The sequence below is a fragment of the Amblyomma mixtum genome, chromosome 5, assembly GCF_055824585.1.
Source record: "Amblyomma mixtum isolate Tamu chromosome 5, ASM5582458v1, whole genome shotgun sequence".
Taxonomy (NCBI): domain Eukaryota; kingdom Metazoa; phylum Arthropoda; class Arachnida; order Ixodida; family Ixodidae; genus Amblyomma; species Amblyomma mixtum.
The window spans coordinates 26,128,163-26,200,251 of NC_143016.1; the positions used below are offsets into that span (position 1 = coordinate 26,128,163).

General features: G+C 46.3%; 2 protein-coding genes across 2 annotated transcripts in view; one reads left to right on the plus strand and one right to left on the minus strand.

The window, feature by feature from the left end:
• Positions 1-31,591: 31,591 nt before the first annotated feature.
• LOC149341559 (uncharacterized) lies at positions 31,592-33,214 on the minus strand. Its single transcript, XM_089541993.1, has one exon. The coding sequence runs from the start codon at positions 32,946-32,948 to the stop codon at positions 31,776-31,778; it is 1,173 nt and encodes a 390-aa protein (XP_089398119.1). The 5' UTR covers positions 32,949-33,214; the 3' UTR covers positions 31,592-31,775.
• A 32,838-nt stretch (positions 33,215-66,052) lies between these two features.
• Positions 66,053-72,089, plus strand: part of LOC149341560 (adipokinetic hormone/corazonin-related peptide receptor variant I-like) — a 74,830-nt gene continuing 68,793 nt past the window's right edge. Inside the window, exon 1 of the mRNA XM_089543649.1 lies at positions 66,053-67,058. Within this exon, the coding sequence (XP_089399775.1) occupies positions 66,516-67,058 (543 nt within the window). The 5' untranslated portion in view covers positions 66,053-66,515. The remainder of the gene's footprint in view (positions 67,059-72,089) is intronic.

Sequence of the window (72,089 nt, forward strand, 5' to 3'; positions counted from 1 at the left end):
GCGCGACGACTCAAAGCGTCTTCGGTAATTTTTTTTTATATTTCGTTTGTGATATCACTGCGACTGAGAGAAATAAAACATAATCTTATTCTTATTCTTATTCAAGTTACTCACAGGCTCCTTTACATTGGAGCATTGTGTGAGTGGGGCAGTACATAGAAGTTAGAGAACAGCGCAAAAAAAAACACACAAAAGAACAAAAAAAAACGACAGAAGAAAAACGTTATACAATAGTTAGCAGGAGGCACTCAGTAGAATACAAATAAAGTAATACAACACACAATAATTACAAGTTTCAAAATGTGGCAACATGGAAATGGAACACGAATTGACAGTGAGGCTAAAAAGTGCACAAGTTAGTTCACACTAAGCAGCAATAAAACATTTTTCGCAAGAATACAGAGAACTGAGACACTAGGCGAGGATTGCGGTTATTTTATCACGAAATGTAGCAGGATTTCTGGTATTAGTAGCATCGTCAGGAAGGCTGTTCCAATAGTTTATGGCACGTGGGAGAGCAGACACGTTGAATGCTTTTGTATGACCAAAAATACGCGTAAAGCTGCTATGATTATGGAGGCGATGAGATGTGCGACATGGCCGTGACAAAGGTAATGTGTGACTGTGAAGACTGAAAACCATTTTATGAAATAAACAAAGAAGAGCTACGGTACGATGTGATTCTAAAGACTCAAGTGATAGCGATAACTTGATGTTAGTGACGCTGGAATGGCGGTTATAATCGCGAGCGATGAAGCGTGCAGCACGGTTCTGTATAGATTCGAGATTACGTGTTAGATACGCTTGGTGAGGTGACCAGATGGGTGATGCAAATTCTAGTTGTGGGCGGACAAACGTCTGGTAGGCTAGTTTTCGAGTGTCAGATGGTGCACCATGAAGATTACGCTTTAAGTATCCAAGGGTTCGTGAAGCCTTAGCTGTAATTTTATTAATGTGTGTCGACCAGGAAAGGTTTTGATTTAGGTGAATGCCGAGATATTTATATGAGGACGCTGTTGGCACATGATTACTGCTGAGCGAGTAGGTGAAAGAAGAGTTTGAAAGTTTACGGCTGAAAGTCATTAATTTACACTTATCAGTGTTGACCGGCATTAGCCACATGGAACACCAGTTTGTTATATGGTCTAGATCTTTCTGTAAAGCGATATGATCGGATGGATTAGAAATTCTGCGGTAAATAATACAGTCGTCAGCAAACAAACGGATGTTAGAGGTAATGTCGGTTGGCAGATCGTTAATATATATTAAAAATAGTAACGGGCCCAGGACACTGCCCTGGGGAACACCGGACGATACTTCAGAGAGAGAGGATGAACAATTATTTATACTGGTAAATTGTTTGAGAAATGAGAGGAAATTTCTAATCCATGATAGCGTTAATGAGTCGATATTTAAAGCAGAGAATTTGGCAATTAAACGACAATGTGCTACCCGATCAAATGCCTTAGAAAAGTCGATGAAAATGCAATCAGTCTGTTGGTTATCATTCATGTTAGTCAGTAGTAGTAGTAGTAGTAGAAAACTTTTATTTAGATCTTTTAAGAAATTCGCGGATTCGAAGCCTCCGTCGTCTTTCGTGGCGCCGGCGACTTGAGGCTTCTCTTCAGCAAGGTTGGGCCCCTAGTCCAGGGCTCCACTGAGTCAGAATTTCGTGCGTAAATTCCATGAGTTGTGTATCGCACGACAGTCCTTTTCTAAAACCGCGCTGATGAGGGTAAAAAAAGCGGTTTTGTTCAAGGTGCTGCGCAACATTTGAAGCAATGATATGTTCTAGAAGCTTACATGCAATGCTGGTTAAAGATATAGGTCGGTATTTACTGATGTTACTTCTGTCTCCGGATTTGAACACGGGGATGACTTTGCCTATTTTCCAATCAAACGGAAGTTCACCTGTAGATAAAGACTGCTGAAAAATGTGATACAAGATTAAGCTGCTCGAGTTTATAGTGAGTTTAAGAATTTTGGCGTTGATTCCGTCAGCACCAGAGCTAGTGGACATTTTAAGGTTTTTAATCTACAGCTGGTATGACGTCACAGCGGCAGTAGCGCCATAGGTGCGCAGCGCGGCAAACACACACCGTAACTGCAACTGGGCTCTCTGAAGGAGCGAGTTGGTCGCCCATAATCTACAGCTGGTATGACGTCACAGATGTTAGGGTGGGCTTGTCTAAAAGGAAAATAAAATAATAGAGCCCGGCCCGCACCGCTTAGAGCACAACGGGCGGTATGACGTCACAGCGGCAGTAGCGCCACAGGTACGCGGCGCGGCGAAACTGCAGCTGGGCTATCTGAAGGAGCGAGTTGGTCGCCCATATTCACTCCGCTAAAGGTCAAACGTAACTGCGACCGGGTAACGCGAAGGCTTGAAAGTGCGAGTAGTAATGCTTTCGCAATAAAAGAGAAGATTTAGGACCGGCCACACGCGATATTAAACAGGCCACCGAGGTTCTTGGAGGTTGCAAAAGGCGGCGAAGAATACTCATTCTAAAAAATGAAAACTCAAAAATGTTGCTGCCATGAAAGTCGTAACGAAGAGAAAAATATACTTTGGGAGAATATGTCTGTGTAACGGATTGCCTCCGCCTAGCGTAAAGACGCCGCTTATAAAGCATGAACTTAAAATATATTGTGCATGAAAAAGAACCTGTGGTGCGGAGAATACTGCTGCTGTGAAGCCCGGTTATCAAAGCATAAGCGACAACACTACTGCCAAAGTTGCGAGACTACTAGAGAAAGGCTAGGAAGTTTACACGACGTGTTTTTTTTTTTCGAATAACTTGGAGTTCTAATGTAACTGTCTGTCAAGCAATTTCGTGTTTTAATGTCTTTAGCGTTGTTAAAGAAAAAATAAGTCACTCAGGTTCAGTTTAGAGAGCATATTATTTGTAGAGAGAATTTGCGTAACAAGAAACATGATGGCATCTGGGAGGAATAACTACGCCCACATAATCTCTGCATTGCTGTTAAATATCGGGAAAAGTTAATTAGAACGGTTAACTAAAAGAACAGTGTCCATTCAAGAGCGTGAAAAATAGACCTTTTACCTCCCGCGAGGAGCTGTGTGGAAATGTGAACTAGTGCTCATAACAGTCACCTCCTTATTCATCAAAACGTTCATTAAAACACTCATTGAGTAAAACTCAGTAAAACAACCAAGTGAAACGCTCTCATCTAGCGGACTGTTGTTACGATCGTTTGGGTGGTGGACTTATAGTTGTTGTTATTTTCGTATGCCGGCAACAGCAAAACATGCGGCTGTACTGTTTTTCTTTCGAATGTCAGCCGACTCTATAAATGGCGCACAAAATTAAGCCTACAATCGCGGCTATGACGACATTCTTTGAGAGTCACCATAGTGCGAAAGTCGCGAGAGAGAAAACAGAGCGCGGCGTCAACGGTAGAAATTGAACTCGCTCCCATTGGCACACTACAGATTGGGCTAACTTGCTAGGGGCTGATAGAGTGAACAGGGGAATGAAAGGTGGATGTGTTGTCGGCAGAACATTTTTTGGACATTAAAGCAAGGGTTCAGGCAGTTCATGTTGGTCGTATTGGTGCCTAAATGCGGATTAGATTCATGCTGCTTTATCCTCGTCAAGCCGTGCGGGCATTGTAAGCACACTCATGTTGCACAAGAAAATTTTTAAACCACACATCACTTCTGCAGCCTAACTGCTATTGGAAGTCAGAGAGTACTCTCTCTGTCACTGCGTAGTGCACTTCCACATAGCTTTCTAAGAACAGCGTAGAAATTGAGGGGCGGCAAGCAGCCTTACATGTTCGTTGCTTTGTCTAAATCTGATTTCTGCTCCCTGTGAAAAAATAGCTGCTCAGATTTTACCGTTGATTATTAACTTTAATTTAAATACGCATTCTGTCGTGCATGTATTTATTAATCACGTGTCATAAGATGTTGTGAATGGAGAATAGCTGTGGATGAGCATGAGTCTGACGTGTAGATTTATTTAGCCCATGTGCACAGTTTTCTTTGTGTGTTCTTGGCGTTAAGAGATAAGCCTATGGTCAACGTTAAGGTACGTGATGAGTGTTTGCTATCTTGATTTACTTTTACTATGTATTCCTTAGCATAGATATCGAATTATTAATTTGTTTGAAATGCATGGCACTGTTTCCTCCGTGTACATATTGTGTAGGGTGCTGAACCCAGTCAGGTGCAAAAAGACACCTTTTGTTCGAAACTTAATTTTCATTCAGTTTCTTGTACGAGGAACCTGACAATAAAACATCCAAACCTTCAAATTTAAGAGACGGGAAGTGAGCAGAGCTGGTTTAGAAGCGGAATACGGCTTGTGTTTAATGCACAATTCCACCTGCTCTTCGATCCCTGCTGCAGGCATATTTGTGTGCGTCAGTTTATAAAATGAGCTCAGAATTGTAGCGGGGGGCTGAGCTCAGCATGTGGGAGATTCTGGACGCATGCTGTAAGTAGAAATTTTTTGCGGAGTGGTTCGCCGGTGGTCAGTCGCGAATGCGTTTGACCCTTCTATGGACAAGGACAAGCGAAGGGATTCTTATAGAGATTCCCTTCTTTCGACAGAGAGCGAGGTTATTGCACTACTGTCCCCACAGTGCAGCTTAATCGTACGACGAACTATGGCTACCTGTATAGGCATTAGTGGCTGTAGAAGAGGAAAAGGGTTATCTTGTATAGGCAGCAAGGTGCCCCTACAAGGAGGGGACGACAAAAAGAGGAGCGACAGGAAGTGGGAAATTGAAGTGGGGATGATGGCGGCCGATCTTCAAAGCAAAGGCAATGTCAGGACAGGCAAGTTGAAGCTTTACGAAGAAGATTAAATTTTGAAGAGGCCCGCCCACAAGCAAGGCCTGTCTCCAAAGGGCGGGATAAAAGCTGAGACCAGCACAAATGACCCCAACAACAGACTTTGTCGCTGAAGCTTATGTTGGCGTTTCGACCCTCGCAGTTCGCTTTGTGAGCCAAAATTCGCCATCTGCTCTAAATCCCTGGAAATGAGGGATTTTTGGAACTGAATGCTGAAAAAAAAGGTGACTTGGCGGCGCAGCCGTTCAAGCCTAAGTTATTTTCCTTGGCTACAGTCCTGTACGAAAGTGACATTTCATCTGCCAACTCAGGTAGTGATGCAGAAACAAAAAAAAAGCTCACTTTTCTCTGCCTAGTTTTTGAGAGTGAACGCTGCACAGGCCAGTGCGCTAAATTTCTTGGAGGTAATTCACGAGACGTGGTTTCCTTCATATTATGTGTAATTGGGACACCGTATATTGTTACAGCAAAATCTGAGAGCAGTACGCAATGAATGCAGGAGTGAAGCTTCGCAAAAGGCATCTGGTTACAGCATACCTGATGAAGTGCGATAAGAGAGGCACACTGTATTATAGGAACGACGTGTGCACGAAGAGTGCCAAAATAACCGCCAAAGTTGGAAAACAAAAACCAAGTGGATATGCGACCGAACAGAAGGAAGAAAAGATACCCAAGAATGAGGTTTGTAAAACAGGTTAGAAACAAAAGTTATGTGACGATGGTAAAAAAATATGAGGAGGACGAAAAAAGACCAGGTCTGAGAATTACAACGCGTGAATTCCTAAAGTCTCATCTGGTGTACTCCAGTGATTGCGGGAAATGGTAAGTTGTTCCCAGCGTTTATCCATAGTCTATAGTGTAGTGCCGGAGCCCACATTTCGCTGCTGGCTTCTCTGGAAACAAGCGCTGCGCGCCCGCCGTCGCTCAAAGCAGGCCCAGACTTTCTCGGACAAGTCGCGACATGCAGCGTGACTTATCCCGCCGCCGCGGCGCCGACACGGACCCTTCCTCCTCTCCTCCTCTCCGTCGGTGCGAACTCCTCAGACGCTCGCCGGCTCTCGACCATTGGTCTAATTTGAACGGTGGCCAGTGATTGGAGGATTTGAACGGCTGGCTGCCGTAACCGTTACCAGCGGCTATAAAAACGGAGCCGCGCGGAACCCGAGCAGCAGACGGGCAGCAGAAGAGCCATCACGCCGGAGCTACGCTCGCCGCCGGGGCCGCTCTTCTTCTTTGTGCTAGCCCGTGGTGCTCTTGGCCCTTGTATCATGTAAAAGCCCTTGTACATAGTGTACATAAAGTTCATTTGACTCACCGTCGCCTCGACCGTTTCCTGGCTCGGACTCCCAGTCCCAACAGTAGTGGCAGAAGTGGGATGCCCCTGAGTCCCAACAGTGGATGGCAGCTGCGGGATCGACCGGCGTCAGCTACCTCGGCGCGGTGAGTGCCTGATGTTTTCCCCTCAATTCGCCAGACTGCTCTAGCACACGTGATTGTAGTTTAGAGTAGGGCTGTGTGTAGCACTGTAGAAAGCTTTGCTGTTTCGAGCCAAGTCGGAGCGCTTTGAAACGAAAGCTGGTGCAGAGGGAGTTAACGAGGCGTTTTGAAAAAGAATTACTTGCGCGTGTCATGCTAGTAGCGCTATAGTAGTGAACGGCAAGGGAATTCTAAGAAAAGGGCAAATTACAAGAGGTTATTGTGCGCGATGGAGAACTTCAAAGTGAAGGAACTCATCGAAATTTGTGAAGAGTTGGGCATTGATTTGGGCCCCACAAAACGAAAGCAGGCTATTCTTGAGGTCATGCGGGCAGAGGAAGTAACGGCTGAGGAAGCCAATGAGGCCTGGGAAGCGATCACAGAACGCCGTGAGCACGAAGAGGCAGAAAAACAGAAACAGCTTGAGCGCGAAGAGGCAGAAAAACGGAGGCAGCTTGAGATAAAACGGCATGCTCGCGCTAAGAAACTGATGGACCTGGAGCTTGAAGCACACGAGATCTTTTATGAGAGAGATAGAACATTGTCCGCTCTGCATGAGACCAACGGTCAGCAGCTGAGAGACAGGCCGCAGCCCTTCGTGATCGCCGAAGATATGGCGAAATATCTTGCGGAGTTCGAGCGCGTCTGCGAGAGAAAGCGCGTTGAGCGGAATGGTTGGGCACAGAAGTTGGTAGCCCTGCTTTCCAGCGAAGCGTATGACGTTATCAAGCGCCTGTTGGACGACGGCTTGGCGGACTACGATGAGCTGAAAAGCTTCTTACTGGCGAGATATAACGTGTCACCGCTGGACCTTCGCCAAAGGTACCTGCGAGAGAATAGCACCCCATCGTTTAACGATTTTCCGTACCAGTTTAAAGCCGACATTTTAGAGTGGCTCGAAAATGCTCAAGGGTCGGAAGATCGTGACGCAGAGGTAGAGTGCGTAGCTGTAGAGCAGAGCTGCCAGTGCGGCACAGAGGAAGGTAGTCCGTACGTGGCAGATGTAACTGCTGCTGTAACATTGGGAATTGCCCCGCATTCGCCAACTGAGAAAACCTCTACACCATCGGATAAGGTAGTCACAGCATCGGACGATGCACTAACAGAGGTCTCGCCCATTGAGATTGTGGCGGAGTTACCGGAAAGCGAATCTCCTAGCGTGTCGAAAGCAGGAGAAGTTGCCGAACAGGGCAGAGAGGACGTCCGTCTGGACATTAGTGAAAACACTTGCGCCGACGCAAGCGAAGTAGATGAGGACGGCACACCGTGTTGTTCAGCGCGTTCGGCAGAGATGCAGAAACCCGAAACTTACGATCAACGGAAGCAGGCGCATGGAGAGTTTGCGGACGCTGAGTTGTGCGTTAGTGTCTCTGGCGAGGAATGCAAAACGAGTCCCGTGCTTTCGCACTGCTCTGAGGTTTGCGACATTCCAGAAAGCAGCTGCAGTAGCGGGAACACCGCGACTGAGTGCACAGCCGACCCTCAACCGAAATTGGCTGAAACGCGTCAGGAGCATGACGAGAGCTGCGTATCAGCAGTAATGTCAGTAGAAAACACTGGTTCGTCTGCGCCTGAAGAAACTAAGGTGCTGGACGACAGTGGAGAACAGAACGTTCCAGACGACATAGGGGCGGTAGACGTCAGCCCGTCCGAGAAAGATGAGGACGAATGCGCACTCAGAGACGCTGACAAGGAAGAACGCAGTTTGGAGGAGGCTAGTAAAGGCGCCAAAGACAGGCCTGATCTAGGTAGCACATATGAATCAGCTGACAATCAAAGCGACGTTGTCAGAGAGCAGAAACTTAGGCGACGGAAGCAGAATGTGCTTTCACAGGCGAAAGTGAAAGGAAAGCTCACGATAAAAAGCTGCAACCGGAAGGAAAGGCACCGCCAGTTCAGGAATGTGAGCTATCGCCACAAGGTGATAGCGAAACAGGAGAAACAGTGCTGCCGTCGAAAGGAGAGGAAAGGCAAGCTCAAGAGAGAGAGCTGTCACCGAAAGACGATGGAAGGCAGGCAAAAGAAAGAGTGGTGCCGCCGAAAGATGAAAGGCAGGCATAAGAAAGACAGGCGCCGCCGAAAAGAGAGAAAGGGCAAACGCGCGAAAACGGGTATCCACCATCGGAAGCGCCAGCGTCGCCGGCAAAACGACTTCAGTAAAGTCAGTCACGTTGTCAGCCCTGAAACTAGCGTCAGAACCAGAGCTAAAGAAATGTGCGAGGCATTACTATCGCGCAAAGCGAAGCGCATAAGTGTGTCGGGGCACATAGGTCTGGGCAGTAGAATAAACTGCAAAAAGAAATCGTGCAAACATTCGCGCGGAAAAGTGCACCAAGGCACCAAACCGAGATTCAAGAGAGCGCTGCCCGGGAGGCGAAAAATTAAGGAGCGGGACAAGTGTGAATCTTGCCGCCAGCACAGAGAGAGCGAGACGCGCAAAGGCACGTGCTCTCATGTCGGCTCTCGCTTTCCACTGCATTCACGGGAGAAACCGCGCTCCCATAGAAAGCGGCACGCGCGCGGAAGGAAAGCGCTTGTACGGCTCAAAGAGCGAAAGATTGTACGAGGCCGCAGTGACAGGGGCAAGAAAACTGCCAAGAAGAAACCGTCTAAGCGCTCAGCCAAGCACAGTTATCGCGATAGAAAGCCGCGATTCGAAATGACGCCACTTAGTAGGCGTGAAATCAAAAGGCCCTGTAGATACGAACCTCACATTAAGCGGAGAGGCAAAAAGGTGCGCGAGAAATTAAAGCCTCGTGGGTCTCACTTGCCGCCAGAAACAAAGAAAAAGAAAGGAAGGTCCCACCGGAAGCGTTGCGCACTCGCTATGGGACGTCGCGACTGGCGCGCGAAGCGCAAAGAAAGGGACAAGTTGCCAGTCTATGAAAGCGAATCGCTCTCGTACTGTAGCTCCCGTAGAAACTGGAAAGACAAGTACAGAGAGAAAGAAAAGCGCGTATACCGCGAAAGAGGCAGAGACATTAGCTACCGCGGTAGTAGAGAGAGAAAGAAAAGCGCGTCTACCGCGAAAGAGGCAGAGACGTTAGCTACCACGGTAGTAGAGAGAGAGAGAGAAAAGCGCAGCACAGCGAAAGAGGCAGTCACTAGTTTCCGCTGTAGCGGGTGTTGTTTACCGTCCGTTAGAAGCGAGGAAAACGCGAACGTAGACGCACTAAGCCGTGTGTTCTAAGCAAGGCTGCCTTCGCCTCCTCGTGACCTACATTTTGTCTCTTCGCGAACAGCTGTTAAGTTCGCTCGTAGATCGGGGAAAAATTGATATCCTCATTTGTGGCCTCAGCTGAGTGTCTTCTGGCCGAGTGATCTCAAGAGAGCGAATTTATTTTGCATTCATTTCATTCCGAGAGTTTCATGTGTTTGACACTTTGTCTGAGTTAATTACTTTGGAGTTCTTGTATCCCACATGTGTCTCTTGTAGAAGAGGGAACAAAAAGGGGACAGAAATATAGCTAGCTGAGTTTTTGTGACTTTAAGTCTGGTGTTTTGACGGGTGACGGAGGGCACTTGCTCGTGTTGGGTGTTGCCTGTTGTCGGTCGGTTCTTGGCAACATGCAGAACGATCCACGACCGATGCTGAGAAGCAAGCTCTTCCGAAGGACCGAGTGAAGCTGGTCCCGGCACCTGGACGACAAAGCTGCGGAGCAGTGATCCTGTCCTGACGAACGGGACCTGTTCATGGAAAGGAGCCTGGAGCTACCTGCGGCTGAACACCGGACGAGAACTTGGAGGAGCCTGGCGTACGAGCGCGCCCCGCAGCCGAGCCACGCGGAAGTACCTCGTCTTCGTGGCGCATTGTCTGGCGGCGGTGGTGCTGTAGTGCCGGAGTCCACATTTCGCTGCTGGCTTCTCTGGAAACAAGCGCTGCGCGCCCGCCGTCGCTCAAAGCAGGCCCAGACTTTCTCGGACAAGTCGCGACATGCAGCGTGACTCATCCCGCCGCCGCGGCGCCGACACGGACCCTTCCTCCTCTCCTCCTCTCCGTCGGTGCGAACTCCTCAGACGCTCGCCGGCTCTCGACCATTGGTCTAATTTGAACGGTGGCCAGTGATTGGAGGATTTGAACGGCTGGCTGCCGTAACCGTTACCAGCGGCTATAAAAACGGAGCCGCGCGGAACCCGAGCAGCAGACGGGCAGCAGAAGAGCCATCACGCCGGAGCTACGCTCGCCGCCGGGGCCGCCCTTCGTCTTTGTGCTAGCCCGTGGTGCTCTTGGCCCTTGTATCATGTAAAAGCCCTTGTACATACTGTACATAAACGTCCATTTACTCACCGTCGCCTCGACCGTTTCCTGGCTCGGATGCCCCAGTCCTAATAATAGGAATGATGGTACATGCGTTCATATCATGGCTTAAAAGACTTAATGGTCTCTTTTCATGCCATTTTGTAACAAATGCGTTGCTGCTTTCAACATTGCTTGGTTGCTATACTCGGGAACAGCTGTCTGTGGATATGCAGTAGAAGCTAAGAGGGACAGAGACGTTTCAGCTTGCGGCGCGCCCTCTCAGCTTCCACTGCATAGCCACAGAAAGCTGTCCCCGAGTGCAGCATCATTTGACGAGGAAAACATGATAAGTTTATCAAATTGCTGATACGCGAATTAAGATTTGTTCGATGCTGTGTTGAACGCGATATTAAAGCAAAGTAGGCAACGAGAGAGAGAGTGAAAAAATATTTTTGAGCTTCTGTCAGCGTTTGTGGTTGCAGTCAGTAATTGTAGACCTGATGTTCACGTTGAACTCCTTTGTTCGGTGGGCTCTGTAGGCTTTCAAGGACACTTAAAACCTGAAAACGGTCTGAAATGTAGTGTTTAACGACAGTTGGAACTGGTACCGGAGTATTCGTCGACGTCACAGCGACCGTCATTTTGTTGTCTGTGAAGCACTGCGAAAGGCCGCGTGCATTTCTAATGAGATTATCGCCTCATACTCCGGCCGCCACATCTGAAGCCGCACCCTGGACAACAAAATGTCGCCGGTGAACATCCCTATAATCTACCTTGCTTTGATGTGGGCCTCGTTTCAAGCGACTAGAGTAATCCCAAAGTTGAAAAAAAAAATCAACTTTTCACATAACAAGCATTTATCGTATATCTCACATGGTTCTACGTGAGTTATTTCACATAATAAACATGACCCTCTGCATGACCTTTAGGCGACCAGCAATGTAACTAGCTGAATAACCGAATAATATATCTTAATAATACCTTTTGTACTCTATTATGTTTCCTCGGCAATAGTTGTGTTTTTTATATGTTTGCTGCAACCCCTCTCTTATTTCTCGTGCGTGCCCCTCCAGCTTGGGCTTCGGCCTGCGGTATTCAGTAAATAAAAATAAAATAAATATTTTAAAATTTGAGCCGCTAACCACCTGGGTACGAAGACTGATCGACGCCAGGTGGTCAGTGAGGTGATGGGCATAACTATGACGCCCCACATGACGTTACGACGATAGTGTTTATCGCAAGGCAGGCTTATAATAATTTCCAGGGAACTTGACCATATAAAGAGAACTAGCCGCCGTTGAATGACTGGGCGGTATCGTGGCAGAGGGGAAGTATACTGCGCATCACGGTCCGGGTCAGCGCTTCCGGTTTATAATCAATTGTCCAAGTTCGTATTTACAAGAGGGAAAAGGTCAGGCAGAGTGGCCGTGCTCCCGAGCCGGTAGCTTTTTATGTGTACAAATGAATATAGTTGTTTATCTTTTTTGCTGCGGAATGAAGCGTGCAGATGGAACGACGACGCACCGATGACAACGTGAAACATGGGGAAGTGGGCGAATGCCTACTAAAAAGCAACAGAAATAAACAGCAGGTAAAAGCAGCCTCTTACTTTCTAATAAAACTGCACTGACTTATTCTCGTCAAAATGTTCGCACAGGAAGAAGACTCACCATCCGGCGTGCGGGGTAGCGTAAAGCTGAAGTCGAGAGACGTGTGGTCGTAGGCCGAAGTTCGGATGCAAAGCGTAAAGTCATCCTCGAAGTCTTCGACTCCCTCGTAACCCGGCGGAAAGCTGACGTCCTCCAACACATCTTCCCAGATGGTCTCCAACATTAAGCCAAGTCAGCCGTCCGAAGTCGACGCATCGAATACAGGGAATCTAATAAACTAGTTAGGAAAGCTGATTTTTTGAAGGCCCGAAACTAGGTTTAGGATGGCTTCTCTGCGTGTTTCCTCAAACCAGTGAGACTTCTTTTCAGTAGCAGGATTTTTTTACGTCCATGGAAGCGTTCTCGGTGCATACTGAACGCCCACATCATTTCGCCACATTATTCCTGGCCGTGAACACTCTCGAATCTCGAAATGTTGAGAATCTTTGCAACACTTGCTATTCTCGCAAGACATAGGAGTAAAAGAGGCTAACATTGATTTCAGTGGGCAAAGATCGCATTAAATAACTCATTATTCATCATCAAAATCAGCTGCAGTTGGAATTGTCTTGTTTATACCCTGCTTTCCACAGTTGTATCTGTTCCGTGGCTCTCCCAACAACATTATGAGAACAAAATACCTTGCATATAGTATTTACATATGGCATCGCGCGATAGCATAACATAAAAAGATTTAGACCTTAACAGTCTGTGGCTCTCACTGATAGTTTTCTACGCCACTAAACACGTAGATGGTCAAATATCAAAGGCGAAAAGTGAAATAGATGATAGAAAGAGAGAGCGAGAGAAAAAAAGACGGCTCCTTGATGTCCGCACTGGCTTTGTCGCGGTAAGGTTTCCAGCGTTCACTCAAGGCAGCACTTTCTCACACACGAAGACACAATCCCTTCATGTCCGGAACACACACGTCCACCTCACACGCGCGCACATGCAGTTTGTTTACCAGTCTATGCACAGCGACTACGACCCAGGCACTCCGAGGAACGCCGCTCCACTGCGGGCCAAGCCTGGCCCACGACTGCCCACTTCCTGATGCCGGCGCGTGAAGGCGTAGACTTGGCACCTTACACACACAGACGCCACCCTTCAGAAGGCGCGAAAAGAGAGACGGCAGCGTATATCACATCCACATGGGGAAAGAAAACACAGCTGTATGAATTGGAGGAAGGAAAGTGGATTTCCGCGACGGCGTATATACAAGAGCGGCTGAGCAGTGCGCAGTGAACGAAACCGTTACGCCAGGCAGTAAAACCGCGAGCGCTGTCACAAAAGCCTGCGCGGAGAAAGTGCAGTGGCGAGGAGGTGGAAGGCGCGGTTTCCGTTCTGTGACCGGGTCGCCGAATTAACCTCGGTAATCGGCACCGAAATTGAGTTCAGAGCAATTTCCCCTTACGGTCGAAAGCTTGGCGTGCTTTGTGTCCTATACTCGGCTCATGTGTTTGGCTCTTTTATTAACGCTTAAGTTTTCCGCATTGAAATCGTGGACACTACTGCCACTCAGCAACGACTGAAACTGCGAAGAAAGCATCGACCATTATTTCCTTCGGTGCTGTGTATAGAGCGCACATTGATGGTCACACTTCGTTGAACTGGAGCGTCTTGACGATAAGCCACTGACGGAAAGGACGGTGCTATAACGCCTTTAAACTTTATCACTTGTCATTTCTAGTACCTTAATACGTAGGCTATCACATTCATACACTAACCTTACCTCATCCTTACCATAATGTGCGACGTTAACACTGCTTACCAATATTACCAATTTCTGCTACCGCCGATTAGTGAACACACAAGCTAGCTCGGCTGCCTTATACCCGCGCTGAAATTTAACCCCTTTGACGTCATAGTTAAATTTTTTCACAACGGCGGAGTACATCTTTTTGCGGAGTTAACAGAAAGATTGGAAAATGTCAACAAATAAGGCAAACTTGGCTGCTACAAGATATAGTGGCAATGCCGAAAACGCGACAAAGCAAGTGTTCCGATTTTTGTACCGCTTACAAAAACGACACTCAAGAAACGAATTCGCGCCTGTGCGTGCTTTTATCTCGCTGATACAAACCACGCTCTATTCTTTCCACAAAAAAAGTAATGTAAGGCTTAAAACCTTGAGTAGTTTACAGTGCTTTCCACTTAACGTGATCTGCATGCATATCGCTTTCAATCCAATGTACGGGTCAATCCACTTACCCGGCGCAGTGCAGAGAAGAAACACCGCTTAAGTGGATTGCGTCGGAAAATAGAAAGATAACGAAAAATACACTTTCTATTCCTGAATAAATAAGGAAATCGTGAACGTTACATTTAAAGGAAAGTGGGGGGGAAGGGGGGGGGATTATTTCCCAGACGACCTTTCGTTTTCTTCGCTCGTCTGCCACTTATACTTATAAAAAGTTTTCTCCTTATAATTTTATGACAATTTGACACCTAAAAGCTTCTTCAGGTCATGCTGCAAGGGGTTATCAGCTCTAAAATCAGAGCGTTCTGGCGTACAGTCATCAGCCGAGGACCTTAAGATATTTCTAAAATCTTCTCTCCTTATAATTTTATGATATAGTTTGACATCCAAAAGCTTCTTGAGGTCATCCTACTTGAGGTTATCAGCTCTCAAAACTTCGGAACTTTCTGGCGTACAGTCATCAGCCGAGTATCCATGGTTATAAGCAGCACTACAGGCAAAGTTCCTGGTTCTGGTGAGGCACAAACAGAGCATAACTTTATATTTCCTTCAGCTTATCGGTGGGCGCCACGCCTGCGCAGCACAAACAGACGCGTAAGTTAGTAGCTCTGCCCGCAGCCTGAAGGAACGAGGCCGGCAGTGGAGTAGTCTTCTGAGAAGGAAAACAGTAAAGATCAAAATGAAATAGCGGAAAACACATTGGGAAGTATATGTAAGAACTGCCGTCAGAAGCTGCTTACAAACAAAACGCACGAAAAGCCTTGACGCGCAGGAATTTTCTGAAATCATTTATAGATCTCGGCTCGATTTTTCAAGCTAGGCATTTACTGGCGCAGTCCATATCGGGATCGCGTACGTGCTCGCGACAAGAATAGCAGGCGTTAAAAGTACCGATGTTAGAGCGTTCTACACATACAGGGATTGGTACGAAACATTTCTTACCCTGAAATAACCCAGAAAGCCAATGACAGTTTCATTTTGAACTCCTCCTTAGAAGAGAATGTTTATTTGGTATTGGCATAATCTGCTGCTGTTTCTTTTTTTTTTAAATCCAAGTCGAAACAGAATCAGAATAATTAGTATTTTGAGCATGAAAGTGTTACGCAGAAAATGTATTCAAGAGGAGCTCCCGTACTTCCACACTAAATCGAGACTTTCCGCATAAAACGGGTATAAAAGTGTTCAAAACAAAACGCGGTACTAAAGAAGACTGAAGAAAGCACAAATTGGCACACAGACAGCCCGTAAACAACGCATGAAGTGCCATTCTCTCAAAAGAATGCCAGCAAGATTATGCTATTACACTAGTTGTGTTAATAATACGTAAAAATAAAACAGGCGGATTAGGTTTGGTTTTGCAGTCTTTAACGTCCCAGAGGGACTCGGGCTATGAGGGACGTCTTGGTGTTAGGCTCGGCATAATTTCCACCACTCGGGGATCATTAACGTGCACTGACATCGCACAATGCAAGGGCCTCAAGCATCTCGCCTCCATTAAAATGCGACCGCTGCGGCCGGAATCAAACCCGCATCTTTCGGGTCAGAAGCCGAATACCATAACCACTGAGCCAACGCAGGGGGTAAAAGAGGCGGAAGTGTGAAAAAAAGAATCCATGAGTTGAGATTCCCTCTACGGCTGCGCCAGTTGCGATCATGTCTTCACTGCGCCAGTTGAGATCCCCTCTTGATCTCGTAGAGGGAAATTAGGGTTGATAATGATTGTTGTAGGATGCTTGTCGTCTTCAGAGTGCTCTTACCTTTTACGCAAGAGCTGGCAGGAACGCAGTAAACAAAGCCAGCAACGAATCTCCTTGTTGACCTCTGAATGACGACCAGGGATTGCATTCAGCTTGCGACATGAGCTTGCATCTGGTTCGCGTTATGCTAATGGGATGCGATGAACAGACCTCGCCGATCCCAATTTAACGCCTCAGCGTGGAAAGGCATGTCGTATACAGACGACGAGATAGCATGCAAATTTCCACCATTACTACTTTACGACTATGCGTATCTGAAACACCCGGGTTACTTTTTTACTGTTCACTGTACACGCGTGATTCTTGCCGCGGTAGCAATTCTCGTTTTAGTTGTGCCCAATCTGTCGCTCACATATATCGCGACATAGCGCGTTGCTCTCTCTCGATATCTTGCAGAATACACTTCTTTTTTTTTTGTCTCTGCATTAAGTATTCATGCGTTCCCCCAGTGCTCACCAGTACGGAGCTTTCGATGTCGTGGAAGAGCAGCCCCCGGCATTGCGTAATGCTGTAGAGCCGGATTCCGGCTGAGGGAACGATGCCCGCTCTTTTTCCTGCAAGTTGAAATCAGGGTGAATGTCCCCGACAGCGTAATACTCCTCGGATCCAAACCGATTACAGGTGCACATATTTTTAGCATCCTTCCGGAATTCGTTAACCTGCAGGCCAGTGCTCGAAAGAACACTTACATCATAGTGCAGCTCTGCAGCGCTATAGTGCAATGTCCTTTGTATGACCGTGAATTCCAAAGGCACATACCGAGCGTTTCGCCCGCTCCACGGCTGAACGTTGGAGTGTGCTGGAGCGCACTCACCCCGAATCGATGTTTGAATGACTCGAGCTCCGGCCGAAGTCAACTGGGCGCACTTGCTCACTCGTGGGCGCTGAAGAAAGTACCCGGCATCCCTTGCGCTCTTTTACTCGCGTCCTCTCGATGAAACTCACATATTTCGTTTTCCTCCTCACAAGCGAAAGTAATCGACGAAGGCTCGTACACACGTGTGCTTCGGTACCACTAGCTGAGCTGAGCCCATCAGTGCGCCATTACTCGAAGCTGTGTCGGCGGCTGAAGCTAGAGCAGGGAGCGTTTTCTTGGTGGAATCGTTTGCTACGGGCTGGAGACTAGGATTCTCGCGAGGCACAGGCAAGGCGCCCAATAGGGCTCCGTTATGAGAATACGTCAGGCGAGTCTGCTTATATTGGCAGCACCGCGTGTGTACCGCTCCATAGCTGCACAAAATGGACTTGGTTGCCATTTGAGCGCGCAAAATTATACACGACTGCCTTTAAAATATCAGAAAAACTACTCCAGAAGTGTTTTATAGATCTCTTTCGAAATCATTGCTATAGGCTGAGCCATGGTCGCAGACATGAGCTTAGTAGTCAATATGTTAGCATGCGATAGGGTTTCGATAACATACGGAAACATTAATGTTATTTACCTGCCTCAGTGCAAGGCTGGCAGCAAGCAACCATCCTCTTAACGAGATGACTAGCTCAATAAAAGTTGTCCAAGATCTCTCTAGCAAGCGTTCTTTCAGGAGGCGAAGTCTGCAATCCTAACCTTTCTATAACAAGGAAGCGTGCAAAACTCACAGTAAGGAAGACGTGCAGAAGCGCGCAAGAAGGTGAGCAGGTGAATCGAATGCAGACAGCGGAGCGGACAAGGCTCGACGGCCGCAGGCACTTGTCCTCTTCCTCGAATACTAACGTACGACTGCACGCCACATCAGCTCCACCATCTTTTAAAGGGTCTGTGATCAACAGTGAATCGCAAACAAACGACAAAACGCGGCTTTGTGATGTCTGTGTTTCATCATGGATGTGCTCAAACTAAGCGATGGTTCAAGCACGGATGCCGACAGTAGCTTTTGGAACACAGAAGCTGCGAAAAAGATGAATCTCCAGGCCACCTGGCTGGCTGCATTGGGCAGGTACAGCAGCGAAACGCAGAGAACACCCTTTAGTTCCCGTTAATTGACCAGACTGCCAGATACCTGGGAGTTTTTTTCCTTTTGTTTTTCTATTCAAAAACTTTTGTGTGCACGTGAAAGTTAAATACCTATACACAGACCAAGTTAACGCACGAAATTTCTTCAGAGGGTGATGAACTCTCTCGCGCACGTTATTACTTTAGTCGTTCCTAAGGACGTCACTAGCTCTGAAATGCAAGCGAATGTTGTTTTGTTCACTTAGATTCCATAACTGTGTCAGTCTACAGCAAAAGGCATTACGGCGCCCTCAATAAAGTAAAACACTACTGAAAAACTTATATATACCTTTCATGGTAACAATAAACCAATTTTCTCGCTTGTTGAAACTGGGGTCGAAGAGATTCGAAATATTTGCAATACTGCCTTCTGGCTCGTTTTGTAAGTAGACACAAGTGTCCGCCTTTCCTCTACTCGTAGCAGAAAACTATTCCTAGACAGGGTGGATATATATGCCTCAAAATATGAAAGCAGCACATGCAAACGCGTCCCGCCCCATGCGCTTCTGTCGTATTATGAATTGGTCTATCTTAGTAGTGACCTAACATAAGGTAGCGGACAATACAAACCTGCTTATGCAACGCTTGAATGCAAAACTTGGAGCAGATGTAGAACTCAAAATTAATCTAGCCGTTCTTTCAGACGCGTAGTTTAAATTTTTCAAGCTGCGATCCTATCATCAAGCGCCTATAAATGGTGCAAACCTACTTATATGTCCAGACAGCTGTTGCAAGACATTGTGAATTCCTTCTTTCTATTGTTTTGCGTTCAATTTTGTCACGCTCATTCGCTGCAGTGAATGGCTGTACATGTAGATAGTGAATGATCTGACAGCTGCGCCCTATATTTTGCGGTTCTTCAAACTAAGTCGCACACGTGCCACACAGCCCCGTATTAGTTGCTTCTTGTGAGAAAAAGCCAAAACAACATTTTTCCCAGGAATAGCACGTGTCCTTCCGAGCACACCTCGGCAGACAGTGCAGCCGGTCCCGTGGCCAAGCGTCTGTAGATCTTGTGCAGTAATCCAACTAGATTGAAAAGTCGGATACCACTGAACGGACGCGAGACTGTCACTCGCATCTGGTTTCGGGTGACGTACAACAGGAGGCAGGCAGCAGACCACGTCTCTAGTCCGCGTAGTCGGCTGTCACTCCTCAGCTTGCGTAACTCGTTCTCCACGTGTGGGCGACGTGTCACCGTCTGTCGCTTTTCCGGCCCAACATTTCACTGAAGGTGATATTCTGGGGCTGCTTGTTGGACAGAAGCAGCTTTGAAATATAAGCTCTTGCTTGAAGCTGAAAAAGGGGGGGTGGAAATGCCTTCCCCGCCTCCCGTCACCTCCACCGTCCCTCTTTCTCTTTCTTGCACAGCATGCTTTTTTTTTGTTACAATGGTTTCTATATATTAGATTTTTTTTTTTCTGGGATAAACGGCTTTCCTCTGCCAGCCAATAAAACTGAAATCAACGTAGTCTTGAACCTTGTGGGCATGTAGGTGCGAGAGTGTGCTGTCCACGGTATGTGCAAACTGGGGTAATGAAATTTAGATGGGCTAGTAAATGAGCGATATAGTACCAGGGAGCGAGGGGGGGGGGGGGGGCGGAATCACTCACTTAAAACACCAATTCTTCACGCATGAACAACGCAAAATATTTGGGAGTTTCTGTCACTTCGTGGCAGTGCTGGCAGCCGTTAAATTTCGTGTTAAGAACTTGGATAAGAGAGAAATAATTAAAAAAGAATGGAAGGTTAAACAGTGCGGATGTTCATGCACTGCACGGACAAGTGTAGTACGAATGAGCAATGTATTGCATGAATAACACTACGAGGATTGAAGACTCTAATTATGACACTGTCTTGAAGATTTAGCGCTGTTGCCAAGGTATTTTCGACAAGCTGTAACAACAAGGCAAGGATATGAAGGATATGTGAATTCTAAAGACCTTCTGTCACACATGGTCGTTCAAACAGGATTAAACTGATTTCAGCTTCAACAAAATCACGATAACAACAGTTAGTTAGGCAGTAGCTCTTTGAAGAAAGTACTCGGCCCATTACATCTATTGCTCCTTTAATACCGCATTCCAAAGACGAAGAGACCACTCACCGAAAACGGACCTTTCAAAAACGAAATGCAGATGTCACCACATGTGCTCTACTTCGTAAGTAAAATGTTTGCGCCGACACCGATTTTTGGGCGTGGGTCAGATAGGCTACTCTACAACGTCAATGACTTCAAAGCGGTACCTACCCGCCCTTTTCGTTAAGGACGTCGCGAGATTGAACCGACTGGCGGGAAAGTTTTTAAATCCGATTTTCTGGGCGATAAATGCGCCGTTTGCCGCAGTACAAACATCAGCATACCACTAAGGAGTCATGGACTCTATCTTAATTGAGAACTTAAGATAATAATTTTGTGGGGATACGGTGGCCGCAGTTGGCAAAGGACAGGGTTAATCGGAGAGACATGGCAGAGGCCTTTGCCCTGCAATGGGCGTTGTCAGGCTGATGATGATGATGGTGATGATGATCCACCATGTCTGTACTCACTTAACGGTAGAGACTACAGACACAAAGTTCTTCGGTGACTATTTTTTTGCCTTGCAATAGGAATACGAGCATAACAATCACGAAAATGGGCTTAATAGTATTCATCAGTGCGCAGAGCTAATAAATAATTGGTAACGGTATTGTATCGCTGGTTTCGGACTCGATCGGCGCCAGCGCTGAAGTGCATCTGTACGCCAAGATCGGCAGGCCAACCTGGACTACCATAATACTGATGACGTCAGCGTCGCCAGCAAGCACTGGTTGTTCCTTGACAATACCACTGAGTTCAGTGACGTCACAATAATTGGAGCAAGTTTACCCTGACATCATGAAATGTGGGTGTAAATGCAGAGCGGCTCCTTGGATAACATTCGAAATCATAAAAAATTGTGTTCCAGTCAAGATCAGCAACTGAAAATTGCTGAAAGGCATCTCATCACGCCTAAGAAAAAAAATCGTATCGTTTGCTCGCATTCAAAATTTTGTGCCTGTACCCTTTTAAACACATGCCTTCATCAATTTCGTTTGCAGTTACTTTATCCGTCGTTTAACCGAAATGTGTTCTAAACTTTTAGTTGTTGCCAATTTGCATGAACATAAAGAAGCCTGATATCACGAGAAAGACATTGAGCTGAGAAGTCCGACAGTATAACCATGATGTTAATACTAATATACCCAGAAAACAAAAATATCCAATCATGACATTTTTGACGAACTATGAACAGTACACGAGAGCCATATTTGCGCCTAGGTTATGCGACCGCGTGAACACAAGTTTAGAGCTTTACTCTGGCCACCAGTCCGTCGACAACAAAAAATAGTTCGTAAGCTCTTTGTCCATTGCACTAAGCATATTCGGTTTTATTGTAAAGCAGACCTTGATCACAGCACTTTCTGAACTTTCCAACATGGGCATGTGCTCCTCTGCAAGACCATTGGTGCCAACAAGCTGTTTTATGGACGCAATACAAGTGGTAGCGATAAAAGTGTTCACGACCTTTGGTGGTAGTTGGCCTCCTTGTTGTCATTTTCATCACATTCCTGGCACTCTCTAGGAGTCCACGTAATTCGGGTACAAAGGCTTCAAGTATATACGAGTCTCTTCGATGTCGGCGTCAGCACCGGCGATAACAGTGTCATCCCATTCGACATCAGGCACGGTCAGCTACGCGCCAAAGAAAAGTCGCCACGAACTGACATGCCTTTGATCACATGATTTTTCGGCATCTCTCGTTCCTGGGCCTAGGCAGCGACAGATCTATCTTAGTGCAACGCCTGCACGTTGCAAGAGCGAAAGAGTTCGACAGACGATTGAACCCATGACCGACTGACGCGTGACTGACTGGACCAGCGAAACATACCACGTGACTGTAGTTAAGACATCTCAAAGGGACGCCATTGGTTGATCGCCAACAGTGCGCAGTACTGTCCTTTTAAGCGCTGCACTTTGATAAGCCGGCAAACACACTACCATGTACTCATTGACCTTGTAGGACTTGTTGCTCGTCGGCTTGTGTTTCTCTGGGTGCTATGTGCAGTTTTCATGCCGCCTCTTTTTATTCCTTTTTAGGTCTCCACATTATGTCCACGGCTTTTTCTCGGAGGCTAGGAGTTACTTTCTGCTTTTCTCGCTTGCGGCAAACGAAAGTTATTCGAGTGCAGAGAAGGGTTATGGCTCCAATTCGTTCGTATAACTGAATGGTGTGGCCACATACGTTCGTTGTATATAAGACAGTGCCATTGCCATACCACATGTTCGACGGTACGCCGTCCTCATTCGTAATAAACATGCATTCGTTATAGGTGTGACTATGTACACCGCAAGAGATTTCAGTTTGAAACACAATCTAAAATATGGAAACATGTTTAGAAGACATGCAGAAGATTCCCTTGCTGCGATGTATGTAGAGGATGATGGCGTGTTCAGAACCTACGGAGAAAGGTTACGGTTCAAAGAAGGCTCAGGAGGGTGGTTTTACCTAGAAAATATCGGCACAAGGCATTAGTTTGAATAAGACAGTTGCGGATAAATGTACCTAATACCCAAACCTGACAGTGCATTCAGCTTCCGTACAAAAAGAAACGTTTCGTATAAGCCGGTCTCGCAGATAAGACGACCGAGTATGGCCCGGCGTAGCCGCATCAGAAGTAAGATTGATTTCAGAACCTTAATAACGCAAGCCAAATTAAGGAAACGGCTAAAGTGCAAGCTGGTTTCTAGATTGAGAGGCTGGCAGCAGCTATGGTAGGTGTATCTTTCAGAAAACTTAAGATATAAGCCGTGTTTGCCGACAATTATACGGTCCCTCTTGCATAAAACTGGGAAAACTGAGAAACTTTGCCTGCTCACAATGCAGAATTCCAACAGGCATTCGAGCGAGGGAGTGCGCAGGTGTGATCGTTGATGAAGAGAACACGTAACGACAGGGGAGTTCTCTATGTGGTCTATTGGGGCAATAAATTTCTCGCGGACGGTTGGACAACGCTCTGCGCAGATGGGTCCGACCAAAAGTTTAAAGAAACTACAAGAGAAAAAAGTGCGCTTCCATACTGCATCCCCTTGACAGAACAGGACACTATTGGCTCACTCCTGCATCAGTGAGGTTTAACTGTACGGTGAACTACGAAAGTTTACAGACGCAAATGTTTGCTCTAAAATCTCAACACAGGTCAGCTTGTATATCCAGCTTAATGCCGCTCGAACATTAAGAGAAAAAAAATGAAAAACGACTTAGCTTTGTTAGGCCAAACGCGACATAGTGGGGAATTGAAAAGCGGACGGTAGCTGCCCGCACTGGAAGCGAAAGTAATATCCCGCAAGGTAGTTCAAGAAGGTAAAGGGTTCCTGCTTCAATTTTGAAGCTGTCCCAGGGACAAGAAAGACTTTCTTCAAAGGACCAGAGGAAAGCTGCGACCAACCCAAATGGCCCCACCTACGTATCTTTCCGCTGAAAGTTGTGTTGTCGTCGTTGCTTCCATCCTCGCAATTTGTTTGTCTCGCTGAGCTGACAGTCGCTGTCTGGCATAGGACTCTGGAGATGAGGCATTTTCCGAGAGACGACCGAACAAACTACACAGTAAACGGCCAAGCCATTGGACCGGACGTTACTTCGTGCATTTCATCTACCAGTGTACATAGCAACGGAAAGAAAAACAAAAGTCTTGCTTCACTTTTCTCTCAGTCAGAATGCTTCTGACAAAGCGCACATATATTGGCGATATGGCGCTCTGCCTACGCCGCTACGATTATACGCATGAAGGGAAAAACATGGCCATTTCTGAGAGCAAAGTAAATGCTGCGGAGGACATTTGGCCAGATTTCTGGGAACTAATCCGCATAATGTGGTCTTCCACATTCACAAAAACGATGGTCTTTCGGCCGCATAACGACACTATAAGCCCACTATAGTTCGGAGCCGAGCGCAAAGGTTAAGAGAGTACGGAACTATGTGTTTCATCCCTTTCGACTTTCCGACGTGGCTACAAATGTCGTCCCGGCAGAGAAATTATCTCTGCAATAAGCCCGTTTGCCAACAAATGGACCCTTGTGGACGGTGTTGCTACTTGCCCAGGCTACTGGCTTCAAGTCAGACGTTCGGCTTAAAATGGCAGGCTTATAGACATGACATGTTAGCAAAAGTAGGCATATACAGCTCGCATTTCAGGCGCACATAGATAGCTCTAACGGTGCATGAATGTCGATCTAGCTTAACTGCCGAAAGCGACCAGCTCACAGTATTTCAAACAGCTGCCCTCTGTTCTGATAGGGGAGTATTCGAAGAGCTTTGTTAAAGCACTTTGTTGTCAAGCTCCAGCCCGTGGGTTCGGTACCCGGTTTTGGTAGTGTCGTTTGAGAGGTGAAATGCAAAGCAAGTACGTCCGAGTACATAGACTGTGATGCTCGTTAAAGAATGCAAGAAGCCGCATTTTGTGTCAACTCTTTCTTTATTGGTCAAATCTATTGTCTTTTTGTGATTGGTCAGCCAAGCCTTTCATGCATGACCGTACGGTAAACATTCTCGCAGGTTATCAACTTTGACGTCTCGGGAACTACATATAAACTGTAGGACGGGTACAAAAAGAAAGTAAGACGTGCAAAATGCCACCCCGTGTGTCGAAATAATCTGGGGCCCTCCCTGAAGGCATAGCCGAGGGTTGATCTTACAGGTAAAAATCATCATCATCATCATCGGCCTGATTACGCCTATTGTAGAGAAAAGGCCTCTCCCATGTATCTACAATTAACTCTGTCCTTTGCCACCTGCGGCCGCCGTATCCCCGCAAACTTTTTAATCTCATCCGCCCACCTAACTTTATTCCACCCCCTGCAACGCTTGCCTTCTCTTGGAATCCACTCCGTTGCCCTTAAGGCACTGCCCAAGCCCATTTCTTCCTCTTGATTTCTACCAGGATGTCATTAAACCGCATTTGCTCCCTCCGCCCACTTTCGGTCCGCTAACGTTACAGCTATCATTTTTCTTTCCACATCTCGACAGCGCAGCAGCGCTGAAGCAGCTGTGCCTGGTTGGTGTTTTGCATTTACGTTTAGCTGCATGCGTTTTTTTTTTCCTATTTTAAAGAGGATGAAATTTAGTTTGATCTCGCTCAGGTGAATAAAAGAAAACCGGATACGCACAATTCCTGTTACGTGCCCAAGGCCATCAAGGGCGCATTCCAAGAAGCGGAGTTAAAAAGTTGCACAAACGAATATTGAAGGTTCTTAAATTATATATTTCTGGCAGTATCTGCGAAGGCTGCGGACAGAATCCAATTTATGGTTTGGAGAGGCAATATAGTTAAACGTTGTATTTTAAATGCGAGTAACTTCATCCACATCGGGCAGCAGCTGCCAGTACGAAAGTGAATTCTGTTTGGAACGCGAATCCTATTGGCCGTGAGATCGAGCAGGATCGCCACCTTGCGGATCAGCGGCGAACCCTCCTCAGCTTGTATGCCGGCTCGCGTCGTCTGTTAGCCAGCAGTGTTTGCGTGCACGTAAGGTACACATTCTTGATGTCTATTGTTTGTTTCGCAGCTTCAGTTAGTCACTATTTGTTTTGTGCCTCTTACGAAAAAAAAATGTGAACATGCTATCACCCTACGCTTTAATGACGACAACAATAATCAATATCGAGTATACAGTGCTGGTATGATATTCTCCTGCGGTGTTAGGCACTTCAAGTTCTCCGCCGCGCGGCGTCTCAAGCAGAGCCACGATGGCATTAGGTGATATGCGAAAACAAAACAACAGATCGGTGCCGTCCATGCAACTGAATGCAGTCGCACAGCGATTGTATATTCACTGAAGTTATGCACGGGATCCGACAAGTTCTGGCACACTAATCGGCTTGAAGATTGCCAAGCCGAATGTAGTTTTAACGGGCCGTCTTTCGCCCCCTGTACGCATAATCAACTTGTTTCCGTATTTATTCTTGCTTTGCAAATCAGTTTTGAAAGGTGCAAGTAAGGCGTTAGCACAAAAGCCGGCGTTCGTCGCCGTCCATGGCACGAAATTCGGATGATGTCAGAACGCTGATGTACGAGGCCACAACACACGTAAGCGAACATGTATAGTCATGATTGTCGAAACTTAACGTATGAAAGTCATGAGTCATGACTAACACTCATTCTACGACGCAGCTTGACCCATCACTTCAATGATTTCGCATTCTCACACGTAAGCAGTCTTAGGTGTGTCTACCGAATTTATTTATGTATTTTTTATTGTTAAACTTGAAGGCTGTTGTGCATTCGCCACGTCGCAGCAGTAAGCACATTTTGCCTCAGAACTCCGAAAACGTTTGAGGGTTCGCATCATGCACAGCACCTTAATGCCACATGTTAACATTACAGGATCAAGCTGGATGATCGTACGCCATTGTCAGTCTAGTAACGTTCAGAAGAGCAAGTTGCTGGGCTAGTTGGTACTGTTGCATCTTGGTGGAGCAGCGCACAGGACGGGACACAAGTCCTGATAGTCCTGATAGTCACAAGTCAAGATAGTCAGCGCCTGTGTACGTCCTTCCTTGTTTCTTGTGTCCCGTCCTTTGCGCTGCTCCACCAAGATGCAAGTAGTAACGTTCGTATTCGGCTATGTGCTAGTGAGCGCTTCCGCGCAAACCCATTGCTTTTGAACAGCAAAATTAAAACAAGAATATGAGCAATATATGTCAGACGACCATCTAAGGAGCGGAAAATAATAGCACTGAATATCATGCGCCCTTAAATGCCTAACTTTCCTCCTTGCGTTAAGGTGATTACTTGGGGACATAGAAGAAGTCTTGGCGAGGCGTCTTAGATATTGGTAATGGCATGAATACGAAGACAATACATTTTTTTTTAAGAATTTATATGGAAGGTCTTATTTGTGGTGCTTGTTTCGCTAATATCCCAAAATATGTTGGGCATAAGACGGAAGTCACTGTCCGATAATTACAGTACCCCAGAACTCTTCATTCCCTTTAAACTACTTGCGCGAGCGTAACTGCACTACAGCGCAGTCATTTGTACAGTCTTCGCAGGGACTAATCCGTTGCTTGCGCTCCTATGTAAATAAAAATTAACCGTACAAGCTCCTTAATTTTGATGAATGTCTAACACTTTTGTCACACGGCTAAATTTAGCGTAATTTTCAATAAGTGGCACTCGCGATTAGTCAATGGCGTAGCGTCACACGATAACTTCACTGATATTGGCTGCAAAAGCAATCAACTTGTAGTGAGTTCGGCTAACTCACTCCACTCGGCTGAAACATTTCACGCTGTACACATGAACACTAAGCTTACCTGTGGGGCGAAAATGCTGTACAATGTTCGCGTCATCTTACTTTGGGGCAATGGTTCGGAGTGTTCCCATTGTTGTCTAGTCAGGGTAGACGTGCTTTCATCGTCTGTGACACACCTACCGGGTAGTACGCTGGCAGTATTTGATCCGTTTAATCCTAGGCTCATGGACGCTAGCAAAGCAGACCGTGTTTTCTTCCTTGGGGTAGGCCAGTGTGGAAAGTACGTGCGCTTCTGCGTGGGTTTGGAAGTTGCAAGCACAGCACCTAATAAGTCGTCTCGTAGGTGTCCGCGTCTCTATCCAAGGGAATGACTTTCGTGGAAGACAGGCCAGGCGGTTTCGACCTATAAAAGTAGGCGGAAGAAAAACGCGTGCGTCGGACGTTGCTGAAGAAAAGTACATTCCGAATGGCAATTTTAAGGCGGAAGCCTTCAATGTCTCATCGTTGTAAGCAGCAGTTGTCGACAGAAATGTCGCGCTTTTCAATTGGTCGAAACGGTCGTGACGTCATAGTGCACGAATTTCAAAAATTGTACTTTGGCTAGTAACCATCAGCCAATTGAAGGGATCGTATAGTGATGCTCCAAGTAAGTGGGACTGAGCTTAATTAATTGCTTAATTACCCAATTAGCCTAATTAGCTTTTCTAGTCAGGCCATATAAATAAATAAAACTGAGTAGGAAATTGGTCGAGCTCGGGAATCGAACCCCAGTCTTCGGCGTGCGACATGAGCATGCTATCCACTCCGCCATGCCAGCTCTTTTTTTTTTCTTTATTGCATGGAAGAACATCCGTAGAAAGGAGGAAAACTTCAATCAGACTGGATCGCGTCTCAAGTTGCCGGGCTGCTTATTAGGAGCCCGCCATTGCCCTAACTCAACACTGCATCCCCATCAAAACATCAAAATTCAGGGAGGCACACACATGCATCTAGGCATGGCAGCCAGCTTGGAGGTTCTTCGCGTGCAGCATATACACTCCTCACCAAAGCACACTGTTCACGAAACACAGATTTGGACGATCTTGGTGGCTCGGCATTTCTGTCCATCATACGGCTTTTCCAAAGACTGAATAGTCCCATCAACATAAACAGATCATAAGGCACAACAGAGTTTTTGTCAACAGGCAGAAATCTAATAGTGTACGGTGTAATTTCAATGTCCTTCTTGAGAGTTCGTTGTAGTATGTCCCAAAAAAACATGGCATCACGGCACAGGATAAAACAATGATCAATTGTCTCAGGCACGTTACACAGACGGCAATTCACATTCCAAGGTACAAACATCCCCTTGTCATTAAGAAATGTCTTGACAGGCAGCGTCGCTGTGTGTAGTTTGAAAAAGAACGTTTTAGCGGCTGCCTGAATGCACATCCGCCTAACACGCTTTAGAACACTGATGTCCAAAGACCCCAGATAAGGCTGCCGATACAATGGTGTAGGGAACAAAGACTCAGTGAGAGCCTGGGTCATCTGTTTTCTCGAGAGGCTATACAGGTAATCTAAAGAGAAGCGCACAGTGAGGAAATTGAAAGTGTCAGCAACCTCCTTGAGGAATCCCCACAAAGTCCCCTCACGAGCCTGCACAGTCGGTGCGAATAAGTAAGGCAAATGAAAACTAAGCCACCTAATGAGCACAGCTACCAGAAACGGGTGGTTTGCCGATTTTAAAAAGAAAAAACGGGAAACAAGTTGATGCACGAACAGGTGAACAAGACCCACTCCACCACCCTCTAAGGGAAGGAAAAAGTTGTCACGCCTCATGGGCTCCCATTGAGAGCGCCAAACGAATGTTGCAAATATTCTGTGTATTGCTTGCACCTTCCTCCTCGCACAATGCAGGACTTGAAGGACATACGCGAGCTTTGCAAACAAAAATATGTTACAGACCTGTGCCCTCGCAAACACTGAGAGTTCCCTACCCATCCAAGCCTGTGTTTGCCGCCGTAGAGTTACAATTTGTGAATCCCAGTAGGCTGTACTGTTGCGAACTTGGTGCAGCGGAACGCCTAGGTACTCAAGAGGGCTACTGTCCCAGCATATGCCACCGAACTGGCTTGGCCTAGTTCCCCAATAACCCAACCAAAAGCCTTTGGATTTCTCTAAATTAAGAGCCGCGCCTGATACATCACAGAACTGTTTAGTCAAGTTTAGAGCCTCAAGTACACTCTTTTTGTCAGAACAAAAGAGGGCGACATCGTCAGCATAGGCTAAAACTTTAACTTCACATTGAGCCAGAGAGAAACCGCGTATAGCTGCGCTGTTAATTATACTGAGACAGAGGGGTTCCAGATATAGGGCAAACAACAATGGAGACAGTGGACATCCTTGACGAACAGATGCTTCTAGTGGTATTGGTTTCGTTAGCTCCTGATTAACAATAACCCTTGTATAGGAGTTCTTATAGCACAGCCTTATGCCTTTGAGCAAGACGTCACCAATATTTGCATACTCCAAGACCGCGAACAAGAAATCGTGCCGAACTTTATCAAAAGCCTTCGCCAAGTCAATTTGAATCAGAGCAACTTGGCCTGTCTCATCTGAAATGGTCTCTAATACTGAACGTGCAATATGGATATGTGTTTGAATACTACGGCCTCTAATACCACAGACCTGATGCGAACCTATCAAGTCCATAATGACGAGCTGCAGACGACTGCTAAGAACCTTTGCAAAAATTTTGTAATCAACATTGCAGAGGGAAATGGGACGATATCCCTCAACAGTTTTCAACCGATTAGTATCTTTGCTTTTGGGAATTAATATTGTGTGCCCAGAATAGAAAGTGGGAGGCAGGACACCCACATCATAAGATGCTTGGAAAACTTCCATCAAAACAGGCACTAGGCAAGGCGAAAAAGTTTTATAGAATTCGCTAGTAATACCATCTGGCCCAGGAGATTTCTGGCTCTGCAGGGCAGAAATGGCTGATTGAATTTCATCCAAAGTGATAGATCCCTTCACTATAGCACACTTCTCATCGTCTAGTCGAGGGAAGTTTCCGAGTAAGGAACTGTAATCGAAACCCTGATTTGGATCATCGCAACTACCAAGCAGCTTTCGATAATAGTCGAAGAAAGCAGCAAGAATACCAGGCGCATCGCTGTATGTGCAATCACCATACTGAATTTCCAATATTTCCTTCGCAAGAGCATTCTCTCTTTCATCACTCAGGGCCCGACGAGAAGGTTGCTCATCAAGAAACCTTCGGGACCGAGATCGTATCAAGGCCCCCTTATATCTTTCTGTCGCAAATTGTTGAAGCTCTGCTTTTACGTTATTAATCTCTTCGAGATAGGCACCCGGGCTTACCCTCTCTAGCTCATGTAGCTCCGTTAGGGTGCGCCCAAGCTCACGAAGGTGGTGTCTCTTCAGGAAAGCGATTCTTGCTGAGGCCTCAATTGCCAAGTTTTTGATCTCCTGTTTAAACAAATCCCACTTTTGAAAAACGGACAGATCACGGCGTGACCATACGTCCTTCAAACAAGTAGGTACAGCACGCTGAAATATTTCGTCTGAGAGCAGACAGTTATTCATCTTCCACAACTCCCATCGAGGGTGAAGTACATGCCGAGTGTACCTCCCTATCTGAAGAGACACCATACAGTGGTCACTGAAGAAGATGGGGCGCACCCAGTAGCCAAACACACTTGCTAACGCGTCTACAGAAACGTAAATTCTGTCAAGGCGAGCATTAGAGGAAAACTGAAAATGAGTGAAATGTATACAGTCTCCTTTTTCCTGTCCCACATCCACAAGACTATATTCAGAAACCAAGTCGGTAAGTAATGCAGCACTAGGGTCGTATCTCTTACATACCACTGATCGGTCCTCATCCCTACAAACGCAATTAAAATCTCCCAACAATATAATTTTGCGGTCCGTGCACAAATGTTCAACTAATGACAGAAAGAAGAGCCTTCTCTCGCGCTGCTTTGTGGGGGCGTACACACAAATAATCCGCCACTGTCCACCTGAAATTGTGAGATCACAGCATATAAGTCGCCCCTCGTCATCTATGCAATAAGACAAGGCTGTCATCTCTAGCGTGTTCGCCAGGAATAGCGTACAACCTCCTGATAAGCCTCTCGCGTGGCTAACAATAACGTTGTATTCCGACAAAAAAGGCTCGAGAGCAGCTGCTGTCTCTTCATCAGAGGACAACTTTGTTTCCTGGATAGCGGCCACACACACACTCCATTTCTTTAAGAGATGCCGTACCTGCTGTTGCCTCCTACGATTACGCATACCCCTAACGTTAAGGGTAGCGACTTGATATGCTGCGACGCTCGCCATTTTTGGTGCCAGTCTTAACAAACGCCATCCCCTGGAATGGGGTGGCCCGCCTCCAAATTGGCGGCCTCTCGGGCAGACATCGCCCTCCTCTTTAACGCCACCCTTCCCGTGGCCTCTACACATTGTGCCTTGTGGTCAGCGCCATCGATACACACCTCGTCAGCTGCTGGACGTTTCAAAGGTGCGGTGCTGTCCATGTCTTCCTCTGAGACAGCCAAGGCCTCGGCCCACGAACCCGAGGGGAGCACATCACTCGCTGCCACACTGACAGCCGACAGAGAACCGGACACGCCAGAGATCGACGCCACACACGGCTCACCGTTACCCTCCAACGACGAAGCAGAATCAGCAACAGAGGAGGATCGGCGAGCATTCACTGGCTGTATCGCCTCGTCTGACTCCACAGGAGGCATATCCGGACGTTGACCTGTGGCGACGAGGTGTTCCTGTGCAGCAAGCACAGCAGTCTCTGTAGCACTCACGGGGGGGCCCGGGTCCGGCGGTTTTCGTTCTCGAGGCGCGGATGCTAGATGGCCACTCGCTGCAGATTCCGTGTTGATTTGAGGTGTTGAAGTCTTCTGTTCCCCATCTATTCGATGCTCACGACTTAGTTCTCCGGTCGCGTCGACAACCTCAGACACATCCATGATGTGTTCTGATGCCACGTCATCTTCCCGTGACCACTGGCCTTGACGCAGCCTGTCAGCGTAACTCAAGACACAGTTCTCCGCAGTATGGCCAAAGCGTCGGCACTGGGTGCACCGAGGCGTGCGACACTGGCGCCGTACATGCCCAACCCGGCTGCATCGGAGGCACAGTGGAGGTCTCCCTGGGATAAGGACTAATGCCTGCACTCCATAAACATTAAGTGTGTGTGGGATTGTGCTTGCTGACACTCCATCCTTGAGTGTGAGGGAGATTTCACGGTTCGACGTTTCCATATGCTCCATCCCTGGGCACCGCCACTTTTCACGCTCCACAGACTGAACCGTGCCATAAGGCTCTAATGCTTCCACAATCCTCCGGTGTTCCATATAGCGGGGAAGCCAAAGGAGCTTAACCTTGACGTTCTTAGTATCCGGGTCAAACACCATGCACCGCAGTCCTTTGACAGGAAACTCCGCTTTGTTAACAAGCTTCTGTTTGGAGGAACTACTCTCGCAGGTAACCATCCACACGTGGCTCATTTGGTATTGACCAATGCACAAAATTTACCGGAGATCCAATATCTGTGCGAGTGCGTCACGGAAGTCAGGTGCTCGGTACGGGCGACCCTTAAGGTCAGCATGCAGGAAAACGGTATTAAGGACAACATTACCGGTAGGCAATCGGGGAAGTACAACTTTGTACGAGTCCGTAGTGTCCTGAGACGTCGGTAGACCTCGGCCAACGGCCGATGCGCTGTTTCCAGCAAGGAGCATGTTGAAGCACAGCCGCACAGAACGGCTTCTTCCTCTTCCTCCATGCTTCTTTCTCCGCCATGCCAGCTCGATGGTTTGGAATGAACAAAGGCGCGTCTAGTGAATACGGTGTCTTCGCTCACTCCCATCCTCCTCCCTTCCCTTTCGGCGAGGTTTAGGTGTTCACCGAGATATGACAGACAGATATATTTCCTTTCCTCAAAAACCAATTTACGGACGAGCGAGGCGTAGAACCGAACGGGCGATGGCGTTCTATGGACTCCCAGGCAGCGTTGCAAGACGCTGTCGCGTTCCACACTCAGGAGCGAAGCTTAACATCTTAACCACACATCAGTGACCACACGTTAGGTCAAAAAAGTACCCCCCTGAATTTTGACGGCTGTCCATCGAGATATGTGAGACAGTTACTACGTAATTTCCTTTCTTCAAATACAATTTTCATTTTCTTCATTACGGGCCCTCTGTCTTCTTTCACTCCATGGTGGAAAAAACAGCGCAAACTTAGACAGAAAACACAGAAAAGAGGGGAGACACAACAAGCGCTGACTCGCAACTAAGGTTTATTAGAAAGAACAGAACACAATATATACAAAAACCACCCACGACTGCGTACGTCATAACAGATTACGTGCAAGCGTGCAAGATAATCTAAACAGAAGCATCGCGCGTGTGCACCCGGTTATTTAAGTACCTAAATTCCAATTCTGACAAGGCCACTGAAGCATCACTCACGCACCGTTTGCCGGTTTTTCGGATAAAGAACGCTTTAAGTTTGCGCTGTTTTTTCCACCATGAATTCACACCAACTAGCCCAAATGTCTGCTTTGCTACAGTTCTTTCACTCCCACTTCCTCCCTTCCTCTACGGTGCGGTTCAGGTGTCCACCGAGATGACAGAGAATTACTGCGCCATTTCCTTTCCTCTAAAAGCGTTGCGTTCAAAGGGCAAGGCATCGCGCCGAAAGGGTGGTGGCGTTCCGTGGACTCCCTGGCAGCGCTACAACACGCTGTCGCGTTCCACTCCTAAAGGCGACGCTTAAGCGCCATTAATTAGCAGTTAATTAGTATTCAGGCAGTAATCAGTAATTAATCATTAATTAGTGATTTCTCATCACTTAGTAATTAGTACTAAATTATATGTGACGCCACCAGTGCCGCAGAAGCAGCGAAAGTGGTGCGGAAAACGCTTTCGCCTCTACGCACTTTAGAAAGTCAAAGTGCCCCCAGATTTTTTCTTCTTAATGCTGCACCGTGTTGCACAGTGAGCACAGTGTTGCACAGTGAGACTTAACGAGGCGGAAGGCAGTCTTTAGAAGCAGCACTAACTTTGTTTGTCATCGCGCACACTTATGACAAGCCGAACAAACAACAATACTCTCATTAGACAAGTGTGATGCAATAAAAATGTCAAGCCTGTGAGCATGGTAAAAATCAAACGCATGTGAAACCACGTGAGCAAATCGCTAAACAGGGATTTCGTGGTTGCGTGCTAGTCCACTGTTTTTTTACAGTCTGCGCTTCTTTCATATAGCGTTTGCGGATTCTACGCTATTTTTGTTCAGAATCGGAGCAAAGTCGAAACATTTTAGCAGTATAACGTTCATCCATTACAGAAGGGACGTTTTGTTTGTCAGAGGACCCTCCGCACCAATCTCAATGCGTCGTTACCTAGCCTACACCGTACCACCAGATGACTGTGCCGCCACCTATAAATGAATTTTTAGGAAAAATATCAAATACACACTGAGCAGTACAGTGTCAGTTCTCAAGCATGAAATACATTTAGCTCCCATTCTCGGTAAACTGAGGCGAACATCGCCCTGTAACCGGGCCAAACCTGAGGACAAATACGAAGCAATAACTGAATACAATCATTTCGAAACATTTTGATCGGAATGGTCTCTAGCAGAAAATTCACCTCCCGCCTTTCCTTGTTCCTTATTCCATTTTTCTCTCTAGCTCTTACTTGTGGGCTCACATTTTTTTTTAACAGGATACGGAAGAAGCACTACGCTGAGAGCTATTTTCTTTGGAAGTAATTGTGCACACACAACACCGAACATGAAAAGGAACACACACAGGTAAAAACTTCAGCGGCATTTTATTGTGATCGCCAGAAATATATATGCTTTCACAATCAGGATGATCATTCAGACATGACAAATAAAATTCTTCAATGCCACAAGTGCAAATAACCTAATGCGATTCTGTCATATCGATTCGCCAGCAAAGAATTTGACTTTTTCATCCAGTAAAGCTATTCATGGCGCACTCACGCACCCAGGGCCACACCTAAGAATTTCCCTCATCTCGACAAGCTCTCGGGTGCAGCATTGAAGGTTTCGATTTGTCATGTCTGGATGATCGTCCTGATTGTGAAAGAATATATATTTCTGGCGATCACAATAAAATCCGGTCGAAATTCGTGCCAATTTGTGTCCCTTTTCATGTCCTGTCTTGTGTGTGTGCAATTATTTTTAAAAAGTTCGCAACGCTTCTGAACTATTATTTATTGACCTCATTTATTGGCCTTGTCCGTGGAGACATACCGAAGACTGGAAGAGGTATCAGTCGCCTGCTACGTTCACAGGTGCTACTTTTTGAGAATTTTTTTCAAACCGGGCCAAAAAACATTCGCGAAAATGTCAAACTAGAGGTAAGAAAAGGAGAAAAGATACAAGATTTCTTCTAGAAGTCGGTCCCGAAAAAGTTAGATGCGTGGGCTCTACAAGAACAGATGTCGCACTGAAAAATTACATTTCCAGCTTTTCTATAAAAAGCTCAAGAAACAGAAGTGAGCAGTAGTACTGATTCCCCTCCTCTCCTTTCATCACAAAACGGAACGGTCGATCGGAAATTTCATCACGGGTGAAGCGCGTTATGTACGACTCCTTTGTTTTCCGAAGGCTTTGTATAAACAAGTCGGATCCAATAATACTTCGGTCGGACCTCGTAGTCCATGCTGAAGGTGAATGCATAGGAGACAGACCAGACGTCATAAAATGTGGGCCTTGAAGACAACGAAGGAGTCCTACTTAAGAAGAAAAGACGCGAAAGTTCTGAACGAAAAACAGTCGAAATAAAACGAAGTGACGACGTTAAGGCCGGTTTCTCGGAATTTCTCAATAAGAAGCAGCTCGGAAGGTGCATTGATCGAAAGTGGCAACATTGAAATTGAAAAGGCACTGGGCTGCAATACAAATTTGGCTACAAGGACTCCAATAAGTAGTGTAGAAAGGGGAGTTGAAAAAAAAAACAAAAAACTCAACGTTCTGACGTCTGATGCCCTCGCTGTCAGAGGACATGGTCGCATTTCTGGGAACAGCCGTGCCATGTTCGGTTAACACTTTGCGCTATGACACAGTCTGCAGCATGCTTACAGTGTGTCCTTTCGAGGTCAAAAAAAGAAGCCATCTTTTGGAGACATAAAAAATAGGTTCTAAGAGGATTCTGGTGTGGGCTAGTTGGTTCATGCTTAATAAACAGATTCACAACAGCGCTACGGAACAAGGACAGAAGGAACACGAAAAACACGAAAAACACAGGACAGCGCCCGTCCTGTGTTTTTCGTGTTCCTTCTGTCCTTGTTCCGTAGCGCTGTTGTGAATCTGTTTATAAAAAATAGAACGCTATAAAGTTAACTACAGCCAGTACCGACAACCACCACGTTATTCACTTTGCCAAAACAGATAAATACCCTGGAAGCTATAGTCCTTACTGGTTGCATCTGTGCTAGAGCGATGCGTGGCCATCTCTCGGTTTCTGTCTTCAGAAAAAGCAGCAAACGCTTGTTTTTCGCAGGAAGGGGAACTCACCACCCGTTATAAAGTCTCACAGCTTGCGTTGTGCATGCTTACGAGCTCATAAAATGTCTGTGCTGTCGTGGCCAACACAGAAAGCAACGCTCTTACCGCAAGCAGCGGCTCTGACTCAAACTTTCACGCTACTGCTTTCTTCCGACGGTAACTCAAAACTGGTATGTTTTGCAAATATTGGTGTGAACGTAATTACTGAGTGATGAATCGTGTCGAGAGCATGGTTTCTTATAGAGCAACAGTGATCTGTGGCGTAGACAAGATGCGGTGGAAGTGCTGTCGGCGCTGGGGGTATGGGATTGGATCGAGCCCCTTAGAAATACACGTAAACAAAAGATTTCAAAGTTATTTTCTGTTGTCACACTGCACCTACGTAGCCGATCATCCTATAAGGGCTTCCGAGAACACTCGCCGTCAAAAGTAAATAAAAGGCGACTTTGTCAAAAAATTTGTTTAATTTCTTTAAATGTAAATTATAATGGTTCATGTTTGTTGGTGCACAGTGTAATTCGCACAGTCACAATTAGGCTGCGCATATGTATTCAAGGACGCATGAATTGGGTGGGCAATGATTAAATTTTTTCATTAATATTGCCTTCCATTTACTTCGGACGGCACCTGTACATTTTAGAAGAGAATGTGAAAGTGTGAACATTATATCGAAGGTGATATCTTTTTAAAACACTATAGCATATGTTTGTTTACATGTGAGACTTAACCCGGGTTGGGGTAAAAGGCAAGTACGCGGCCCAAATAAACGAACGTAAACAAACAAAATATTTCGAAGCAATTTTCTAATCTTGAGGTGCTCCCATAAAGGTGACCCTAAATTTGTGCTGGCGAGCGCATCTGTATTGATCTTCAAAACTAACTTGAGCGGAGAAAAGGAGCGGATATATCAGAGCAGCGGGCGTGCACCGTGTGCCACTCTCCCGTTGAGGCAAATGTGTGCGAGCTTCCCTTGATGGTTTAACAGCGCTGCTTGGCGCTTGTCAGTGGGTCTCACGGAAGCGCGAAGCTTCAACGAGTGTCGTAATATGTGCCGAAGGCATGCGGAGATCCCGGCGAGCCGAAAAGCATTGCCTTCGGAGAGCGCATCAGCGACAGGCGGGAGATCCTGCTCTCTAAAGGAAAAAAGAAGAATCATACAAGTGTAAAAAGGTAGAAAGAATACTTAGTGCGTAATAAAGGTTCGTGTAAAGAAATCTCTGTGATGTGATGTGTCATGCAAAGAGAATAAAAGTCTAATGCTACGCATTTTGTGCTTCTTCGCTAGCCGTTGTGAGAGGGATGCGCGTAGCGGCTGTCCCTGTGCTTGAGCAGACGATAGTTGAAAAGCGCTGGCTCTCTACAAGTCGGTTGGATGAGCGTTGGCTGGATTGCTGCCCAATGGCTGCTTTTGCTTTAGCGCCTCTCGTTCTAATCAAAATAGAAAAGCAAACAAAAAAAATGATTGTCAATTAGCGTAGTTAGGTCGAACGCGAATTAAGTTCGCTAGCACTGTGTCGCCATTGCTTTGCCTTAATTGTCTTGGTTTTGCATTTTTGATCATCATTATGCTTTATTACTTATGATATTGCTATCTGATTAAAGGGGTATATCAAGTGTATAGTGTGCATTGCGTGTGTTTGCATGGCATAAGTAGACACATGGAACAACGTTTATTTCATTCTTTCTGTGCATGCATATCAATCACGCCTCCCATTGTGCAGAAAATCTTCGTCGTCGTCACCGATAGCGCTGTGAGCGCGAAAGCAGGTGGTCAACCTGCAACCTAGGTCACGCCACCGTCTGACAACATCACAACTGCATGCCCGCCGTGACACGTGGCAAAAACATGTTAACTGCGTAGTAACCATACGGATGCCATATGGTTACTACGTGTGGAAACCACATTCCATGTGGTTTCCACATTCCATGTGGAAACCTGGAAACCATGTGGAAACCATGTGGAAACCACATGGAATGTGGTTTCCACACGTGAAGTTGGTTTCACTCGGGAGAACATATGACGTCATTCGCGTCATTTGGAAATTATGTGGAAACCATGACCAAAATTACGAGGAACTTTAGCGGCTAAAGTGGTGAAAGGCGAAAGCCTGAGTGCTGCATTCTGCTACGCGATTGTTCACTTCACATTCTGTTGGTGCATTATTAACTGCCAATTAATGACGCTTAAGCTTCACCTTTAGGAGTGGAACATGAGCGTGTTGTAGCGCTGCCACGGAGTCCAAGGAACGCCACCACCCGTTCGGCGCGATGCGTTGCCCTTTGAGCGCAACGCTTTTTGAGGAAAGGAAATGGGGCTGTAATTCTATGTCATCTCGGTGGACACCTGAGCCGCACCGTACAGGAAGGGAGGAAGTGCGAGTGAAAGAAGAAAGAGGGGCCGTAATGGAGAAAATGAAAATTGTATTTGAGGAAAGGAAATTACGCAGTAACTGTTTCACATATCTCAGTAGACACTAGTCGAAAATTGTATTTCAGGAAAGGAAGTTGCCCAGTAACTGCCTCACATATTTCGGTGGACACCCGTCAAAATTCGCGCGCGGTGACGTCAAGACAATTTGGACCAATCTGAAAGGCGGACAAATACGCCTTGCTCATCGGTAAATTGGTTTTGAGGAAAGCAAATGTATCTGACTCCGATATCTCGGTGGACACCTAAACCTCGCCGTAACGGGAAGGGAGGAAGATGGGAGTGAACGAAGACACTGTATTCACTAGACGCACCTTTCTTCATTCCAAACCATCGAGCTGGCATGGCGGAGTGGTAGCGTGCTCGGCTCGCACTCCGGAGACCGGGGTTCGATTCCCAAGCTCGGCCAATTTCCTACTCGGTTTTATTTATTTATGTGGTCTTACTCGAAAGGTTAATCAGGCTAATCGGGTAATTAAGAAATTAACTAAGCTCAGTCCAACTTACTTGCAGCGTCACTATATGATCCCTTCAATTGGTTGCATGGTTACTAGCCAAAGTACAATTGGCCCCGTTTGAAATTGGCGCACTGTGACGTCACGACCGTTTCGACCAACTGAAAAGCGTGACATTTCTGTCGACAACTGCTGCTTACAACGATGAGACATTAAAAGGTTTCGCCTTAAAATGATATGGAAACCAAGCGGAAAAGAGATTAAAAGTGTATGGAGTTTCTGTGCTTTTCGATATCTTATGATATAACTTTTTCAGGCATTGGTAACTGTAGTAGTATGCCGGTAACTGCAAGGCGAGGGGGAAATTATGATGTTCCGTAATTGAATGTTCAACAAGGATTCGCCTAATACGATGGCTATGAGGAGCTGTTTTAAACAATCTCAGGGTGCTCTGGCACACGCAAAAAGAAAGGCCCATTTCATGCCTCTATATCAGAGGTATCTGGACGATCGACAATGAAGGCGGTTTTTTTAGCTTATTTATTAAGGCGAAAGCCTTTAATGTCTCATCGTTGTAAGCAGCAGTTGTCGACAGAAATGTCACGCTTTTCAGTTGGTCGAAACGGTCGTGACGTCACAGTGCGCGGATTTCAAACAGGGCCAATTGTACTTCGGCTAGTAACCAGGCAACCAATTGAAGGGATCGTATAGTGATGCTCCAAGTAAGTGGGACTGAGCTTAGGTAACTGCTTAATTGCTCAATTAGCCTAATTAACTTTTCAAGTCAGGCCATATAAATAAATAAAAAAGAACAAAACAGCAGAACCGCTGACGATTTATTGAGCAGATATGCATTTAACTGACGATTCGCACAGAAGGCTACGGCATGAATCACTTTTTAAAATGTCTCTCTATTTTTAAATGCGTTAGAATTAGAGCCATCATTACAGGAAAAATCTCAGCCTCTCCCGTAACCGAGAGTAGAGTAAGCATGAAATGTTTACGGGCCTAATGTCATCTCGGTGGACACCCGAACCGCACCGTACAGGAAGGAAGGAACGCCACCACCCGTTCAGCGCGATGCCTTGCCATTTGAACGCAAGGTTTTTTGAGGAAAGGAAATGGCGCAGTACTTCTCTGCCATCTCGGTGGACACCCAAACCGTACCGTAATGGAAGGGAGGAACGCCACCACCCGTTCGGCGCGATGCCGTGCCCTTTGAACGCAGCGCTTCTCCCCCGGGCCCCTGTGCGCCTGCGCGGCTTTGCTTCGATGCGCGAAGCCCCTAAGAGATCACGTATGACAACGAAGTGTATCGTGGCATTTATGTGCTTTTTGCACGGTTTATTAGAAATCGGAAATTATAATTCCGTGCATTATCAAACGCACAGCGACTGATATCTTGATAAACATTGAGAAGGCACTGGAAGCAGTTATTTTTTGTGACTGCTTTGGAGACCAACCTGCGCTTGCATGCCGGTCGCGTAAGAGGGCTTAGAGAGTCTCGTTAAATCTCGTTAAGTCTCGTACGGTGCCCGGATGTTCTCGTTTCAGAGCCCGGATGACTGGAATTCAGTGCCCGGAGGAGTGGATTTCAGTGCCCGGATGATGGCTCTCGGTCTCGGTGTGACGTCACCACACTGCCGACAACGGGGGCTAAAAGCATTTCATGCTTAAAACGAGGAAGAAAATGGTCGAGCGCGGGAATCGAACCCCGGTTTTCGGAGTGTGAGACGAGCATGCTGTCCACTCCGCCATGCCAGCTCGATGGTTTGGGAAGAACAAAGGTGCGTCTAGTGAATACGGTGTCTTCGCTCACTCCCATCCTCCTCCCTTCTCTTCCGGCGAGGTTTAGGTGTCCACCGAGATATGAGAGACACATGTATTTCCTTTCCTCAAAAACCAATTTGCCGACGAGCGAGGCATAGAACCGAATGGGCGATGGCGTTCTATGGACTCCTGGAAGCGTTGCAAGACGCTGTCGCGTTCCAGTCTTAGAGGTGGTGGTGGTGGTGAAAAACTTATTTACAAAGGGAGTTTGAGGGTCAAGAAACCCTGCTACATGGTCGGTATCCTTAGTCCGGGACACCGCATGACGAGGCCCCGTCTCGCGCCCGCTTTACTAGAGCCCTTTGAGACTCCAGTCTGGAGCAGTTGAGGAGGGCAGTCTCCCATGCCTCTCGGGTGGGGGTGGGGGAAGGGGGAAGGGGGAAGGTGAGGATTCCGAGTACATGCCCACACCATGTGAAAGATATCGCAGATCTCTCCACAGTGCGGGCAGCGCCCATCTCTGTTCGGATCGAAGTGTTTTGCTATGTCAGGACAGAGAAGAGTTCCTGTCTGCAGGCGCCGCAGAGTTCGCTCCTCCGCCTTACTCAGCCCCTTAGAGGCGAAGCTTAACATATTAACCACACATCAGTGACCACACTTTAGGTCAAAAAAGTGCCCCCCTGAATTTTGACGGGTGTCCACCGAGATATGTGAGACAGTTACTGCGTAATTGCCTTTCCTCAAATACAATTTTCATTTTCTTCATTACGGACCATCTTTGTCTTTCTTCGTCCACTCCCACTTCCTCCCTTCCTCTACGGTGCGGTTCAGGTGTGCACCGAGATGACAGAGAATTACTGCGCCCTTTCGTTTCCTCAAAAAGCGTTCAAAGGGCAATGCATCGCGCCGAACGGGTGGTGGCGTTCCGTGGACTCCCTGGCAGCGCTACAACACGCTGTCGCGTTCCAGTCCTAAAGGCAAAGCTTAAGCGTCATTAATTGGCAGTTAATTAGTATTCAGGCACAAATCAGTAATTAACTATTAATTAGTGATTTGTCGTCACTTAGTAATTAGCACTCAATTACATGTGACGCCACCAGTGCCACAGAAGCAGTCAAAGTGGTGCGGAAAACGCTTTCGCCTCTACGCACTTTAGACAGTCAAAGTACCCCCTGAATTTTTTAATATCTTTCACCTTGAGATTGCAGTTATTAGCGCAGAAAAGGATTAAATTAGAGCGAACAAAGTATTCTGAAATACTTAAGAGCAAAATTCACGTCGAATTTCTCTCTCTGGTGAATATTCATTATGTGATGCGATTCTTACTTCGAATGCGATTAATGCTCTGCACCAAACAATCTCATGGTTCGGTTAGGATGTACAATACTAGTGACATTGTTTTTATTCCTTACAGTGAACAGCCTCCGCCTTGTGGTATACGCACCGAAGGCGCTCAACGACTCTTCCGGCGACTCAAGACGAACGTATTTCGCGGGAAACAAGTAAAACACAGGGAACGCCAAAAAAATTTATCTCATTTCTAAACAAACCGCTGCGGAATCACCTCAAAGAAAACGTTTAATCTATGTTCTTGACAGAATATGTGTAATTTATTTTATTCTAAATACATAATGCAACTCATTGCATTTTCGCAACCCCGCGCTGCTTGAGGACTTGCATCGAGCAATACAGACGATGTGGCCCTTCAGATTATACAAATAAAACTGGATTACAACAAAGTTTCAACAAAAATTACGACTTTCTTTCAGCTATAAGCCACATAAAACTTCCAAATAGTTGCATATGAATGTATACTGCAACTAACTCTCTTTTCTTTTGCATACAATTCCCAAAATACGACAATATCTTCTCTTAGCGCTTAAAATGGCATTTTCGCGTGAGTTTTGGATAAAGCGCTTCTATCTCTCATATTGCCTTGCCAGGAAGGTACTTGTCATTCGTGCTTGGTTTATAGGTCAGACAGTAAACGTATAATTTAGGCACGTGACGATTTCACCACCCAATAGAAACTCTTCTGCCCTCCACGTAGAGAAAGTGCATTTGAGTTCGGGAGGCCGAGAAAAGCTGCACCTCTTTGATAGAGAGCATTCCCTCTCAAGCCTGTCATTCGCACGAACGATAAAAAGGCAACACAAGGTATGAAGCAACTGCTTGGAAGACCTTTTCGTATGGAGCGTGGATTATGCGCCCCGCGTTGGTTCCCTAACGGAGATACGAGGCAAAAAGTCGAAAGTTCCAGATTTCCTGACGCACAAATAACGGCCCTTGAGAAACTACGGCACGTCGTTTCAAAATGCACCGGAGTGATGCGTCTCCGCGCTTCGCCAACGACCGCCTCGTGTCAGGTGCGGCGCCAAGTTCAGCGCCCAAGTTCCTTGACCCTTCTTTATGCACCTCATTAACTTAGTGCATCTCTTCTTGTTTTCTTTGAGGGAATATATTGCGTAGTAAAAGCGACATATAAATCATCGCTTTGAGTAGCAAGGCCTGCGAACGTCTGATTTAGTTTTTTTTTTAAGCACAAAGCTATGTGAACCGATTATTCGACTCTACGGATATTTGCAATAGAGCTCCAGAGTAGTATTTTGCTGATGACGGCTTCAACATCTACGAGTGGTCTCTGAAACAGCTGTTCTTGGCATCTACACGTGTTTCTTTAAATCACTGCGCAATGTTTGGTGGTGAAGTTTTTCATAAATACAAAATGCCAGATTTGGTCGCAACTCTTTCACGAAACTAAATGTTAGCGCTTTGAAGAGCGTACATTTCAACCCGAACGTCAACAACTTATGATTGATGGACAAACGTCTGCGATGCCTTCTCTGTGCCAAGTTTGCCTGTTTCCTCAAGCTATTATGCTAGAAATGCATGCAGAGAAATGCATATCATAGGGCCTGCTATGTTAACCAAAGTCATTGCTGTCTAGGTGTATATTCCACATCTACCCATCAGAGATGACAGCGGCGCGTTTTGGGATTAGTGCGGTGACAGATTTATATCATTCAGAAGAGACGTCGACATAAACTTTTCCTCAGTCAGTAAGAAGCAAAGTGATTCTTTCATGACAGGGTAAAATATTGAGCACAGTTAGCGAATGATACATCAGCCTGTCTAAACTGGAACCCCAAAAACCAGAATCGTAAATTCGTTTCCAAAGTGAAATCCTATGTTTTGTCAACACGCACGAACTTCTTGACATCAAGCTTCCATTGCACAGAGGGGCTTGATTGGAAGAAAGCGAGAGAGAGAGAGGGGAGAGAGAGAAAGACTGGAGGTTAACCAGGATGAGGTAATCACTTGCTACTAGCAATTGGCTAGAAGGGATGGGGGATATAAAGAGAAAAAAGAAAAAAGGCCTGAGTTAAAATTAAGTACAGAAATCTCCAAATTTAGCAAAACGTACGGCTCGGCGCAACGTAGCCAAAATGTGACAGATAGCTTGCAGACGCAATTTCCCGGACCTCACTTACGCGGCATGATGGAGGTAAATTGCTTCGCTGAAAAGTAAAATAAATTTAGTCTAGCATCAAAACGGACATTGCTACTGTGCATTCCGAGCGCAAAGCGTTAGTGTGTGACTTAATGCCTCTCGTTTGTTGAGTGTGCGATTCAGTAAGTTCTATGCATTCGCGTGAAAACAACATTCGATAAGAACTGAAACAAAATGGAAATGAACAATTTAAATTTAACGAGTCTGCAATTCTCTTGCGCGTGTTTATGTATCTGGTGACATATGCGCCCACTTCCACGTCCTGAACTAGTCTTCACGCCCGTCTTTATTTTGTTTTTGTTTTCTTCCGTCGTAAAGCAACGCAACATGTCCGGGAATGTTTTTTTTTTAACTGAGCAATGTGTCGCCATATACTGTCGCAGAATATTTGGCGATGTTTCCTGAAAATTTCGGAACTGAGGGTAAATGTTGCTAGAATTTCGCTGCATAAGCGAGCATACAGGTGAGGAGTGGGACAAACGGACATTCTTGGAAGTCAAAGAACTCAACAGAGTAGGTTTAAATATTTACTTTCCCGCTTGCTTGTGATGTTTTGATTTACTGAAAAGTCAGGAATGCGCCATTTTGATTCCATTTTGCAAAACCTAGTGCGTGGAACACCACGGCACATGGCTTAACCGAACAAATATTATATATGTAGTCTAGAGGTGGATATGGCTCAAATAGACAAAGCATATATTCGGTGGAAGAGAGACGTGTAAAAATAAATGAAGATATTGCATCTTTTATAAAACTGCAGGAATGCCAAAACTTTTTAAATTTAACTTGCAAAAGCACTAAGAAAAGCCCGCATGCTTCCTATTCCTTTCACGTAGAGTATTCCTTAAAAGCACCGTCCATTGAGGCCCTCACTGCCTTTATGAATGATTGCTGGAGAGAGGGTAAAATCCCCGCAGCATGGAAACATGCACGCGTGACTTTCATACCGAAGCCAGGCAAACAACTAGCTCTCGAAAACCTCCGCCCCATCTCCCTCACTTCCTGTGCTGGGAAACTGATGGAGCACGTCATTCTCAACCGTCTCAATAATTACGTTGAAGATAACCATCTCCTACCTCGCACCATGTTTGGCTTCCGCTCAAATCTCTCTACGCAAGACATTATGATCCAGCTCTCGCGAGAGATACTGTGCCCCTCTACCAGAGCGGGCACAAAGGCTTTTCTAGGGCTTGATTTAACTAAAGCATTTGACAGTGTCTCGCACCCAGCTATTCTCACTAACCTCTCCCTGTTAAATCCTGGTCACCGTACCTTCGAGTATATACGTACTTTCCTCTCTGGTCGTACAGCGGAACTTAGCTTTGGCTCTCTCCTCTCAGACCCTATAAACCTCGGTAGCAATGGCACCCCCCAGGGATCCGTTCTCTCCCCATTTCTTTTCAATGTCGCCTTGCTCACGCTACCTTCTAAATTAGACGCTATCACCCGGCTATCCCATACCTTATACGCAGACGACATTACCCTCTGGGTTTCAACAGGCAACGATGCTGAGGTCGAATCCGCACTTCAACAAGCGGTCGATGTCATTGAGCGCCATGTAGCCGCAGCCGACCTCTCGTGCTCCCCTCAGAAATCCGAGCTGCTGCTCATCCGAGGTCAACCCGGCCTCCACGGCCATCCTCCCATCTGCATTACTGCTAGTGGTCAGCCCATACGCGAAGTATCCACCATTAGGGTATTGGGGCTCCTCATCCAGAGCAATCGGAAAAACACCGACACTCTAGCTAAACTTACAGTCTCTGTATCGCAGACCATTCGTCTAATTCGTCGCATTGCTAATAAACATAGAGGCATGCGAGAGGCTGACCTCCGACGTCTTGTTCAGGCGTTTGTTATCAGTCGCCTCACATATACCCTCCCTTACCTCTACCTTAGCTGCCAGGAACAGGACCGCGTTGACTGCCTTATTCGACAGGCTTACAAGGCGGCTCTTCATCTCCCCCACCGGACCCCCACGTATAAACTACTGGCATTAAGGGTCTACAACACTGTGACAGAGCTCTCGGAAGCTCATCTCACTTCTCAGCACGAGCGTCTCACTCACACCTCCACGGGACGTCACATACTCGACAAGCTTGGAATACGCTTCGAAACAACCGCACCCGACAAGGTCCAGCTTCCACACCATATCCACAGTAACCTTACCGTTACCCCTCTTCCTAAAAATATGCACCCAGAGTATCATGTCGCTCGCCGCAAGCACAGGGCTAAGTCTCTGCACAAAAATATTTAACAGATCAGACAGCAGTCTATGTCGACGCCGCTGAATACCCCGACCGCGAAGCTTTTTCGCTCCCGGTTATAAACTACTGTGGACGGCCGCTAGTTGCGTGCTCCATTCCCGTCAGATCGCCTGAAGAGGCCGAGGAGGCGGCCATAGCCTTGGCGATGGTCTCCACCTCTGCAGAAACCATCTTCAGCGACTCTAAATCGGCGATTCGTAGTTTCGCCAAAGGCCGGGTCTCCCCTGTCACCCTCTCTCTCCTCCACTCCACCAAACTTCAACTCCGCCCGATCCAACTGATATGGGTCCCTGCGCACTCGTCGCATCGAGGCAACGAGGCGGCCCACAATTATGCCCGAGGATTCGTCGACCGGGTTGTGGTGTCGCCCGTCCTGCGGACGGCGAGAAATCGTATGGTCACATTTCATGACATAACCATGCACTACCGCTTAGGTAGACTTCTATATCCCCCCGCACATAGTTCTCTCACCAAACCCCAAGAAGTTGCGGGGAGGCAACTCCAAACGAACACCTTTCCCAACCCCGCGATATATGCCCGCATATACCCTGGGGTCTACTACCCTTCCTGTCAAATGTGTGGCCAACGTGCCACTCTATCCCACATACTCTGGGCTTGCCCTCGGGACTACCCCCCTAGAGGCTTGCAGCTCTCGAATCCGGACCAGTGGGAGGCCGCATTGCTCAGCTCCGACTCGGACACACAGATCCGGGTTGTGACAAGAGCCCTAGAAGTCGCCGAACGCCACGGGCTCATGGCCACTTGATGGGGCTATAACCCCACACCGTCAGATGCATCTGTTGACGAAAATAAAGTTTATCCTCCTCCTCCTCCTCCTCCTTAAAAGCATCGATGATTTCGTAAGCGCAATAATGCAGACTGCCTTATAGAGAAAGCAGTGGCGCATGAATTTCTGCTTGCGTGCGTTTTGAAAGTGCTTTAAGCAGAGATTCTCTTATACGGCCTTTTGCTTGCATTAAAAGAAACGCCAAGTTCTCGTATTCTTTTCGTTTATTCATGATAGCAGTTCAGCAAAGCTTTCAACCCTAAGCACTTGATTTTCAAGTGGAATACGAGGGGGTACCCAAAAGAAACCGGAGTTATTTTTGTTTGAACTTATTTGTTCGCATTTTAAGCACAGACCTTCAATCTCCTTCAAAGTATTCCCCACTTGCAATGATACGCTTGTCGAATCTTTCATTCCATTTTTCAAAACATTGTTTAAATTCTTCTTTTGTGATGCTTGACAGTGCCTCCGTCGTTTTTTTCTTCACCTCAGCAACATCAGCGAAACGCTTTCCATTCACCAATTTTTTCATTCTAGGAAAGAAAGAAAGTAGCACGGGGCAAGGTCGGGAGAGTATGAGGGTTGAGGAATAGGGGTCATGCCATTTTTGGTCCAAAATTGTCGTAGAGACAGGGCTGTGTGAGCAGGGGCATTGCCATGATGGAAAAACCAGTCACCCGACCGCCACAAATCTGGCCGCTTCCACCGCACACTGTTGCCCAATCTTTTCAAAACATCCAAGTAGAAAGCCTGGCTAACTGTCTGACCCTGCGGAACAAATTCTCAATGGACGACTCCTCTCACATCGAAAAAACAAATCAGCATTGTTTTGAGGTTTGGTTTCACCTGACGAGCTTTCTTGAGGCGAGGTGAATTTGAAGTTTTCCATTGGCATGATTGTTGCTTTGATTTCGGATTCGATTCAGGAACACTTGAGTTGTCCCCATAGCATTGTCCTTGTACGTCTTTCTTAATATTTCAAGAGTTTCCATTCTACTTTTTCCGAGCAAAAATCAGAATTTCACCGGCGCACGCCGTTCACGAAAATCAGCCATTGCAAGAACGACATTCACACAAAACAGTCGTCACTCTAAAACTCTGCCTAAACTAGTCTGACCTCCTTCAACGACGGCACTCGGCTTACTGACTCTGGAATGTTCGTTCTATGCGCTCCTAGTGGCAAAACGCGGTACCACAGAAGCTTGGCCGACCAAAAAATTTAGTCCGGTTTCTTTTGGGTACCCCCTCGTAATTACGTGCACTCTCAAACTTCCCTTCCATGCTCTTTCTCTCCCTTTTTAAAATCATCGAGTGCATCCGACTGCATGCAGCACAATTGTTCTAAACAATGCCATTCTTTTGTTAAAGCACTAGCGTCATCAAGTAGCCTCCTACATGTTGTTAGCAAAACGGTTCTTGCGTGCACTGGTACCTTCGGCATGTTTTCGGCGTCAAAGGAAAGAATAAATTTATTTTGTTCTTGCAGCGGTACTTCGATTGGCTGGTTATTTTACTCTTCTAAGAGAATGTGTTGAGCTCTGTACTCCGTCTGTGAAGCCTATTGCGCTATGCTACTGTAAATAGTGGCCGGGAGAGATTCCTCCACCTAACATCACTCTAAATTCAGTCAATATCGATGACCCACTTATAGTACGCAAAATGACATATAACCGGTACCAAGCTACATATAGCAAAATCTACACAGAATCGAGCTAACCAGGGAACACCTTGCGGCGCAGCAGATAATTAAGACAACCGAAGAAGAGTCTGGACGTCCAGTAAAGAGTGACACATAATTAAGATTTTGTTTCAGTATAAGGAGCAAGCCAAGTCAATTAAGCAAGACCTAGCTTGCGTCTAGTAAATTGACCTACGAAAGAAGACATATCCTTCCCATAAAGAGAACTTCAAAAAGTGAAGAAGGGGAACAGAGAGGAAGATTTATTGACGCCGCTTAGGCCGGCCCGCACCCTAGGCGGGGCGCTATGATGGCAGCTTAAGTTTATCTCCCTATATTTCTTTCATCCCTGTAATCTTTTTCCCCTTTTCATCTTTACAGAAATTGATTGAATTTCCTTTTTTGTGCTATGGCCCTTTTTTATTTTTAATTAGATTCTTTTCATCACCCATGTTACATTAGTGGCACGAGCGAGACCTTCTATCGACCTGAACCTACAATGCCTGTCGTTAGCGGCACCCGTGATACACAGTGATAAGGGGAGGTCCCTCTCCTTAAGACCTCACATTACATTCTGCCAATAGTGGTGCGAAAGGAGAACTTCTCCGCACCTCTGTTTACAGTATGTGAGTGCAGCATTCGTATTATGCCCTTTTCACTGTGCATTTTGTATACCCCAAAGGTGGAGTAGCAGTACAAAGGATTGCCGCTCGCCTTTCCTGTCTTACTGCTAGAGGCTATTCTACTAGTCCCACCACGAGAAAAACCGGCGGCGTGTGTTTGTGTACTCGCAGATGGCACACAAAATCCCAGCGGCGGCAAAAAAAAAAAAGGATTACGTCATCAAGGGGCTGTATGACGCACACAGTATGTCAAGCACTGCTAATTCAGACAATCCTAGACATGTAGTTTTTCTATATATATATATATATATATATATGACAGAAGCCAACAGCCACAGAAACCAAGGAGCACAGGGTTTTTTTTTTTTTTTAATGAATTTATTTCTTTTGTGGTGTTGATCAAGTAAGAATATTACTGAATATGTTGTTGCTTAAAGCTAATTGATTAGAAAAGCAGAAGAAAAAACAACCATCTGCCGCCGGTGGGATCCGAACCCACGACCTCCGAATTACGCGTCCGGTGCTCTACCTCTGAGCTACGGCGACGGCTGTCAATTCTTCTGCTTTCGGGGGTATTTATGTTTACAAGTAACCTAACCTTGAGAGTGTTCATCAGCGCCACCCACGTTCATAAGCGGCGGACGTAGAACGTCCTGAGTTACCGCAGGTGTGACGTAGAACGTCATCGAACAGAGAGGGTGGAAGCTGCGTGAGAACCCTCTTATGCTTCCTAAGGCGTCAAGGCTGCCAGAATCGAGGCCCTCGCTAAGCAATTAAGCAAACAAGGAAAGGGGATGAGGGGCTCGTTATAAATATGACAGAAGCCAACAGCCACAGAAACCAAGGAGCACAGGGTTTTTTTTTTTTTTTTTTTTAATGAATTTATTTCTTTTGTGGTGTTGATCAAGTAAGAATATTACTGAATATGTTGTTGCTTAAAGCTAATTGATTAGAAAAGCAGAAGAAAAAACAACCATCTGCCGCCGGTGGGATCCGAACCCACGACCTCCGAATTACGCGTCCGGTGCTCTACCTCTGAGCTACGGCGACGGCTGTCAATTCTTCTGCTTTCGGGGGTATTTATGTTTACAAGTAACCTAACCTTGAGAGTGTTCATCAGCGCCACCCACGTTCATAAGCGGCGGACGTAGAACGTCCTGAGTTACCGCAGGTGTGACGTAGAACGTCATCGAACAGAGAGGGTGGAAGCTGCGTGAGAACCCTCTTATGCTTCCTAAGGCGTCAAGGCTGCCAGAATCGAGGCCCTCGCTAAGCAATTAAGCAAACAAGGAAAGGGGATGAGGGGCTCGTTATAAATATGACAGAAGCCAACAGCCACAGAAACCAAGGAGCACAGGGTTTTTTTTTTTTTAATGAATTTATTTCTTTTGTGGTGTTGATCAAGTAAGAATATTACTGAATATGTTGTTGCTTAAAGCTAATTGATTAGAAAAGCAGAAGAAAAAACAACCATCTGCCGCCGGTGGGATCCGACCCCACGACCTCCGAATTACGCGTCCGGTGCTCTACCTCTGAGCTACGGCGACGGCTGTCAATTCTTCTGCTTTCGGGGGTATTTATGTTTACAAGTAACCTAACCTTGAGAGTGTTCATCAGCGCCACCCACGTTCATAAGCGGCGGACGTAGAACGTCCTGAGTTACCGCAGGTGTGACGTAGAACGTCATCGAACAGAGAGGGTGGAAGCTGCGTGAGAACCCTCTTATGCTTCCTAAGGCGTCAAGGCTGCCAGAATCGAGGCCCTCGCTAAGCAATTAAGCAAACAAGGAAAGGGGATGAGGGGCTCGTTATAAATATGACAGAAGCCAACAGCCACAGAAACCAAGGAGCACAGGGTTTTTTTTTTTTTTAATGAATTTATTTCTTTTGTGGTGTTGATCAAGTAAGAATATTACTGAATATGTTGTTGCTTAAAGCTAATTGATTAGAAAAGCAGAAGAAAAAACAACCATCTGCCGCCGGTGGGATCCGAACCCACGACCTCCGAATTACGCGTCCGGTGCTCTACCTCTGAGCTACGGCGACGGCTGTCAATTCTTCTGCTTTCGGGGGTATTTATGTTTACAAGTAACCTAACCTTGAGAGTGTTCATCAGCGCCACCCACGTTCATAAGCGGCGGACGTAGAACGTCCTGAGTTACCGCAGGTGTGACGTAGAACGTCATCGAACAGAGAGGGTGGAAGCTGCGTGAGAACCCTCTTATGCTTCCTAAGGCGTCAAGGCTGCCAGAATCGAGGCCCTCGCTAAGCAATTAAGCAAACAAGGAAAGGGGATGAGGGGCTCGTTATAAATATGACAGAAGCCAACAGCCACAGAAACCAAGGAGCACAGGGTTTTTTTTTTTTTAATGAATTTATTTCTTTTGTGGTGTTGATCAAGTAAGAATATTACTGAATATGTTGTTGCTTAAAGCTAATTGATTAGAAAAGCAGAAGAAAAAACAACCATCTGCCGCCGGTGGGATCCGATCCCACCGGCGGCAGATGGTTGTTTTTTCTTCTGCTTTTCTAATCAATTAGCTTTAAGCAACAACATATTCAGTAATATTCTTACTTGATCAACACCACAAAAGAAATAAATTCATTAAAAAAAAAAAAAAACCCTGTGCTCCTTGGTTTCTGTGGCTGTTGGCTTCTGTCATATTTATAACGAGCCCCTCATCCCCTTTCCTTATATATATATATATATATATATATGAAAGAAGCCAACAGCCACAGAAACCAAGGGGCACAGGGGATTTTTTTTTTAATTCATTTATTTATGTTGTGGTGTTGATCAATTTAGAATATTACTGAACATGTCATTGCTTAAAGCTAATTGATTAGAAAAGCAGAAGAAAAAACAACCACTGCCGCCGGTGGGATCCGAACCCACGACCTCCGAATTACGCGTCCGGTGCTCTACCTCTGAGCTACGGCGACGGCTGTCAAATCTTCTGCTTTCGGGGGTATTTATGTTTACAAGTAACCTAACCTTGAGAATGTTCATCAGCGCCACCCACGTTCATAAGCGGCGGACGTAGAACGTCCTGAGTAACCGCAGGTAGTGACGTAGAACGTCATCGAACGGAGAGGGTGGAAGCTGCGTGAGAACCCTCTTATGCTTCCTATGGAGTCAAGGCTGCCAGAACCGAGGCCCTCGCTAAGCAATTAAGCAAACAAGGGAAGGGAAATGAGGGGCTCGTTATAAATATGAAAGAAGCCAACAGCCACAGAAACCAAGGGGCACAGGGGATTTTTTTTTTAATTCATTTATTTATGTTGTGGTGTTGATCAATTTAGAATATTACTGAACATGTCATTGCTTAAAGCTAATTGATTAGAAAAGCAGAAGAAAAAACAACCACTGCCGCCGGTGGGATCCGAACCCACGACCTCCGAATTACGCGTCCGGTGCTCTACCTCTGAGCTACGGCGACGGCTGTCAAATCTTCTGCTTTCGGGGGTATTTATGTTTACAAGTAACCTAACCTTGAGAATGTTCATCAGCGCCACCCACGTTCATAAGCGGCGGACGTAGAACGTCCTGAGTAACCGCAGGTAGTGACGTAGAACGTCATCGAACGGAGAGGGTGGAAGCTGCGTGAGAACCCTCTTATGCTTCCTATGGAGTCAAGGCTGCCAGAACCGAGGCCCTCGCTAAGCAATTAAGCAAACAAGGGAAGGGAAATGAGGGGCTCGTTATAAATATGAAAGAAGCCAACAGCCACAGAAACCAAGGGGCACAGGGGATTTTTTTTTTAATTCATTTATTTATGTTGTGGTGTTGATCAATTTAGAATATTACTGAACATGTCATTGCTTAAAGCTAATTGATTAGAAAAGCAGAAGAAAAAACAACCACTGCCGCCGGTGGGATCCGAACCCACGACCTCCGAATTACGCGTCCGGTGCTCTACCTCTGAGCTACGGCGACGGCTGTCAAATCTTCTGCTTTCGGGGGTATTTATGTTTACAAGTAACCTAACCTTGAGAATGTTCATCAGCGCCACCCACGTTCATAAGCGGCGGACGTAGAACGTCCTGAGTAACCGCAGGTAGTGACGTAGAACGTCATCGAACGGAGAGGGTGGAAGCTGCGTGAGAACCCTCTTATGCTTCCTATGGAGTCAAGGCTGCCAGAACCGAGGCCCTCGCTAAGCAATTAAGCAAACAAGGGAAGGGAAATGAGGGGCTCGTTATAAATATGAAAGAAGCCAACAGCCACAGAAACCAAGGGGCACAGGGGATTTTTTTTTTTAATTCATTTATTTATGTTGTGGTCACTACCTGCGGTTACTCAGGACGTTCTACGTCCGCCGCTTATGAACGTGGGTGGCGCTGATGAACATTCTCAAGGTTAGGTTACTTGTAAACATAAATACCCCCGAAAGCAGAAGATTTGACAGCCGTCGCCGTAGCTCAGAGGTAGAGCACCGGACGCGTAATTCGGAGGTCGTGGGTTCGGATCCCACCGGCGGCAGTGGTTGTTTTTTCTTCTGCTTTTCTAATCAATTAGCTTTAAGCAATGACATGTTCAGTAATATTCTAAATTGATCAACACCACAACATAAATAAATGAATTAAAAAAAAAAAATCCCCTGTGCCCCTTGGTTTCTGTGGCTGTTGGCTTCTTTCATATTTATAACGAGCCCCTCATTTCCCTTCCCTTGTTTGCTTAATTGCTTAGCGAGGGCCTCGGTTCTGGCAGCCTTGACTCCATAGGAAGCATAAGAGGGTTCTCACGCAGCTTCCACCCTCTCCGTTCGATGACGTTCTACGTCACTACCTGCGGTTACTCAGGACGTTCTACGTCCGCCGCTTATGAACGTGGGTGGCGCTGATGAACATTCTCAAGGTTAGGTTACTTGTAAACATAAATACCCCCGAAAGCAGAAGATTTGACAGCCGTCGCCGTAGCTCAGAGGTAGAGCACCGGACGCGTAATTCGGAGGTCGTGGGTTCGGATCCCACCGGCGGCAGTGGTTGTTTTTTCTTCTGCTTTTCTAATCAATTAGCTTTAAGCAATGACATGTTCAGTAATATTCTAAATTGATCAACACCACAACATAAATAAATGAATTAAAAAAAAAAAAAATCCCCTGTGCCCCTTGGTTTCTGTGGCTGTTGGCTTCTTTCATATTTATAACGAGCCCCTCATTTCCCTTCCCTTGTTTGCTATATATATATATATATATATATATATATATATATATATATATATATATATATATATATATATATATATATATATACTCGCCACTGACCGACATCCATGTGGCGCCAGTTTTGCCGGCATTCGAACCGAAATTGGGACACAATAGCTTGTCATACAGCTTTCCAAATGGTATCATACATTTTCTCCTTGTATATACTGTGCGATGTCAGTGCACGTTAAAGAACCCCAGGTGGTCGAAATTTCCGGAGCCCTCCACTACGGCGTCTCTCATAGCCTTAGTCGCTTTAGAACGTTAAACCCCATAAAACCAACCAACCTTGTATATACTATAGATGCGCTGTAAAGGTGGAGGCTGGCTTCCTACATGGATTCGAACCGATGACTAATGAACCTTCAATTGTATGCCTTCTCAGACTTTCGTATCAAAATTTTGATGCAACCGTTCGTAGCACAGCGTTCGGGGTGGTGTCATACGCACCTAGGGACAGCAATGCTTTCTCATTCCCACACGTAAGCAGACTTAAGCATGCCTGCCGAATTTTTTTTTTTGTGTACTTTTAGTAAGGCGAAAGCATGTATTAACAAGTGTCACTGCCGTATACCGCTACTGCCAGTGGCCAGCTGCGTGTGATCAGGTGGTCCCTGAGATGACGCCATGGAAATGAACGCCCTACAGCTCTCAATGCATCCCACGAGGCGCCCGCATACACCCACCGGAACACCTAAGTACCACCACCTTGACGTGGGTTGTCGTATATAGGAGGTTCAGCTATTGAAAAGCAAGCGAGAACAGGATTTATTTGAAAGAAACTGCGAAATCTCAAATTCTGCGAACAGTTTTTCCGCTTCTGTCGCGAGTTTGAGAATTTTTTTCGTGAGTAATGCACCCTACTATCTCCATGTCGTTTCCCCCAATCGACAACGAGGTAGACCCGTGCCCCAATGAAGGACATTGTGGGCCTCAGACGCCCCTCTTGAATGTTCGGTGTCTCACCATTTATCAAAATTTTATACTGTTATCGTTTTATTCCGAAATGCAGGCTTTTGAATGGAGAGGACAAATAAGCCTTGCTAACGCAATATAGTGTAAATATGCCGTCCATTGAGTGCGCATGAGCTAACCTTTTCATTTCTGTGTGGGGCGTTGAAAACATAAAACCATGAAGAGGCTGCTTAAATTTGACATTATCTTCCCGGCGTTCAGAGCTTGCATCTGCTGGGTGCTGTCCTTCCACTGAAAGCTTTAACCTGTCTCATTTGATTTGTAACAGCTTCTGCATATAAATAGGGGCTGTTCATTGTACCTCTCAGCAGTACGAGTTGTAATGAAAAGCCAGTTTTCAGCATTCTCTGCAGTATCATTCACTGCTGAATTATCATCTCAGCAAAGTTCCTTAGACGCTCGACTCTCTAACCCTAATGGTTGTCTGAGAAATATTACCCCACGTTTTCTGTGACCTCGTTGAATAAACACATCTTTGCATACCGCATCCTCTTTAATTTCTCCATGCAGCTTTTTTTTTGTAAGAGCATTTTGAGTTGTTTACTTATAAGTTGTTAGCCGTCCAGGAGAAATATAAATGCCTCAAATGCCCGCAGATATCTTAGCGCACTTATTTTGCGGAAAAAACGGCCAGTCGGAGACAACCCACAAACCGCGGAAAGTACGAGAGATCAGTCGGTTCGCGGACACTCAGTTCGACCGCGAACTTTATAATCTGTAAATCATTAACCCACAGTGGTGTCTCAGTGACTCTGGCGCTTGGCTGATCCCAAGTTCGCAGGTTCAGTCCCGGTCATCCAAGCCGTATTTCGATGGAGGCCAGAAAAAAAAAACATTACGGACGCTCAGATGATCTGATTGATCGGTGAACTGCGTAAGCCGACTGCGCTTTTAGGTCGATGCCTTTCCCTTTCGCCGGATCCCACTGCTCACAAATTGCGCCAATTAATTTACCTTTACTTTGGCTGGTTATTATGGTTTGCTAACGATTGCTGCATTTACTCTTCGGTTTACTTTGATTAACCTCATGTCTCACAAATTATTTTTTATGCTTTATAGAATTGTTGCATAATAGTCACTTCACCTTACTTGATGCGCCGTAATGGATCAGTCGATGACGCGCGCTCACTGGCAGCTGCAAACGTTAACCGCGTGATTGCAGATTTTCCTCCTCGCCTCTCGTCTGGAGGCGTTTCTCATGCTATAACTTGAAACCAAGTAAGAATCAGTTAGCAGTCAAAAGGAAGTGCTTGCTGCAAAGCTTTTTCTGATAAGCTTAGTTTCTGTTACTACTTCTGAGTAAGAGGAAAGACACTTTAATAATTATTGGAGGCGTTTGTCTGGAAGTCAGCTTGGCAGGCTGCTTCAGATTGGAGTGAAAAAGGAGTTAGTAAATGTTATTACCCCACTCTTTACTACCTCCAGTGAGTGTCGAGGTAGCAACATATGTGCTGAACAGCTACTGTCTATTTTGCTTAAGAAGTACGGCTACCATTTTTATTGCTGTAGCGTTAAGAGTCTAGTTCAGCAGAGAAAGCGCCGTAGTTGTTGACGTTCGCGTGTCGAGAAGATCGGGATAGGTCTAGAGTCCTGATGTCACAACCCCATCACCTCGCATGGGTAATTCATACACCCAAAACGATCACACAGTACGACAGGGATGATGTCAACAACACAATCCCACATTTGTCTATAGGGTCGTAACTTCATTTTACCGCCATTACGTAGTGCCTCTGAACAAAGAAGAACAATTCCCCTTGAAAAGAAAAGCAGTGGAGCTGGGACTCAAGCCTCTGCCTTTTGCGTCATGAGCCAGGCGCCCTACACCTCGAACACCGAGGAAAGTTGGTTCAGTGCGATAATTAAGGGGCTTTATGCCTCTACCTCATACCGCACAGTTAGCAAGAAATGAAAAAAAAAAATAAATAAAAGTGTGAATAAAAATAAAATAAATTATATTAAAAAGATCAGTCTTTGACTGAAAAGTGATACGCAAAGAAGACCCCTGGCCGCTGATGGGACTCATTAACATTGTCGCGTCATAGAATTAAGCCGGAGCTTAAGTCTCCTTGAAGTTTTTAGTGTCTTACTATGTGACCCACACAGTAGAACTGAGTGTACCAATATAACACGCATGAAAAAGCATGGTATCTGTTAACGAAGAAATTGTTGATTAAAATCGGTACACGCCACTTTTTCACGAATTTCTCTTATACACTGAGGTGACCAATATTGCCAACGTGATTATCGCTTCCTCGTGGTCACTAAGACAGGTGATGGATTCACTCTTTCTGAGCGCTCGTCCTGCAACATTGTGCCTGTCCTAATGCAAGATATCACTGGCCTGACTAATTTTTATGGACATTAAAACGGGTGTTTAAAATACAGCTTCTAGAGTTTTCTGGGATTCTTCACAATGTGCGACAGAGTGATAGAAAAGCTGAATGCGCTCAGCATACACTAATTTAGCCAACGATATCGAGATTACAGCCATCCAGATAGCGCAACTTAAAAGCTAGGTTTACGCTAGTTATTTAATTGCAATCAATGAGGCTAATTACAAGGCGAAAAAGACCCGGACAAGTGTGGAAATTGCCCGGTTACCTCATGCATTTTCCTTCACTTGTCTTCGTCTTTCGCTACGTCTTTACTTTGTTGAGGATTTTGCGGGGTCGCAGCGCAGCACCAGACAGAGACGACCAGCGTGGCAGGCTTCTAGTTCCGGACTGCCCGTGCCGGGCGTGCGCCACGAGCACGCGCTGTCCGTCTTTATTTTCTTCTCTCGCGGGAACGCCGATCTCAGCGCCTGCGCTTTATAGCGGCGCCGGGCGCTACAGGGCCCCCCGCCTAGACGGAACGTCGGAATTTACGTGCCGACGGGGCAGAGATGGAGTAGCCACGGCAGGCAAGCAGGCAGCTAGAGTAACAGTGTCCCCACGGGGTCGCTACAAGGTCCGGTAAGTTCAGGTCAGAGGCCGGGAAGAGCAGTCGGGTGGAGTGCGCCGGCTCAGGTGGACGAGCCTGGCTGCTGCGCAAGGGGCGAATGATGCAGGGTGCCGAGCTGACAACGGACATGGGAGCAGGGGAGGCCATGGTCGGGCCGTCACCGACTGTAGTGCTGCCCGCGGACACAAGTGTCGTCGGTGTGGGGACGTTGGAGCTGGTGTCGGTGGGAATCCGGCGCGCCGAGTACGTCGGCACAAGCGCTGGAGTGGGCGAAACGGCTCCGTGGCCTGACAGCAGCTGTGTTTTGACCATCGACATAGCGGCGACAGCTGTGGCGATGCCAGAGCAAGTTGCTGGGCTCAATGCCAGGTGCTTGGGCGAAGCGGGAGTGACAGTCCGGAGCGACTGGCCATTGCTGATGCGCGTGTGGGCATGGTCGGGCTTGAGAGCAAGCGCTGACACTGGGTCAGGAACTGTTTCAGGCAAAGTGGGGCTGGAGGCGATCGCCGTGCTTGTTACTGCTGTCATCGGGTTGGCTTTCTCATCCTGCTCCTGATGATGAGTAGTGCTCTGCGGACCTTCTGAGGGGCTGGGAGTGTGACAAGCAGGCTTGGTCGTTGTCGAGGGCTCTTTAGCATCAGCGGGCGACGGCTTCAACCGCACAGAAGAGGCCTGCAGAGCTGTTGGCGGTAGTGACGAGGTAGATGGAGATGTCGGAACGGCTGCTGCCGCAGAGTCGTCTTTGGCTGCAGGAGGCTCTGGCGACAACGCCACTGAAGCGCAAGAAGGCAGAGCCAGAGACGCGGGTCGGATAGTAGTGGGAGCAGGACGCGAGGCGGAGCTCGTGCGGATCCCACCTGGTGTGGCGTCGAGAGAGACAGCCGGGCTGGAGACGCTGGACGGGAGTGGCGGCGATGCGGCGAGGGGCTGCTGAGGCGGGCCGGGTTCTGATGAAGGCTGCGTGGGCGCGAGCGAGGCCGGTGCAGGGCCAGAGGCTGGCGGCGGCGAAAACGGGTCCGCTGCGTCGTAGAGCGGCGGCGGAACGTAGTAGGCGCCGAAGTACGCCAAGACGGCCGCACGCAGCTCATCGTATGGCCGGCCGCCGAAAGCAGAGTAGGTGAGCCGACGCAGGAGGTCGGCCGGGAGGATGTCACAAAGGACTTCGTGTTTGAACGGCTGGATGGTGATGCCGTTCAGGTACATCGCAGCCTCCAGTTGGGCGAACCACCCGCCGACGCCTGCAGGCCGGAACGCCGGGAGCGGCGGGTCGAAACTTGGGTGCTGCCAGTACGCCATGCTGGAACGCCGCTGGGAAAGAAGGCACGGTTCGCCGGGTCACCACTGTTGAGGATTTTGCGGGGTCGCAGCGGAGCACCAGACAGAGACGACCAGCGTGGCAGGCTTCTAGTTCCGGACTGCCCGTGCCGGGCGTGCGCCACGAGCACGCGCTGTCCGTCTTTATTTTCTTCTCTCGCGGGAACGCCGATCTCAGCGCCTGCGCTTTATAGCGGCGCCGGGCGCTACAACTTCACTGAACATACAGCGTACACCGAGACGTCGAATAGTTACATCTAGAACATTTCTGATGCACTCATCCCTTTGTCTTGACCTAAGATTATGGAACAGCGGGTCCTGCGCCCTTCCGTGGCACGCCGAGATGTTTTGCCATTCTCTAGTTTTTAATTAAAGCAGTCAAAGCTGTCCCTTCTTGCAAGTGCTTTGAATCTTATAAGCTCTTCAGAAATTTTAGAAACTTCACTCTTTGACTCACCTTTTGCCCTATTCGTGTATGATTTAATTTTCTATATTAGGTGCCCGCCGCGGTGGCTCAGTGGTTACGGCGCTCGGCTGCTGGCCCGAAAGACGCGGGTTCGATCCCGGCCGCGACGGCCGAATTTCGATGGAGGCGAAATTCTAGAGGTCCGTGTACTGTGCGATGTCAATGCACATGAAAGAACATCAGGTGGTCGAAATTTCCGGGGCCCTCCACTACGGCGTTCTTCATAGCCTGAGTAACTCTGCGACTTTAAACCCCAATAAATCAATAAACCAACTTTATTCGGTTCGTAATAAGGCCATGTTGAAAATTTTCTAGGGCATGCGGACTCGTAGCCGACGTCAGGAACCGTTAACTGCTGTAACGCAATTATAGCACATTACCACACCTAAGAGGATGGTCACGTCCGAGTAGGATGCGCAGAGTAATCTTAGCACAGCCACTTTTCGACCACTGACACACACTGTCCTTTTCTCACCCACTGAGTGTGAATATGAGGTCGTGCGTTTAATGCATGGCGCCGCTTCTGGTAATGATTCAGAAGCAATTCGTCTCGCATCTTCGCACTGTAAGGTGTTCGAACAAGTTTCGGGCTTTATATATGCTTTTTTACAACTACGTAAAACGTCCATTCGTTTTAACTACGTTCAACTACTACGAGCAACTTTTAGGTCACCTTGCTATGAACATTATAACGAACACTTTGCCCAGAAAAGGCCAAGACCTATTGTTGAAACATTGGCTAAGCACACTGAGGTCTCCCTTTTCCTTGTACAGGTTTTTTTTGTATTGCTCACCTTTGGCATTTTAGCATTTTACAATCAAACGTAGTTCTTTCGGGCACTGTTTTTAAACTAAATTTTCGTTGCCGAGCCCAGCCACCCTTTCTTTTCTTTTCACGCCCGGGGCCTTAGCCGCGCTTGCATCTCTATTGCTGGCAACGCCCTGAGGCCCCAAGAGGGCAGCTGCTAAGTGCCACACTGCAGGAAACGCCCTGACCGTGCAGTGAGGTAGACTAAGAAGGTTCGCAGACTCGGTCGAGCAACAACATTAGAGTCTTGGCTTCCCCTCTAACCTTATCGAACAGCTCGTAGACAGAGCCTGCCAAAATTTTCTGAAGCTGGGCTTTTTGCAACCTTTTTTTTTCTCGCTAAGGTTTCCGACTTTGTTTCCCTCATGGCCTTTTCTGCACTAGTGAAATCACCACAGAATTTCTTGCCGCACTCAACCGCAACGCCCGCTTTTATTTAAAAAAGAAAGTGATCGCAAATTTGTTGACTTTATATTTCGTTATATAAATCAAGAGAACTCGCAAAAGCACTCTATTGAAAAAGCGCAACTTTAAACTCGTAAATACAATGACTGTCCTGAAAGTACATCATTTAATGCGCGCGAGTGACCAGAATGTTCTACACTGGAAGGTTTTCTTCAATGTGAGAAAGTGCAAGTGGTGGTTGTTCTTTTGCCGTTCTGGCTACGCTCAGATCTCCTGACTGCCCATTCAGTTCCTTGGGTGCTCGTAAAAACTAACCAGCTGTCTTCAGCACCGAAAACCTTTCAGTCATGTACACTGTTTTGTTTAGTTCAAAACTCCACATATGAAGAAGTTCAGTCGCCCTTTTATTTAGACGCGTGGGAGCAACAAGAGGGCGTTCGCCTGCAGCCGCTGAGCTTGTTTAGATCACGAAAGCAGAATTTCAATTCAGGCGCGCAGAATCTGTTTGTCCTTCCACAATACTGCTGTTCTGTAAAGGGAAGTCTTCTAAACAGGCAAAGCAACAATGCAGACATAATGCAGACAACAAGCAGATATAATGCGTTTTTATGACAAATCACCGAAAGTACTGGTTGCCCGCGGACACTCTAATTTGCACTTGTGATGGAGCGTCTCGGAAATGTTTTGACCAATGCTGAAGAGCAAGGGTCCCAAAACACTTTCGTGGGACAGGCAAGACATGACGGATAGCACGTCGGACTTGCAACTCGAATGTAAAAAAACTTTACCACTATTATGAATTAAATGCTCACTCAGTTCACGCTTTGCGTTGGGAGGTCATTAGGCTATAGTGCGCAGCACATTTTCTCATAATGCACCGTAACATACGCGTTTTAGTTAGATGGTTTTCTCAGCATTATTTTGTACAATAGTCAAGCCTTGCTATATCTAGTTAATTGTAAACGAAAAGGCCTGAAAATAGTGTTTACCACAATACTTCCTTTATTAGTTTTACAATTTTTTTTTTTTTTTGCAGAGGAGGTACGCGAACATTCTAAGCATAAATAAGCTGAAACCAACGCTCTTGTTTGTAGTCCGCCTAACGCGAGACTGCGAAAGAAAAAAGCAAATACACAGCAATTAGACACTCAGGGAAAGTTTAGACGAGGTAGTGTAAGTGCTCAGAAAATATATCGGTCCCATTAATGGTCTTTTCAAAGATAGTTCGGCAGCAGCTCCGGCCATCTCCGGCGGGACAATGAGCGTCTGCTGGACTTCAGCCGCCTTGCAAGAGAGTTGCGACACAACCACGAGCCCCACTTTCCAGCAAATGGCTTGTATCCTATACGAACAAAGATCCCCCATTAAGATTTGCTATTTAGAGCATGAACGGTGCAAGAAAAGTTTGCTAGTCTGCTTGCTTTGTTCCTCTATTTCATGAAAAGAAAATGTCAGAAAAGTTTGCAATGCCTACTGACAACGTTCAAGACACTTACGCAATCCCAAATAAAGATAAAGCGAAGCAGATTGGTCGCTATTTGTCAAAAGAGAAAGACACTACTAAAATAATTTCCGAAGCAAAGGGGTGCGGGGCCGGAAACATGAACATCAGTGCAATATGTCTAGGAGCGTCCACACTGCCCGCATCGATCGACCAGTTCTATAGCGAGGCAGTCGCATTGAGCCTGTGCGCATAGCTCCTTATGCCTATACTGCTCAGAAGCAATTAGTAGTATATATAAAAATAAAAAAGAAAATTTCTTCTCCATTAGATATTTTTGTTACCACCATTAAATTCTTGTTGTTTAAATATCTCTGGTATGTGCCGCTGTAAATATATTGTTACGGTCTTATGTGAAAATGGTGTGGTCTAATGGCAATAATCAGACTTAATAACTATCCCAGGTAAAACTCTCCTTCAGCATACTAGCGGGATGATATAGGTCGTAGCCACAACCTAAAATAGAGTCATAGTGAGAATTCCGGACACAAGAAAAAAGTTTCGGCTGGCGTATACAACTTAAATTCTCTAAACTAACCTGCTGATATACTCCATAAAGTGTAATATGTTACTACAACATTTTCTCCAGATCTAACTAGTTTGTTATGAAAGCCAAAATGTTCTGAATCCGGACCGGACAAGAGCGTATTCAGAAGAGGAAACAACCCAAGAACAGAAGCGAGGGTGTTGCTGTCATCGTTCGTTAAATCTTCGCTATCTCGAGGTGCGGTTCAACAGCGATAATTTTAGGGGGGCCATTCTCATGGGTAAGCGGCATCGGCATTAGTGATCTGCGACCTGAGAAGGAATTCCCACGTTTACCTGTGAGACGAGCAGAATGCGTTCACTTTGAACTCCGCTCTCCTTTCTACTTCGCCTTTATCTCACTCCATCTCCATTCCCAAGTGCGGGGTAGCAAATCGGCACTTATTGTTGGTTAGCCACTTCGCTTTTCCCTGTTCCTCCTCTCTCTCTGTCTCTCTACTTACATTTCCCAATTCAAGTGACCCAGATCCGTAAGGGGCACGTGAGCCATTTGCGGCCATGTGATTTGAACTAACCAGGAAGTACAGGAAGTCAGGCAAACTCATGAGAAAATGGGAAAGGCGGATGAAGGAAGGAAGAGAGAAGGGGATTCTGCCCTGGCGCTGTTGTCATCATTCTCATTTCGCCTTGATAAGGGGGCAAAACCGTGCGAGTTATTAGGCTACGCTGAATACATCATACTTCTCAGTCACTTATATACATGTATACAGTGGGAAGTGACGCGCATCATTCTTGTTGGCGAAATAAAAAGTTCTCAAGCGGCAGTTACGCAGCCTTTCCGGCAAATAAACAAGAAACGTGGTTGATTGCGTTGAGGGTAGGCATCGCTAATGTCAGAATTTATGTGCTTGCAACCGCAGAGCAGATTCACGTCCGAATAGAAAAAAAGTGTCACCTTTCTGCCCATAGTACACACATCGACTTGATTTGCGGACCTCGACTCTAGGACTTTATTCCAACGACTAGCAATTTTGGTTAAAGAAAGCCAATAGCAGCCCGAAACACTACATATATTTGCACAAGTTTCACGGAAATAACCTTGAAATGAAAGTTATTCATTCATCTACCGTACAATGTATTTGAGCGTGCTGCCTGTGTCTTCGGCGCAATCACTACAGACACTGACGCTGCGAAACACTAAGCTCACACTCAAATACTTGCTCCCGGCCAATCGTATTCGCTAAACCCGCACTTCAGCGCTTTGTTTTTCCGGACAAAGGCAGCGCTTTCAACTCAATTCGCCATTGGTTCGGCGAGGTGGCGGCGTGCGCGCGCGCTTCTATCGATCCGAGGCGGGGAGAGTGGAAGCCCGCACGACCAGCGGTCCCATCGCACACCTCTTTGCCAGTCGAGTGTCGGACTTTGGCCGGTGCGGAGCCAGCGAAAACTTCTCAGTTAGCGCACGCTCTTTCCCGCGCTTGTCGCACAGCGCGCCACGCTAACTTTGGGCGACAACTCTCATAAACTCCCTCAAGTTTCGGAGCGGAAGTTTTAAAGGAAACACGTTCTGCATTTAGGCAGCGCTTCACGAACGGTGAGTGGCTACGGAGCAGTGCGAACATGCGACAGCATCTGGTTGGACATGCGAAAACAGCTCTGCATACTTTCGTCAGGCCAAAGCGAAGTCAGCGGGTAAAGTGTTTTATGAACAATCCTCAACGGACAGTTGCGCAGCTACCTGTGAATACCGAAGTTGGTGTGGTTAGTTGTCAATATGTTTCGTTAGCCCGCCTTCACAGACCGTTTCATCAACTTCTCTTTGACAGAGAAGTAAAAGTCTAAATCTCGCAACAAGCACCCGGTGCGGGCAGACAGGTCCCGCGTTCTATATTCTCTAGCATCACGATGTGGGTGGACGCTCGAGGCAACGTCACCGTGGACAACATCACGTCAGACCACGAGGAGTTGCTCGGGGGACAGCATGGCCAAAACCTGTCGGCGGCCGAAGACCCGCAGGTCTTGGAAGAGCTCTCGTTCAACACGCTCTCCCTGGTCCAGGTGGTCGTGTACTGCATCCTCTTCATCGTGGCTGCCGGAGGAAACGTGCCCGTGTTCATCACGCTCCTTCGCAACCGTCACCGCAAGTCTCGCATCAAGCTGATGATCATGCACCTGGCCATAGCCGACCTGATCGTGACGTTTGTGATGATTCCCGTTGAGGTCGTCTGGCGCATCACGGGTCAGTGGGTGGCGGGAGACTTTATGTGCAAGCTGATGCAGATGCTCCGCGCCTTCGGGCCGTACCTCTCTTCCGCGGTGCTGGTGTGTATCAGCGTGGACCGGTACTTCGCCGTGCTGCATCCCCTCAAGGTGCACGACGCCCATCGTCGCGGAAAGATCATGCTGGCGGTCGCCTGGTACGCCAGCCTGATCTGCAGCGTCCCCCAGGTAGGTCGCATGCCCGTGCAAAAAGAGTTGTTTTGCTCTTCTCATGCATTTCTGTGGTCACCTACAGCCTTTAATGCACGGCGTAGAATATTTATCTTTTAAATCAGGGAGTTTTTCACGCAATATGTGCCCATGAATTTGTGGTATTCTTACGATGTATGTAGCAACTCACACACTCGGGCATGACAACTCCTTCCTCTTTGTTTTCGTTGGGCTATCAGCGTAATCTTTTGTCTACGGAGTTGACAACAACTGAGAACGTCCATCATGTACAGCGCTAATTGTTTTGCTGTTTTTATGAACGACGCTCGGTCCACACGTAACCTATTTCACTTTTTATCCAGTTGTAAAGGTGCTTGGCAAGCAATGCTTACGGAAGTAAACATGCGAAGGAAGCGTAAAATTGAAAGGAAGGCTTTAAAAACTCACTTAGCATTTCGAAGATGCTGCTTAAATATTCTGGAAGTCATTGCACAATGATTGACAAATAAAAGGGTTTGCGTAGTCAGTATCACTTCTCTTTAGCGCTGTCATAAGGACGGTTTCAAGTCGAATCACAATGTCGTTGTTTCTATATTACAATGATTATTAGGTTATATTTTTATCTTTAATATCCTTTCATCTTTATGACTTTATTAGAGGACTGCTCCGCCACCGTATATATCAATCCGAACGCCCTATAAAATAATAAATTGGGAAGGAAAAGGAAGAAAAAACCTGTATGCCAGGCACGATGAAGGGATAAACAAAGACTTTTCACATCCGCACAAATATTTATTTATTTATTTATTTATTGTACACCTCAAATGCCCCTGAATAGGGGTATTACATGAGGGGAAACAGTACAAAAAAAAATGAATCTGAAATGAATGACATGGGGTTTAAAACAGAACATTTTCAATGGCTTTTTTAAAATGATCACAAAATGTCATTTCGTGATCACTGACATGTCAGGGACCTCTCTAACCCTCCACCAGAAACCTTAACATCATGTATGAGTATGCCTACTAAGGGATAAACAATCTAGCAACTTTGACTTCAACTTTAGTTGCTGGTTTGGCTTTTTGGCTTGATACGCGTGCATATACGGCGGCTTAGCTGTCTTGCAATAAAGTTGAAAATTGGTGCTCCACCCATCAGATCCTCATGTCGCAGTCGCTTTCTGCTGGGTTAGTTGTCGTTGAATCATGTCTGAACAACTAACCAAAACTTTCACGCTTCTTAATCATCAAAATTTCCCTTCTCTTTCATGACAGCTGTTGTGCGGGTAATTTATAAACGAGAAAAAAGGCATCACCAAGATCAATGCTGAGGAGCTCAAGATGTTGTTGCAATAACATCACTATTGTTCCTTAGCCTTAGTTTACGATGCCTAATGGGTTTGCAGACATGGCACATTCGTACTGTTTGCAAGGCCTCTATCCTGCCGTTGAATATACATAGTTGTTTCCATTTGTATTTGTATGTTTGCTATGCAATTAAGAGGAGCGAGAAGATAACGGGTGAAAAAAGCCTAATTTATGAGTCAAGTATTGTGAACCATTGCCACTTTAGACGTAATGGCTAACACACTGCTTAAAGTTCTCTTCACGAGCAATAAATCACATCTCAATTTCTACTCACTAACAAGGCAAAGCTCGCAAGCAAAAAAAAAAAAAGGCGGCAATGAAGAGGCAATGAAGCTTGTGCAAGCTTCGAGCTTTCTTGGTAGGGTTAGATGCGTTTCCAGTGACGAAGGTCTGATTCAAGCGAACACCCCCCCCCCCCCCCCCCTCCCTTATTGCCGTCTTTATTTCAAAGGCCATGAGGGTGCTCTATTTTTTGACGAAGAAACATAACGGAAGATTTGTCATTCTCAGCGTGTTCTTGATTTCGATTTTCTGAGCGAACGTGACCTATAAAAAGACTCCTGTTAATCGATTTTTAGAAGTTGATGAGTTCCATGTTTATCGTATGCAAACAGGAAAGAGTTTCTTTTTTAGCATACAAATGTGCTTCATTTACAGAATAAATACATTTTCTTTATGTTCAAAGCTATTTCTGCTGTCGCGAAGCAATACATAATATCGGAGGTCTTGCAACAGAAAAATGAAAAAAAAATGACGGAGTTCGTGACCTCTTAATCTCTCAATTTACGAGATGAAAAAATACGGTGCACACAGGGCGCACTAGTTGATTGAATCCTGACTGAAAAGTCTTCGCACGTTCTTAATTTCTCGAAGAACGAAGCGTATTAACCAGATGCATCATGTTACCGTAAACTACATTTTAACTGCATATGAAGTAAGCAACAGCTGGTTTACGTTATATGTCGCGCTTTTATTTTTTTGCTGAGGGTGTTGTAAACGTAACTTTCATTTCACTGTATAGAAGCTCAGGCGAAAAAGAAATGGTTTATGTATGTGAACGTCATCCGCCAGGTTATGTCTTTTGATGTGGTGAAACGTGGCGATCACTGCATGGTGTTTGTTTTTTTCTGACTCTCTACTCGAGCAAGTTCGTTTTTTTTTATTTCTCCTTGTCTTCTGCCCCCACCTTCTACTTGTCATCGCCACACTTCCTCAACTTTATTCTTCTTTATATTTTGCTCACTTAGCTAGCTTCCTCACGTGGGCTCTTCCAGAGTGAAGTTATGTTCTCGAAGAGCTGCTCGATTGCCAAACAGTGGCTTCCTCAGTGGCCGTCAACTTCTAATTCTCAGGCCTTAGATCGCGCAGCTCCCGAGGTCTCCTTGCCAAGACCGATTTTCTTGTAGTCTGTCAGTCCTACTTGCATTTGAATCAAATTCCAGAGCAATCCGTGCCTTTTGGAGGAAGCTTTCTTGCGCGGATAATTCGGAGAAGAAAAAAAAAACTTCAGAATTCGTTTAATGAGCCCGTTAAACTTCCTAAACGGCTTATTTTCACGTGTGCAATCTGTTCCCTTTACTCAAATTAATAATTTTTTTTGTTTCAGTCAACAACGTTCACACGCTTAAGATAGTAAAAGCTAAATGCTACAACGTGTTCAGCAAAGAACAACACCGAAACCGCATTTAACAATACCTCATACTGCAAACAAAACAAATGCTTACTTTAGAGAAAGTTAAGAAAGAACGGGAGGGGGGGCGCCGTCACCGTAATGCCGCCGCTGCTTCGTGTTTCGTGCTGACCAGTCCTGTGTCCATTCACAGTTCTTTCCTTTTCCTTCTCCACTAAACTCTTCCAGTGTCTTCTTTTTTCAATGGCGGATGCCGCCTTATTTCCACGTTCTTAGCCGCCGTTAACTTTCCCCATGTTCACCATATGGCACCCAGGTCATCAACAAGTTGGCTTCTTTCCTCAGCTCTCAAGTCTTGTGGTGAAAGGTACTGTAGCTGTCTTCAGCAGCGAGGAAAAAAGATCACGTTTTATTCGCACCTTGGTGTCGAATGCAAAGCTAGGTGCGTTCTGAAACCAACTAACTGTGGGAAACAAAAAGGAGTTATATTCATGTAAATAAGGCAAATGAATCAGCTAATTTTGACGCAAGTTATAGCATGTTTTGGTCGCGATGCCCCAAATTATGATACAAGTGATCCATCTTTAATCGCTCTTAGAGCTGGGACTGTTTAGACGACCTTCAAAAAAAAAATACAGCCAATGCAACGACAAAAATACACTCTTTGAAGCCACGCGGCATATATCATTGCCTCCGCGGATGTTAATGGAAGCGCCGAGATGCAATCGATAGCGCAGCTTCCAGGTGTCAAGGCCTTTTCCCTGCGTCGAGGGTAAATTTTCACCACAATCAGTGGCCTTTCATTTCCGGAGGAAAGTCTGGTTTTTAGATTCCGGAAAATTTTAGATACCGACATGATGCCCCAATTTCCGCTTTAACTTCTTCAAAGGTAACAACAAATACGTAAATGTAAATCGCGCTGAAGCAAATTTAAATATACGTTGTCTTCCTGTCTCCGCAAATGCAGTGAACAAAGCAGCAAATAAAGCGCAATCAGAAAATATAGCCACAAAATTATACGTTTCTGGCCACTACTGGCGTTTATGTTTTTTTTTTCTTTACTGTCAGCTGTAGGAACTTTGTCAGAAAGGTGTAAGAGAAGTCTGCGGATTAGTTTCGCGTACGCAGTTTTCACGGGAAAAAAAAAATTAAATGCTGAAATGTTGGGGACAGGTCTTCCAAGTCCCATCGCTGCAGAGTTTCCTTCTTAGCCACTGAAGTGCGTCCACCGGTTATTACGTCGAAGCATTAGCGAGGCATTAATGAGCAGCAGTGCTCGCATTCCCGAAGAAATATGATCTATCGGCCCCGCAGCAAGACACACTCCCAGTAGGGAGACCATCAAGGAGCACATTTTTCGCCAGCATCATCTTGCAAATTAATGGGTACGTTGACTCTACGCAGGAGTCGTTCACGTCGTAAATGTACGTAGTTTCTTTTGTGATGCTACAGACAAAACGTTGTTTTTCTTGGCTTTTTTTTACTTATCCTAATGATCTGTCTTTTTAATACGGATGACATTCTCAGAGTGCATTGTGTCAAGGTACGCGCATCGGTGGGTACGTGAACTCATGTTTAAGGACCTTGACGAGCCAAGTCAGCTTAAGTGCGACATGAAGGTGTCCCCGAGAAGTCTAAGAGCCGGTAGAGGAGCACACCACGGCGTTGACCGGCTCCTAGTGAAGGCAGGAAAAAGCCTTTGCTGCAATTGTTCGACAGGGGTAGAAAATGTTTCGTAAGAATGCACCAGTAACGAATCTTTACGATCCGGCAGTGGCCAGAGAAAAGACCAGGAGGCAAGTGCGTCAATGTCTCACGAGCCAAAACTGGGCCACAGAACGACTTACTAGTCTATCCCGTAAATATCGTGTCAGTTTTACATTTATCTAGGTATAACATACACAAAAAACTGGCACCATGCTTCTGTGCGTATACACGCAAACGCATTTGCAACGTGTGCGAAAATAAACTACGCCAGAATGGGCGAGCGAGTTTGTATGACGTTGCTAGCGTTGCCTACGCAGAATATTAGAAAAAAAATGCACGTGGTTA

What these genes read in the sequence shown, in the direction of transcription:
- LOC149341559 (XM_089541993.1), bottom strand. Translation starts at nt 32,948, where the DNA reads ATGAGCCACGTGTGGATGGTTACCTGCGAGAGTAGTTCCTCCAAACAG.